Here is a 72089-nt window from a genome sequence, read left to right on the forward strand (position 1 = left end):
CCCAACACACACTGAAAGGGGGACACATTAGTAGAGGAATGGCGTAGTGAGTTCTGGGCCATCTCGGCCCAGGGAATGTATCTCGCCCACTCCCCTGGCCGGTCCTGGCAATAGGACCGCAGAAACCTACCCACCTCCTGGTTCACTCTCTCCACCTGCCCATTACTCTCGGGGTGAAAACCGGAAGTCAAGCTGACCGTGACCCCCAGACGCTCCATGAACGCCCTCCATACTCGGGACGTGAACTGGGGGCCCCGATCAGAAACGATGTCCTCCAGCACCCCGTAGTGCCGGAAGACGTGAGTGAATAAGGCCTCCGCAGTCTGTAGGGCAGTAGGGATACCGGGCAACGGGAGGAGACGGCAGGACTTAGAAAACCGATCCACAATTACCAGAACCGTAGTGTTTCCCTGAGAAGGGGGAAGATCGGTCAGGAAGTCCACGGACAGATGAGACCATGGCCGTTGTGGAACGGGGAGGGGTTGCAACTTCCCTCTAGGAAGGTGCCTAGGAGCCTTACTCTGAGCGCATACCGAACAGGAGGAGACATAAACCCTAACGTCACGAGCTAAGGTGGGCCACCAATACCTTCCCCGAAGGCTCCCCACTGTCCTCGTCACCCCAGGGTGACCTGAGGAGGGTAGGACATGAGCCCACCGAATCAGTCGGTCCCGAACACCAAGCGGTACGTACTTACGGCCCGCCGGGCACTGAGGAGGCGCGGGTTCCGCCCGTAACGCCCGCTCGAAGTCCGAGTCCACCTCCCATACCACTGGCGCCATCAACCTCGAGGCGGGGATGATGGGAGTGGGCTCGGTGGTCCTATCCTCCGTGTCGTAAAGGCGAGACAGTGCGTCAGCCTTTACGTTTTGGGAACCGGGTCTGTAGGACAACGTGAACCTAAACCGGGTGAAAAACATGGCCCACCTTGCCTGACGCGGGTTCAATCTCCGAGCTGCCCGAATATACTCCAGATTCTGGTGGTCGGTCCAGATGAGAAAAGGGTGCTTAGCCCCCTCAAGCCAGTGTCTCCACACCTTCAGAGCCCTGACCACCGCTAACAACTCCCGATCCCCCACATCATAGTTACGCTCCACTGCACTGAGCTTACTAGAGAAGAAAGCGCAGGGGCGGAGTTTTGGTGGCGTACCCGAGCGCTGTGATAGCACGGCACTCACCCCAGCCTCGGACGCGTCCACCTCCACTATGAATGCTAAAGAGGGATCCGGATGCGCCAACACGGGAGCATCCGTGAACAGAGCCTTCAACCTGTTGAAAGCTCCGTCCGCCGCCGCTGACCACCGCAACCGCACCGGGCCCCCCTTTAGCAGTGAGGTAATGGGAGCCGCTACCTGACCAAAACCCCGGATAAATCTCCGGTAGTAGTTGGCAAAACCCAAAAACCGCTGCACCTCTTTCACCGTGGTTGGAGTCGGCCAATTACGCACGGCCTTTATGCGGTCACTCTCCACCACCACCCCCGAGGTGGAAATGCGATAACCCAAGAAGGAGACGGCTTGTTTGGAGAACACACACTTCACAGCCTTGACGTATAGGTCATGCTCCAGCAGTCTGCCAAGCACTTTGCGCACCAGAGATACATGCGCGGCTTGAGTAGTTGAGTAGATCAGAATGTCATCGATATACACAACTACCCCCTGCACGTGCAGGTCCCTGAGAATGTCGTCTACAAAGGATTGGAAAACAGCTGGAGCATTCTTTAACCCATACGGCATGACGCAGTACTCATAGTGGCCCGATGTGGTACTAAATGCGGTATTCCACTCGTCTCCTTTCCGAATACGCACCAGACTGTACGCGCTCCTGAGGTCCAGTTTTGTAAAGAACTGTGCTCCGTGAAATGATTCCACCGCCGAAGCGATGAGAGGTAGTGGGTAACTAAACCCAACTGTGATGGCATTTAGACCTCTATAATCAATACACGGACGCAAACCCCCCTCCTTCTTCTTTACAAAAAAGAAACTCGAGGAGACGGGTGAGATGGAGGGCCGAATGTACCCTTGTCCCAGAGACTCCGCGACATATGTCTCCATAGCCAACGTCTCCTCTTGGGACAAAGGGTACACGTGACTCTTGGGAAGCGCAGCGTTAACCTGGAGATCTATCGCACAATCCCTACCCGGTCGATGTGGTGGTAATTTCGTCGCTTTCTTTTTACAGAAAGCGATTGCCAAATCGGCATACTCGGGGGGAATGCGCACCGTGGAACCCTGGTCTGGACTCTCCACCGACGTGGCACCAATGGAAACTCCCAGACACCTTCCAGAACACTCCTCTGACCACCCCTGGAGAACCCCCTGTCTCCACGAAATACTGGGATTGTGCCGGGCCAACCAGGGAATACCCAGCACCACTGGAAACGCAGGCGAATCAATAATAAAGAGACTGATACGTTCCCTATGATTCCCCTGCGTCACCATGTCCAGGGGAACTGTGGCCTCCCTGACCACCCCTGACCCTAATGGCCGGCTATCTAGGGAGTGCACGGGAAAGGGAGAATCTATCGGCACAAGCGGAACGCCCAACTCTCGGGCGAGTCCGCGATCCATAAAGTTCCCAGCTGCACCTGAATCGACTAGTGCCCTATGCTGGGAAGAGGGGAAAAAATCAAGGAAAAAAATTGAGACAAACATGTGACCGACAGGGGGTTCTGAGTGAGTTTGGTGCTGACTCACCTGGGGTGATCGAGAAGCGTTCCGCCTGACATCTCGACTCCCAGACAGACCCCCCCAGCACCGATCGGCCGTGTGTCCTCTCCGACCACAGCTGGTGCAGGGGAGGCCTCCTCCGATACCCCTAGGCGCGGCCCCTCCCAACTCCATCGGGATGGGAGCCGGGGCGCTGGGTGGTGGAACGCACAGGACCCTCTCCGAACGCCCGCGGGCAGCCAGCAGATTGTCCAGTCGGATGGAAATGTCGATAAGCTCATCGAGGAGACGGGTGAGATGGCGTAGCAGTCAGATGTCCATTGTCCTCGTCTTGTCCCGTGTATATATATTTTTCTTCGCATATCTTTTTTATATATATATTATTTTCTTCTTAAAAACTCAACTTCAAAACACTCTCCTGCAACCCACCTCACCAAATGTGGTGCGGATCTGTTTTTTTTTTCTTCCTCAAAAGTATTATTCACCTCGTATCCGAAATCTACAACAGAAGCTAACAAGCTAACCAGAAGTTAGCCAGCTCACAAGCTAACGTTAGTAGCTAACGTTAAAAGTTCAGCTAACCACAGCTAGCGCTCATCAGCTATCCTTTAGCTCGGAAAACTATTGCCAGTTTTGTACAACGCGACTCAGACCAGAGCATACCAGACCTATTTTTCTCTCCATATCCCCTGGACATTTACACCTGGATCTTGCAGCTAACTAGCTGCTATCCGAGTGACTACCGGCTAACATCAATTCCGGAGCAAACACCAATTATCCCGGAGCTAGCCAGCTGAAGAGTGCCATCAGCCACTCCTGGGCTACAATCACCTATCCGGACCCGTTTTACTGCCGATGCGGAGCCCCACCGGGCCTTCACGACTGGGATACCGACGTTATCTGCCCGAGGGAGTATTTCAACCGGCCCCTCCATCGCGACGTAACCTGAACGTCCATATACTAACTGCGGCCCGCTAATCGTTAGCTGTCTTGAGCATATCGGCTGCTATCTGAACAGGTCTATCGAACAATCTTCTTAGGCCACTATAACTATTTTGACAACTGGATTGGTCCCCTCTACCACACGGAACCCCACTAATCTACCGACGGAATTGCACGGCGTGGCTAAAAACAGACCTCCATCTTCTGCTAGCTTGCTACCCATGACTAGCTGTCTGAGTCACGAAGCTAGCACCAGTTAGCAAACACAATTCTACAACTCACAACCTCTCTTTCACCACCGCCATCCGGCTTGGATTCTCTGTCGACACGACCACGTCTGGTCTGCAGACAAATACCCCATCCGCTGTGCCCTCAACCGGCCTCCGTCTGAGCAGACCCCCTCCGTCTGAGCAGACCACCCCCCCGGGCTACTAACTTTAAACGCCGCGGGCTAGCTTAGTGGAGGCCTCACTACTTCATCTACGGCTGGCCCCTGGACACTATGATCACTTGGCTACATAGCTTATGCCTGCTTGACTGTCCATTAATTCACGGTACTCCATTCTGTTTATTTGTGTTTTATCTGTCGGCTCTGTGCCTTAACTCAGGATCTGTGTGTAGTTAATCCGACCCTCTCTGCCCAGTCGTCGCCATTTTTACCTTCTGTTGCTGTGTTAGCCGACTAGCTGCTGTTATCTGACCTGCTGTTTTAGCTAGCTCTCCCAATCATGACCTGCAATCACTTTATGCCTTATTGTATGTCTCTCTCAAATATCAATATGCCTTGCATACTGTTGTTCAGGCTAGTTATCATTGTTTTGGTTTGCAATGGACCCCGTAGTTCCACTCTCCGTACCTCTGATACCTCCTTTGTCCCACCCCCCACACATGCGGTGACCTCACCCATTGAGACCAGCATGTCCAGAGATACAACCTCTCTTATCATCACCCAGTGCCTGGGCTTGCCTCCGCTGTACCTGTGCCCCACCATACCCTGGTCTGCACATTATGCCCAGAATCTATTCTACCACGCCCATAAATCTGCTCCTTTTATTCCTTGTCCCCAACGCTCTAGGCGACCAGTTTTGATAGCCTTTAGCCGCACCCTCATCCTACTGCTCCTCTGTTCCTCGGGTGATGTGAGGGTAAACCCAGGCCCTGCATGTCCCCAGTCACCCTCATTTGTTGACTTCTGTGATCGAAAAAGCCTTGGCCTCATGCATGTCAACATCAGAAGCCTCCTGCCTAAGTTTGCCTTACTCACCGCTTTAGCACACTCTGCCAACCCTGATGTCCTTGCCGTGTCTGAATCCTGGCTTAGGAAGGCCACCAAAAACTCTGAGATTTCCATACCCAACTATAACACTTTCCGTCAAGATAGAACTGCCAAAGGGGGAGGAGTTGCAATCTACTGCAGAGATAGCCTGCAAAGTTCTGTCATACTTTCCAAGTCTATGCCCAAACAGTTTGAACTTCTAATTTTAAAAATTAATCTCTCCAGAAATAAGTCTCTCACTGTTGCCGCCTGCTACCGACCCCCCTCAGCTCCCAGCTGTGCCCTGGACACCATCTGTGAATTGATCGCTCCCCATCTAGCTTCAGAGTTTGTTCTGTTAGGTGACCTAAACTGGGATATGCTTAACACCCCGGCAGTCCTACAATCTAAGCTTGATGCCCTCAATCTCACACAAATCATCAAGGAACCCACCAGGTACAACCAAAAATCCGTAAACATGGGCACCCTAATAGACATTATCCTGACCAACTTGCCCTCCAAATACACCTCTGCTGTCTTCAATCAAGATCTCAGCGACCACTGCCTCATTGCCTGTATCCGCCACGGGTCCACGGTCAAACGACCACCCCTCATCACTGTCAAACGCTCCCTGAAACACTTCTGCGAGCAGGCCTTTCTAATCGACCTGGCCCGGGTACCCTGGAAGGATATTGACCTCATCCCGTCAGTTGAGGATGCCTGGTCATTCTTTAAAAGTTACTTCCTCACCATATTAGACAAGCATGCTCCGTTCAAAAAATGCAGAACCAAGAACAGATATAGCCCTTGGTTCACTCCAGACCTGACTGCCCTCGACCAGCACAAAAACATCCTGTGGCGAACTGCGATAGCATCGAAGAGCCCCCGTGATATGCAACTGTTCAGGGAAGTCAGGAACCAATACACGCAGTCAGTCAGGAAAGCAAAGGCCAGCTTTTTCAAGCAGAAATTTGCATCCTGTAGCTCTAACTCCAAAAAGTTCTGGGATACTGTAAAGTCCATGGAAAACAAGAGCACCTCCTCCCAGCTGCCCACTGCACTGAGGCTAGATAACACGGTCACCACTGATAAGTCCGTGATAATCGAAAACTTCAACAAACATTTCTCAATGGCTGGCCATGCCTTCCACCTGGCGACTCCAACCTTGGCCAGCAGCCCCGCCCGGCCCGCTGCTACTCGCCCAAGCGTCCCCAGCTTCTCCTTTACCCATATCCAGATAGCAGATGTTCTGAAAGAGCTGGAAAACCTGGACCCATACAAATCAGCTGGGCTTGACAATCTGGACCACCTATTTCTGAAACTGTCCGCCGCCATTGTCGCACCCCCTATTACTAGCCTGTTCAACCTCTCCTTCGTATCATCTGAGATCCCCAAGGATTGGAAAGCTGCCGCTGTCATTCCCCTCTTCAAAGGGGGAGACACCCTGGACCCAAACTGTTACAGACCTATATCCATCCTGCCCTGCCTAGCTAAGGTCTTCGAAAGCCAAGTCAACAAACAGATCACTGACCATCTCGAATCCCACCGTACCTTCTCCGCTGTGCAATCCGGTTTCCGAGCCGGTCACGGGTGCACCTCAGCCATGCTCAAGGTACTAAACGATATCATAACCGCCATCGATAAAAGACATTACTGTGCAGCCGTCTTCATCGACCTGGCCAAGGCTTTCGACTCTGTCAATCACCATATTCGTATCGGCAGACTCAATAGCCTCGGTTTTTCTAATGACTGCCTTGCCTGGTTCACCAACTACTTTGCAGACAGAGTTCAGTGTGTCAAATCGGAGGGCATGTTGTCCGGTCCTCTGGCAGTCTCTATGGGGGTACCACAGGGTTCAATTCTCGGGCCGACTCTTTTCTCTGTATACATCAATGATGTTGCTCTTGTTGCGGGCGATTCCCTGATCCACCTCTACGCAGACGACACCATTCTGTATACTTCCGGCCCTTCCCTGGACACTGTGCTATCTAACCTCCAAATGAGCTTCAATGCCATACAACACTCCTTCCGTGGCCTCCAACTGCTCTTAAATGCTAGTAAAACCAAATGCATGCTTTTCAACCGTTCGCTGCCTGCACCCGCACGCCCGACTAGCATCACCACCCTGGACGGTTCCGACCTAGAATATGTGGACATCTATAAGTACCTAGGTGTCTGGCTAGACTGCAAACTCTCCTTCCAGACTCATATCAAACATCTCCAATCCAAAATCAAATCTAGAGTCGGCTTTCTATTCCGGAACAAAGCCTCCTTCACTCACGCCGCCAAACTTACCCTAGTAAAACTGACTATCCTACCGATCCTCGACTTCGGCGATGTCATCTACAAAATAGCTTCCAATACTCTACTTAGCAAACTGGATGCAGTTTATCACAGTGCCATCCGTTTTGTTACTAAAGCACCTTATACGACCCACCACTGCGACCTGTATGCCCTAGTCGGCTGGCCCTCGCTACATGTTCGTCGTCAGACCCACTGGCTCCAGGTCATCTACAAGGCTATGCTAGGTAAAGTGCCGCCTTATCTCAGTTCACTGGTCACGATGGCTACACCCACCCGTAGCACGCGCTCCAACAGGTGTATCTCACTGATCATCCCTAAAGCCAAAACCTCATTTGGACGCCTTTCCTTCCAGTTCTCTGCTGCCTGCGACTGGAACGAATTGCAAAAATCTCTGAAGTTGGAGACTTTTATCTCCCTCAACAACTTTAAAAATCTGCTATCCGAGCAGCTAACCGATCGCTGCAGCTGTACATAGTCCATCTGTAAACTACCCACCCAATTTACCTACCTCACCCCCATACTGCTTTTATTTATTTACTTTTCTGCTCTTTTGCACACCAGTATCTCTTCTTGCACATGATCATCTGATGATTTATCACTCCAGTGTTAATCTGCTAAATTGTAATTATTCGATTTATTGCCTACCTCATGCCTTTTGCACACATTGTATATAGATTCTCTTTTTCCTACCATGTTATTGACTTGTTTATTGTTTACTCCATGTGTAACTCTGTGTTGTTGTCTGTTCACACTGCTATGCTTTATCTTGGCCCGGTCGCAGTTGCAAATGAGAACTTGTTCTCAACTAGCCTACCTGGTTAAATAAAGGTGAAATAAAAATAAAATAAAAAATCCAAAGACAGAGCGATGTCCCGACACGCTAGCTCCCTGCGGACGTCCTCCCGGAGACTACACCGGTAGTGGTCAATAAGGGCCCTGTCGTTCCACCCTGATCCCGCGGCCAAGATCCGGACCTCCAGCGCGAAATCCTGTGCGCTCCTCTTCTCCTGCCTGAGATGGAATAGTCTCTCACCCGCCGCTCGGCCTTCTGGGGGGTGGTCAAACACGGCACGAAAACGACGGGTAAACTCCGGGTAGTGCTCCCTCGCTGAGTCCGGGCCATTCCAGACTGCGTTGGCCCACTCCAGAGCACGACCCGTTAGGCAGGAGACGAGGACACTCACCCTCTCCGCTCCCGAGGGAGTTGGGTGAACAGTGGCCAGGTATAGCTCCAGCTGGAGTAGGAACCCCTGGCACCCTGCCGCCGCTCCATCATAATCCCTCGGGAGCGTAAGACGGAGCGCGCTGGAGCCGGGGGATGGAAAGTCCTGAGGAAGGGGAGCCGAAGGTGGAGAGAGGAGCCCACTCATATCCCATCGCTCCATTCTCTCCATCATCTGGTCCATGGCTCATCCGATCCGATGGAGGACGGTGGTGTGGTGGAGAAGCCGTTACTCCATCGATGGGAGAGGGTTGGCTGCTGCTCCTGCTGACTCCATTTAGAGGTGCGGGATTCTGTAACGATCTGAGTGTCGGGAGGTGCGAAGTCAGACGCAGGAACAGCAGAGCTTCAATAGGTTGAGTCTTTAATACCCAACTAACAAACTAAATGTCCAACACGGACGTACTGGGTGTCATACACAACGGTCCAATGACACGCGAAACAAACCCAGTCCACAATAATCATAAACACTCCCGAAATCCCAAAAGCTACAATGAAACAATCCCGCACAAAGAAGCGTACGGGCTGGCTGACTAATAAAGCCACACTAATTAACAATTAACTAAACACAGGTGATACAAATAAACACATAAGGAGGGGGAGGAAAAAGAGTCAGTGGCAGCTAGTAGGCCGGTGACGATGACCGCCGAGCGCCACCCGAACGAGAAGGAGAGCCTGCCTCGGTTGAAGTCGTGACACCCTGTGTTAGGTCAATCTCAATGGGTTCCTTTATTTTAAGAATGTGAAATGTCAGAATAATAGTAGAGAAATTGATTTATTTCAGCTTTTATTTCTTTCATCACATTCCCAGTGGGTCAGAAGTTTACATACACTCAATTAGTATTTGGTAGCATTGCCTTTAAATTGTTTAACTTGGGTCAAACGTTTCAGGTAGCTTTCCACAAGCTTCCCACAATAAGTTGGGTGAATTTTGGACCATTCCTCCTGACAGAGGTTTGTAGGCCTCCTTGCACACACGCGCTTTTTCAGTTGTGCCCACAAATGTTCTATGGGATTGAGGTCAGGGCTTTGTGATGGCCACTCCAAAACCTTGACGTTTTTGTCCTTAAAACCTCTACAGAGTACCTAACCCGGATCCGGGAGCACCCCCCACACCCCCCACACTGATTAGCATCGCTAGCATAGCGTCACAATTAAATAGTAGCATCTAAATATCATTAAATCACAAGTCCAAGACACCCAATGAAAGACACAGATCTTGTGAATAAAACCACCATTTCAGATTTTTTAAATGTTTTACAGGGAAGACACAATATGTAAATCTATTAGCTAAACACGTTAGCAAAATGACACCATTTTCTTACTCCAACAGTTTCTTACTCCATCAGGTGCTATCACCAATTCGGCTAAACTAAGATATTGATAGCCACTAACCAACAAAAAAATTCTTAAGATGACAGTCTGATAACATATTTATGGTATAGCATAGTTTTTTTTTTTAAATGTGCATTTTTCAGGTATAAATCACAGTTCTACATTGCAGCTGCAATCTGATATAGTGCTGATGCAGCTAGAACAATTACAGAGACCAACGTTATATAACTAATTACTTGTCTTAAAACATTTCAGAAAAAATACACAGCGTACAGACATTGAAAGCCCAACATCTGGTGAATCCAAACAATATTTCAGATTTTTTAAATGTTTTATAGCGAAAACAAAATGTATCGCTAATTAGCATAACCAGGCCAGCCAGAACCGGCTGGACGCGCGCGACCAGTTCACATGCACGACAGATATATGAAATAACATCGTAAATTGGGTCTTACTATTGCTGATCTTTCATCAGAATGTTGATCAAGGTGTCCTTAGTCCTGATGAGTCGTTCAATCCATTCACAATGGCAACTTTCCCTCTTCATTTAGCCTGGGTATTGGTCGACTAGCACGGCTCTGTCCAAAGTTAAAAAACTCACAGAACGGAACACGGCAAAACTCCCGAAAAAATTCTAATAATCTGATTAAACTATATTGAAAAAACATACATTACGGTGATATGGTCACATGTATGAAACAAACTTCGACACGGAGATAGTTTTCATCCGTAACGTCAGCATAACAAAAGACAATGCCACCTCTGAAAACGCGCATCTCAGAAACCGGAAGTTGTCGGTCACGCTAAAGAAATAAGTCTTATTTCACGTCAGTACAAGATAAACAAAAAATTTCTCCTCTGACGTCTTCCAGACACCCAGAGGAAGAAGAAGGAAGTGTCATTCGGGTCATAGGTGGCGTGACCATATATAGGCAGAGCTTTGAAGCGAGCATACACATCTTGCAATCTTTTTCAGGCTCAGGGAAAGTGCTGTGAAATGACCTGTGTTTGACTCAGAGACTCAATTGGAACGGTTTTAGAAACCATAGCTTGTTTTCTATCCAATGCTATATGGTTATATGCATATAGTAACAGCAATAATTGAATAAGAGGCAGTTTAGTCTGTAGAGGCAATTATGCTAATGCGAAATAGCACCCCCTGTATTCTCAAGAAGTTTTAAGCCATTTTGCCACAACTTTGGAAGTATGCTTGGGGTCATTGTCCATTTGGAAGACCCATTTGCGACCAAGCTTTAACTTCCTGACAGATGTCTTGAGATGTTGCTTCAATATATCCACATATTTTTCCATCCTCATGATGCCATCTATTTTGTGACGTGCACCAGACCCTCCTGCAGCAAAGCACCCCTACAACATGATGCAAGCCTCCCCCTTTTTCCTCCAAACATAACGATGGTCATTATGGCCAAACAGTTATTTTTTTGTTTCATCAGATCAGAGGACATTTCTCCAAAAAGTACGATCTTTGTCCCCATGTGGAGTTGCAAACCGTAGTCTCTGTAACGATCGTCTGTGGTGGTAGAAGGATCGGACCAAAGCGCAGCGTGGTAAGTGTTCATGATGATGTTTAATTCAAACTCAGAACACTAAACAAAACAATAAACGATGAACAAATGAAACAGTACCGCGTGGCGACAAACACTGACACGGAAGACAAACACCCACAAACCAAAAGTGAAACCCAGGCTACCTAAGTATGATTCCCAATCAGGGACAATGATTGAAATAAAGGTCAGAAATGTGACAGTCTCGCTTTTTTATGGCGGTTTAGGAGCAGTGGCTTCCTTCTTGCTGAGCAGGCTTTCAGGTTATGTCGATATAGGACTCGTTTTATTGTGGATATAGATACTTTTGTACCTGTTTCCTCCAGCATCTTCACAAGGTCCCTTTCTGTTGTTTTGGGATTGATTTGCACTTTTCGCACAAAAGTACATTCATCTCTAGGAGACAGAACGGATCTCCTTCCTGAGTGGTATGACGGCTGCGTGGTCCCATTGTGTTTATACTTGCGTACTATTGTTTGTACAGATGAACGTGGTACCTTCAGGCGTTTGGAAAGGCGTGTGTTCCTCCTCAGGTGGTGGAGTGATGGTGTCACGTACTGACCTTAGTTCTTTTGTTATTTCTTTGTTTTATGGTCAGGGAGTGAGTTGGGTGGGTCATCTATGTTTGTTTTTCTATGTTAGGTTTTTCGTATGGCCTGATATGGTTCTCAATCAGAGGCAGGTGTTAGTCATTGTCTCTGATTGGGAACCATATTTAGGGAGCTTGTTTTCTATTGTGTTTTGTGGGTGGTTGTCTTCTGTGTCTGTGTGTCCCACACGGAACTGTTTCGGTTTGTTATTTCACGTGGCGTTTATTGTTTTGTTTCTGTGTTTGTTTGTTTCATTAAAATATATTATGGACACATACCAAGCTGCGCATTGGTCTGACATTTCTTACTCCTCCTATAATGAGGAGGAGGACAGCCGTTACAGATGGGTTCTCCAGGGTGGAATGCTACTCTGGCTGCCATAGTTGACCTGAAACGTGGCTGAAACCTGACCAACCCACTCTGATTGGAGGGAGTGATGGAGAAGGAGGGAGGTGGTACATGCCAATGCCTCAACACTTGACTCCCAGCTGTAGGTGCTTCATAGCTCGCTGAACCGTTTGGGCGGAGTTTGCACTTTAGGATTAGGATAATGACTAATGATGTACAAAATATGCCCACCCGGTAACCATGCTGAGCTAAAACAAACACTCACTGATGCATCTTTCTAGAGGAATGGTCTCACATTCACATAGATCTCCATCCATTTGCATGGTACGGGGACGCCATGACATGTCTTTTATTGAACATTCAACTCATTCCGACTGATGACATTCCAAAGGGCTGCTAATTCAATCCTTAGCAAACTAGATTTGTAGAATAGAACACTATAAGGCTAACACGTTTTAGGGAAAACCCAGATGCAGACAGTGTTGAAGTAACAAAAGTTTATTGCTAGAACAGGGGGCAGGCAAAACGACAGGTCAGGGGCAGGCAGAGAGCGGTAATCCAGATCAGAGTCCAAACGGTACAGAACGGCAGGCAGTCTCAGGGTCAGGGCAGGCAGAGGTCAATAATCCAGTGTGATGTGACAAGGTGCAGAATGGCAGGCAAGCTCGGGGCAGGCAGAATGGTCAAAACTGGGAAAACTAGAAAACAGGAACTAGAAACTGACAGGAGCAAGGGGAAAACTGCTGGTAGGCTTGACGAACAAAACAAACTGGCAACAAACAAAGAACTTAGGTATAAATACACTGGGGATAATAGGGAAGATTTAGGGGGTTGGAGACAAGCACAAAGACAGGTGAAACAGATCAGGGTGTGACGATGGGGTTGAAATCTGGAATAGAACACTATAAGGAGTTGAATTCTGGAATAGAACACTATAAGGAGTTGAATTCTGGAATAGAACACTACAAGGAGTTGAATTCTGGAATAGAACACTATAAGGAGTTGAATTCTGGAATAGAACATTATAAGGAGTTGAATTCTGGAATAGAACACTATAAGGAGTTGAATTCTGGAATAAAACACTATAAGGAGTTGAATTCTGGAATAGAACAAAAATGACTGAACAACAGCTCAAACTGAAAAGCTCTCAGCCTAATTATAATGGTAGAAAAGACTGCACTCTCTGAGTGACACACACGCATACGCACGCGCACACACACACACACACGCTAGAGCTGCGAGGTATGGACAGAAATTCATATCGCAATATTTTGTCTGAATTGATGTGATAATGATGAGTATAACGATACGTTTATAACATTAGTTTTTTATCATCCTTTAAACTACTACTAGTTTGATGGTTGTAGCCATCAGCTGTCCCCAGTAACGATCACCCATATTAGCTAACTTTTCCATTTCAAACTTCACATTTCTCTAGCACAGGCTACTTATCGTAATGAACGATATCAGCAAAATGTCTTTGATAAGTGATCAGTATGGTCGGTGTCGATCATTTATGATTTATCGTCCCAGCTGTAACACATACACACAATTCATCTGCTGCAAATGTTAAACATTGACATTCATACATGTGGTCTAAGGCACTGCATTTCAGTGCTAGAGATGTCACTACAGACACTCTGGTTCAAATCCAGGCTGTATCACAACCGGCTGTGATTGGGAGTCCCATATGGCAGCGCACTATTGGCCCAGTGTTGTCTGGGTTTGGCTGGTGTAGGCTGTCATTGTAAATAAGAGTTTGTTCTTAACTGACTTGCCTAGTTAAATAAATAAAATGTGTTTTGTGAATGAATATACTTTGAACAATCCTTTCTAATGTGAATAAAACTCCCTCTCTATTGTTTACAAATGTTGTTAAAAATATATTTTATGAACTTTGAACCAAATGTCTAAATTGAAAAAATCCAGCTGAAATGACAGTCTGTCTGTCGGTCTTTCTGTGAAGATCTCAATTTAATATGTTGGTCCAAATTAAAACATCTTAAACTAAAAGGCTACTGTCAAAACATTAGGTGAGGTTTGGGAATCCCCACTGGTCCATGTAAATTAGGTTGTAACTATCAGGGGTTGAGAGTATCATACACTAAATAGTGGCCACCACCCTTTTATTTTGAAAAATAACATTCTATAGCATCTATTGAAAGTGAAATCATTTCCATGGAAATTTGGGATGTTATATCAACTGATGCTGAATTGTCATGTAGAATGTTCATTCAAATTATGCTAACTGATGTGGCTCATGGAGTGGAATGTAGGCCTATTTGTTGAAATGCCAGTTGAGTTAACACAAAACATTACAGCACAGATTGAAGGGTACACACGTACACTTCTAGATTCTATTTCTATGTGAAAACGTATATAAACTTTGGATTGTGTCGTGAACTGCCTCTTTAAGACGTGGGCATTGGGTGGTACCTCCAACGAACCAAATATGCCGACTCATGACGCCCAGGAAGCCCTGACCAAAACTCCCAAATTCCCGCAGATCTGAGACAGCTAAGGTCCCCATGTTATAAGCGTTTTTTACTTTGTAACAATGTGTGTGGTTTTGTTAACGGGTATTTGAGTCGATAATGCTGAATGGTCGGTGTCATGCGGTTCACATGGGATATTTACAGACTGTTGGGGCTTGGGAGCGGTAAGAAATCTACACTTTTTACAACTCTTTTCGAACTTTCCTCTCAACTCGTTAACAGTTAGTCGGCCACAAAATTGATTTGGCTTTTGAACTAGGATTACAAAACATTTCAAGGGAGTGTTTGGAACATTTGACTAGTTACACTGGTAGAATAACTAATCTGTAATAACATACTTCGGCGCTTTTGTTGCTTGTTTATGATTAGAAGTTAAAATACATTCAAACAAGTGGCTACGCTTGCCACTCTCCCGCTAGCTTTTTCGACGCTACATTGGTACATTAGTAAATATAAAATGTAACGATTGCAACACGAATTTACTTCTGAGTTTTCATGATGTGGATTGTTGAATGGCCCACAAAAAGAGTTGTAACGTGTCAACTATATTTCAATAAAGTATGTCGGTCTATAGTGAGAACAGCACAGGGTTTTTGCACATTTGCATATATTAATGAATGCAGGAATCTGAATGCATACCCATAAAGACTTGGCTATTAGAGTAACACTTCCTCTCATCGCCTCGTCCAAAAACACTTTAATGAAGCACTATTGATAAGAATTGCTCAATCGATAACATGACATAGCCTTGCTCTCCAGAACCCAATGCATTAAAGCTGCAATGTGTAGCAACTAGACAAAATTCACATAGAAGAGTGTGTTATAGACATGTCATTCTCATTGAAAGCCAGTCTAAGAAGCGGTAGAACTGTTCTTTGTCAAATCAAATTGTATTAGTCACACGCGCCGAATACAAAAGGCTAGTAGACCTTACAGTGAAATGCTTACTTACGAGCCCCTAACCAACAATGAAGTAAAAAAAAAAGTAGAATAAGAAACAAAGTAACAAGTTATTAAAGAACAACAGTAAAATAACAATAGCGAGACTATATACAGGGGGGTACTGGTACAGAGTCAATGTGCGGGGGCACCAGTTAGTTGAGGTAATATGTACTAGAGGTCGACCGATTAGGATTTCTCAACGCTGATACCGATTATTGGAGGACCAAAACAAAACGATATTAATCGGCCGATTGTTATATATATATATTTGTAATAATGACAATTACAACAATACTGAATGAACAATGAACACTTTTTTAGTTTAACTAAATATAATACATCAATAAAATCTATTTAGTCTCAAATAAATAATGAAACATGTTCAATTTGGTTTAAATAATGCAAAAACAAAGCTAACATGAATTTCTTTTAACTAAAAAAATATACTTCTGTGTATTGATTTTAAGAAAGGCATTGATGTTTCTGGTTAGTTACATTCGTGCAATGATTGTGCTATTTTCTCCAATGCGCTTTTGTTAAATCATCCGCCGTTTGGCGAAGTTGGCTGTCTTTGTTAGGAAGAAATAGTCTTCACAGAGTTTGCAACGAGCCAGGCGGCCCAAACTGCTGCATATACCCTGACTCTGTTGCACAGAACACAAGAGAAGTGACACAATTTCCCTAGTTAAAAGAAATTCATGTTAGCAGGCAATACTAACTAAACATGCAGGTTTAAAAATGAATACTTGTCTATTGATTTTAAGAAAGGTGTTGATGTTTATGGTTAGGTACACATTGGTGCAACGACAGTGCTTTTTTCGCGAATGCGCTTGTTAAATCACCCGTTTGGCGAAGTAGGCTGTGATTCAATGATAAATTAACAAGCACCGCATTGATAATATGCAACGCAGGACAAGCTAGTTAAACTAGTAATATCATCAACCATGTGTAGTTAACTAGTGATTATGTTAAGATTGATTGTTTTTTATAAGATACGGTTAATGCTAGCTAGCACCTTACCTTGGCTCCTTGCTGCACTCACATAACAGGTAGTCAGCCTGCCACGCAGTCTCCTCGTGGAGTGCAATGTAATCGGCCATGATCGGTGTCCAAAAATACAGATTATCGGCCATTCCGATTAATCAGTCGACCTCTAATATGTACATGTAGGTAGAGTTATGAAAGTGACTATGCATAGATAATAACAACATCTATGCATAGTCACTATGCATTGCTATGCTTTCCGTTCTTAAGTTTCAATGTTGCATCTTTTATTTTCGGGTTTGTACAGCAGCCTCAAACGTCTGAAACACCTGAATTTCCATAACCAAAATATTTTCATCAATGCTCACAAAGAAATGCTCATGGCCAGGACTGAAGACAAACAAGTTGTCTTTGGGCTGTGGTTTGATGTGCGTGTTCCTTGGGTGTGTCTGACTGATTTCATGTCAACTGTAATATGGTTACCTTTTCAACTCTAACAATGTATTTGAGAGACAACAAGTGCTCATTGTGCAAATGTATTTATACTTTCAATAAACATTTGAAGACAAAATCTAGTTTACATGTTGTCAACAATCTAAGCCAACCCTGTCTGTTGTGTCCCATAGTGCACACACATCGGTTGTTGCTAAACAACCAACCCTTCTATGGAGAGAATTCAGTTTTAAATTTGAGGACTTCTCCCCTAATGACTGACTCACCATCTCAAAATTGTCAGCTAATTAGGTTCAACGTGTAGGCTAAAGACCTTGTATTTAGCCAACCTGACAGCAGCTAGCTAGCATAGCTTGGTGATGTGGTAGACAGCTGCAGCTATATTTCTCTGTCAAATCAGTTATGGCAAGAATTAGTGTCTGGAATGTGTTAAATAAGACACACTTGCTACAAAAGTAGCTTGCAACTTAGTTTCAACATTTCATAACATCATGTAAATACATGTTATCGTGGAAACAATATAAACTACTGCCAGTTGAATGCCCATGGTCTTCAGTCAGCTCAGCTACACGATATTCTATAACTGGCAAGTTTTACCTCTCCTTATGTCCGTTGTTAGATTTTTCCCGGGAAACAAATCCTAGAACTAATCTCCCTACAGGTGTAGGCTACGTGTGGACATTGCACAAACATCACCCAACTTGAGTGTAGATGCATCAACAAAATAATCTAAGGATGTGTTTGTGTTACGAAGACGAAACATTTTCTGCTGTAAATATCATATTGTTGTGCTTATATAGACTATGCCTACACTTTACCTAACAAATAAAATCAGTTGTGTTTAGAGCATAACTTCAGCTGTCTAACCAGAACTAGAATGGCATTTCTATGGTCTATTTGCCCAAATCTAAGGATTATTTGACTATCTAACACACTGACATGCACACCTCTCCTGGTGAGGTTCTGTCTTCAAGTCACCAGTGAGTGATACATCCCTTCCATCTATGTAATGTATTACAGGTTATGGACAGGTGCAGTCAGGTGGCAGGAGGGGTGGAGTGTATGACACTCCATCCTGGATATGACAGAGTTGGCCTCATGGGTCAAGCAGGCAGAGTTCAATAACTACAGACAGATGTGAGATGCAGGAGGATGGCACTCTTCTCATACTGAGTAACCTACAGCGTAATATGACAAAAATGCAATAGCTGAACTTATGTAGATATTCTAAACAGTGTTATGATAACAAAATGAAAACACGAAGCATAGAACTCTTTGGTCCTTTAAAAACCTACTCTATGTCAAAGATTGTGTGCTAATAGCTTGGAAAATATATAACTGTGACTCTGGATGATAGCATAAGGATGTTTGTTTCCAACATTAGGGCTGTTTTCCTAAAGAAGTTAAAACCACTTTGTGTTTTGTTTCCTTGTCAGGATACTAACGAGTATCCTGATACTGGTATTGTCCCGGCCCTAGTGGTTATGTCCTCCATTACTCTAAAACGGACTGGTGTCTGGTCACTGTCTCCTTATCTGGTGATCTGTCATCATTTCTTGCCCTAGGAAATACACACTGTTTCTTGTTGCCATCTTTTCAAATCCAATTTTATTTGTCACATGTGCCGACCTTACCGTGAAATGCTTACTTACAAACTCTTAAACAATTCAGTTCAAGAAATAGAGTCAAGAAAATATTTACTAAATAATCGAAAGTATTTAAAAAATAATAATAATAAAAAATAAAAATTAACACAAGAAATGTACATAACAATAATGAGGCTATATACAGAGGGTACCGGTACCGAGACAATGTGTGGGGGTACAGGTTAGTCAAGGTAATTTATAAAGTGACTATGCATAGATAATAAACAGCCAGTAGCAGCAGTGTAAAAACAAAGGGGGTGGGGGTCAATGTAAATAGTCAGGGTGGCCATTTGATCAGTTGTTCAGCAGTCTTATGGCTTGGGGATAGAAGCTGTTAAGGATCCTTTTGGCCCTAGACTTGGTGCTCCCGTACTGCTTACCGTGCAGTAGCAGGGAGAACAGTCTGTGACTTGAGTGACTGGAGTCTTTGACACATTTTTGCGCCTTCCTCTGACACTGCCTAGTATATAGGTCCTGGATGTCAGGAAGCTTGGCCCCAGTGATGTACTGGGCTGTACGCCCAGTACATCACTGGGGCCAAGTCTAGGACCAAAAGGTGAGCATTTTTGGACGATAAACAAATGACTTGCAAGTACTCGGTTTTATTTTGGAATTTTAGTTCCAACTGGACCAAATGGAAAAAATACAATATAACAAATAGTCAAACTATGTGTGAAAACGCCATTACTGTAGCAGGTTTGCACAGATCCCTATGACTGTGTGCCTCCAGCCAACAAACTACACTTCCTCCCAGTTACATTTACACATGGGGAGTGGTGGAAAATGTACCCAACTGTCATACTTGAGTAAATGTAAAGATACCTTGACAGAAAAGGACTCAAGTAAAAGTCAGTCACCCAGTAAAATTGTACTTGAGTAAAAGTATTTGGTTTAAAATATACTTAAGTATCAAAAGTAAAAGTATAATTTAAAATAATTTAAAATTCCTTATATTTAGCAAACCAGACACATTTTTTCATATTACGGATAGCCAGGGCACGCTCCAACATTCACACAATTTACAAGTGAGTCTGCCAGATCAGAGGCAGTAGTGATGAATTTGACTATTTTCCTGTCCTGCTAAGCATTCAAAATGTAACGAGTACTTTTGGGTGTCAAGGTAAATCTGTCACCCATTGGATGGAAACCTAGTTACAGTGTGTAAATGATAATGCATTAGTGCAGAAAATAAATAAATAGATTAAAATGCTGGAAATTAACAATTTAACTATGCAAAAGGTTGTGTGAATTAAATAAACAGATGCTAGATGCCTGGCTCAAAAATTGCCCCGTTGTGTTCAGTGATTTAAGCAAACACCTGGGCTATTATTTTAAGTTTTACAGTATTCAGTTTGTGGCCCATGTGGGAATCAAACCCACATCTGCCCCAACCAACCAACCAACCAAACTGTGGGAACCACATAACATTTTCAAAATGTTTAAACTTTCTACAAAGTTTCCCTCAACATTTTTTGTTGACAATTTTTCTTTCTCTTGTAGATATCAGAGATTAGTTACATAACATGATACACAGAGGGCACAGGAGGTTGGTGGCACCTTTACCAGGAGCCCCTCTTCCCCAGTTATGGCTCGAGTGGACCAGGTGGAATGGTATCAAACACATGGTTTCCATGCGTTTGATGCCATTTAATTCGCTCCATTCTAGCCATTACTATGAGCCGTCCTCCCCTCAGCAGCCTCCACTGACAGAGACTAAATACCTTTCCCCTTCTCATTTGTGCTAAATACTGACATGCTGTTCCTCTTTTCTTTTTGATCACTAACTTTACTCTCGCTCTAAATTCGCCACAACATGTTGGGTAGTACGAGTGGCACAGCGCTCTAAGGCACTGCATCTCAGTGCTGGAGGAGTCACTACAGACCCTGGTTCGGTTCCAGGCTGTATCACAACCGGCCATGATTGGGAGTCCCATAGGGCGGCGCACAATTGGCCCAGCGTCGTCTGGATTAGTGTTTGGCCGGTGTAGGCCGTCAATGTAAATAAGAATTTGTTCTTAACTGACTTTCCTAGTTTAAATAAAGGTTCAATAAAAAAGCTGTGATTACAAAGTAGCTCCTTGAATCCCCTGGTTTCTGATCTCTTTGTCTAGGCCCGATTCCAGTCGCAGAAAGTGTAGCTTGCAGCTCTGTTCCCCATTTTTTGTATTTAAATTTCTTTCTGAGTAACTTGATGACATGTGGTAATTACGTAGGTAGGTACAGTACATTGTTTATTTTATTTTATTAGGATCCCCATTAGCCGATGTCAATGGTGACAGCTAGTCTTTCTGAGGTCCGACGCAAAACGGAAAAGACAGAGACAAGACTTTTCAATTTACATAGGATAAAGAAATAAGACTCTAAGCTGCAGCTCAATACTACTTGTCAAACATAGAGAACTGATTATATATACTGGTTGTTGGGGTGGGGTTCCGTGGGTGGCTTTTCACCATTTCTTTGGAATCCTCATGTCTTGCTCATTGTTAGATGTATTTATTTTTGGTCCAAATTGGATGTTATGTACTATATTTATTTTATATGAATCTAATCATTTAAAATGGCCAATTTGGGAGAAATCAATTAACTTAATTTCTCAGAGATCAAAATATATTTAAACGAAATGTTGTAGTAATGCTAATCTAATCTTTTTCTAACTACAGAAATGATTCCCGAACAATCTTGAGATGGTGGCAGTCAATCCTCTTTCTGGTGCTTTTTTGTGGCGGAACGACCCAACAATCTCTCATGGTAGAATTTTGCGCTTTCTCACACACCTGTGATCTGAGATGGTAGATGATTTCAGTCATGCAAATGTATAGCAGGTACAATTATAGAGTATGATGAGTCCAAAATGAGTGCTGGGGTTGTTAGTGCTAAGCTGGAACGAAAGCCTGCACACAGTAAGCATAGCTCTCCGGGACAGGGCAGAGTCGGAAAGCTCTGATTTGGGTAGTGTGTGAATAGCGATGACGAGGGAGGCTGAGTATCGTATTTAGCTAGATGGTGTAGCTAGCCTCCCACAGTTTGGGATGATATACTGTATATTTTACATTCTTGTGTCAGCAAAATCCCCTTTCAGCACCACTAATTTCCTTCAAGAGGTAAACACTGGATCTTTTGTTGCTATTGGCATCAGATCTGGATAATTTGTTGGACAGAGAACATTCCTTTATGATGGGGATTGAAGGAACAGTATGATTTAGCAGGTAATGGGTACTCAGACGGTGCAGTAAGAACATGCGTGTCCTGCCATTTAAGTAGCAGGCCGGACACTGACATAAAATTAGGACTGGGTGGAGTTTTTGCCATATTGCCTAGTGTTTAGTCTACGTCTATCCTGTCCTCTCAGATCTCAGCGTTTCTGGATGGGACCAGATGCTGAGATTTACACCATCCCTATATGGTCTGGTGGTGAGTCACAGACGGATAGTTAGTCACCGTTGGTGTTTGTATGTGTGCGCGTGGGAACTACTGAAAGAAACGCCACAGATCTTCCACAATGAGGAGATGGAAATTTCAACAGAGTACAGGTAGGTCTATGTATGGATGTCAATCCAGTGTTTTAGCTAAACGTCCCCCCTGTTCACTTTCCATTTTGGAAACATTTTGCTATATTGTGCCCTACTGAACATGCCCACTGTATCTGTATCTGTATCCCATTACCTGTATATTTGTCCTGGTTTCTTCCAGGATGAATGAACTGACACAGTGGCCCTGACCTGACCCCTAGCAGCCCAATAGGAAATCAGCATACTGTCATGTGAGGGGAACTTATGACATCAACCACTCTAGTATTATATTCATCATTGGACTTGTACCCCACTGACATCATGGCCGTTTAGATTAAAGGAACAGCTTTCTGAAGAAGAAAAAAAAAGAAGATATATACCTTTCAAAAGGTGTATTTATGTGACTACTTTTCACTGAGCTCCTTTTGAGGTTAGAAGACCATAAAGATATACATTTTTCATATAACTATCCCTTTAAATGTCTTCCCTTCTCCCCTAAGAAGTTTGAACTCGGCTCAGAGAAGGGACTCTGTGGGCCCTAGTCATGATGAGGCTGTGACATCACAGGTCAACCAGCTCCCCAGACCTTCCCTGCCCTCCCAGAACATATTGTTGGATGACTTTGTCCCTGTTCAGCCATTTGAAGTCATTTAGAAAAGATGGCTTTTTTTTCTCTTTTTCTTGAGCTGATGGTCAGGGGGCCGGAACATAATTACAAATAATTTGTGAAATGCAAATTGACCGCAAGAAGCACAAACAAATATAGTATTTGTTTAAAACATAATCATTTCAAACTTGCTTACATTTGTATACAGTCAAATATCTCTCTTTTGCGTGGGAATACATTCTAACAGATTTCCTAAATTAAATAACAGCCAAGCAAAACACCAGCACTAATTTTAGCCTCTAGTACAGAGACCGATACATACGATTTTGATGTGTGTTGGTTTGATCATAGCAGATGTTCTATATATGGATACCACCCGTCACCACCCGCCTTCTTCTTGTCTCTGTGTGTACACTCAGAGATCTCATGATCTGCATCATCATTAAACTCATATTCACCCTGTCCCACCATTTACTAGGCTCACAAACTCTGTTGGGGTTTTAGGCTGGGTTTCTGTATAAGCACTTTGTGACATCTGCTGATGTAAAAATGGCTTTATAAATACATTTTGATTTGTTTCTACAGAACTCCCACACCTGTGCTTACACATGTTTCACTTAGAGGCTGCCTTTAGATACAGATCTAGAAAATGTTATTATTTTATTTATTTTTTGACAAATATAATTTATTTAAAACAAGTTTTTTTTAAATATATATATATTTGTAATAATGACAATTACAACAATACTTGTCACGCCCTGGCCTTAGTATTCTTTGTTTCCTTTATTATTTTAGTTAGGTCAGGGTGTGACATGGGGAAGGTATGTGTTTTTGTATTGTCTAGGGTGGTTGTATGGTTTAGGAGGTTAAGTAGAGTAGATGGGTTTGTGTTTAGTGTAGGTGTCTAGCTGTGTCTATGGTTGCCTGAATGGTTCTCAATCAGAGATAATGTGGGTAATTGTCTATGTTGAACGTTTGTAGCTTGTGTGTGCACTAACGTTTGTAGCTTCACGGTCGTTTGTTGTTTTGTTTCAGTTCATGTATAGTGTTTGTTTCGTGTTTTCTCTCTTCTAAATAAAAGAAGATGTATTTTCCACACGCTGTGCCTTGGTCCTCTCTCTCACCCATAGACGACCGTGACAATACTGAATGAACAATTAACACTTTTATTTTAACTTAATATAATACATAAATAAAATCAATTTAGTCTCAAATAAATAATGAAACATGTTCAATTTGGTTTAAATAATGCAAAAACACAGTTTTGGAGAAGAAAGTAAAAGTGCAATATGTGCCATGTAAAAAAGCTAAAGTTTAAGTGCCTTGCTCAGAACATGAGAACATATGAAAGCTGGTGGTTCCTTTTAACATGAGTCTTCAATATTCCCAGTTAAGAAGTTTTAGGTTGTAGTTATTATAGGACTATTTCTCTCTATACCATTTGTATTTCATATACTTTGACTATTGGATGTTCTTATAGGCACTATAGTATTGCCAGCCTAATCTCGGGAGGCTTGAAGTCATAAACAGAGCTGTGCTTTAAGCATTGCAAAAAGCTGCTGGCAAACGCAGGAAAGTGTGGTTTGAAAGAATGCTGACGAGCCTGCTGCTGCCTACCACGGCTCAGACTGTTCTGTCAAATATCAAATCATAGACTTAATTCAAAAAAAATTATAAACACACAGAAATACAAGCCTTAGGTCATTAATATGGTCAAATCCGGAAACTATCTGTCACGTTCCTGACCTGGTTTCTGTTAGTTTTGTATGTGTTAGTTGGTCAGGACGTTAGTGTGGGTGGGCAGTCTATGTTTTCTGTTTCTATGTTGGTTTTGGGTGACCTGATATGGCTCTCAATTAGAGGCAGGTGTTTTTCATTTCCTCTGATTGAGAGTCATATTAAGGTAGGTGTGTTCACACTGTTTGTTTGTGGGTGATTGTCTCCTGTGTCAGTGTTTGTCGCACCAAACGGGACTGTTCGTTTTTTTTGTACATCGTTCCTTTTGTGTAGTCTATTTTCCCTGTTCGTGCGTTCTTAGTGTTATATGTAAGTTCGTATAGTTCAGGTTTGTCTACATTTGTTTTGTTATTTTGTTAATTATTTCAAGTGGTTTTGTTTCGTGTTTTTCCCATCTTGTTTTATTAAAATTATGTCATCACAACCCGCTGCGCCTTGGTTCAATCACTACTCCTCCTCTTCGGTTGTAGAGGAGGAGGAATACCGTTACACTATCATTTCGAAATCAAAACGTTTTATTCTTTCAGTGAAATACGGAACCGTTCCGTATGTTATCTAATGGGTGGCATCCATAAGTCTAAATATTGCTGTTACATTACACAACCTTCAATGTTATGTCATAATTATGTAAAATTCAGGCAAATTAATGATGGTCTTTGTTACGAAGAAATGGTCTTCACACAGTTTGCAACGAGCCAGGCGGCCCAAACTGCTGCATATACCCTGACTCTGCTTACACTGAACGCAAGAGAAGTGACACAATTTCAGACACCGCATTGATTATATGCAACGCAGGACAAGTTAGTTAAACTACCGTAATTTCCGGACTATAAGCCGCTACTTTTTTCCCACGCTATGAACCTTGCGCTTTATACAATGACGCGGCTAATTTATGGATTTTTCCCGCTTTCACAAATTCATGCCGCCAAAAAACTGAGCACCGTCACATAATGTGACGTAAATCGAGCGCGCTCAAACTTTCCATCATTCTGATTACGGTAGTCATTTTGTCACCCTCATCATGGCAAAGACACGGAGAAATGCATATGATGCAGCTTTCAATTTGAAGGCGATCGATCTGGCTATTGGAAAAGGAAATAGTGCTGCTGCACGGGAGCCTTAATGAGTCGATGATAAGACGTTGGAAACAGCAGTGTGAGAAACTGACTTAGTGCAAAAAGACAACAAAAGTTTTCAGAGGAAAGAAAAGCAGATGGCCCGAACTAGAAAATGAGGCTTGGATGAGTTTGCCTCCGGATAAAAGTGAGGAGAGCGCAATGAAAACGATCCAACATCGGATGAAGCAATTCTGAGGCTATTCAACTCCGACACCAAAGGAGATGACTTCAGTGGTTTCAGTGCACAGGAGGAAGATAGTGACCAAGGACTTTCTTGGTAGGCTATTGTTTACTGCTATTAAAAAAAAAAAAAATGTTACAAGCCTGTTTCGTTAAAGCCTATTTATTTTTGTTACAAGCCGTGTTTCGTTTAAAGGCTGTGTAAAGTTCATTTGTTTCAATGTACCGGTAGGCACCTGCGGCTTATAGACACGTGTTGTTATGCTGATGAAGGAGGACCCAAAAGCGACGTAATAGAAACAGAGTCTTTATTCCAGTCTTAAACAAACAATGATGTTCCTGGATATTATCCAAAGGTAATCCAAAACAGGAAACTGAAAACCTCTTGTCAGTAGAGAGGAACGACTGGAGACGCGACCACCGACTGCAGGTCGCTTCAGGAAGGCACAGACCGTAGCTGACATAGACACCTGCTCACACGCAACTTCTGACAAATGCAAAAACACAACAGGGCGGAACAAGGACACAGAGCAGCTAACCTCAAACAAGAATCCGACAAAGACAGAAGCGGAAAACAGAGGGAGAAATAGGGACTCAAATCAGAGGGCAAAATAGGGGACAGGTGTGAAAGAGTAAATAAGGTCGTTAGGAGAATGAGAACCAGCTGGGAGCAAGAACGGAACGATAGAGAGAGAGAGCGGGAGAGGGAAAGAGGGAGGAGGAGAGAGAGGAATAGAAAGAGGGAAAGAACCTAATAAGACCAGCAGAGGGAAGCACAGGGACAAGACATGATGATCAAAGCCAAAACATGACAGTACCCCCCCACTCACCAAGCGCCTCCTGGCGCACTCGAGGAGGAACCCTGGCGGCGACGAAGGAAATCATCAATCAACGAACGGTCCAGCACGTCCCGAGATGGAACCCAACTCCTCTCCTCAGGACCGAAACCCTCCCCATCCACTAAGTACTGTTGACCACGTCCCTGAGAACGCATGTCCATGATCTTCCGTTCCTTGTAAATAGGTGCGCCCTCGACAAGGACGGGAGGGGGGGAGGGAAGACGAACGGGGGCGCGAAGAAAAGGCTTGTCACAAGAGACATGGAAGACAGGGTGGATGCGACGAAGATGTCGCGGAAGAAGCAGTCGCACAGCGACAGGATTAACGACCTGAGAGACACGGAACGGACCAATGAACCGCGGAGTCAACTTGCGAGAAGCTGTCGTAATGGAAAGGTTACGAGTGGAAAGCCACACTCTCTGACCGCGACAATACCTAGGACTCTTAATCCTACGTTTATTGGCGGCTCTCACAGTCCTCCCCGCAGACGAAGGCAGACCGGTAATAAAGTCTAAGGCGATCTGAGACCATGGTCGAGAAGGAATGGGAAGCGGTCTAAGACGACCGGCAGGAGGAGAGTTACCTGACTTAGTCTGCGCGCAGTCCGAACAAGCAGCCACGAAACGGCGCGTGTCCCGCTCCTGAGTAGGCCACCAAAACCGCTGGCGAATAGAAGCAAGCGTACCCCGAACGCCGGGGTGACCAGCTAACTTGGCAGAATGAGCCCACTGAAGAACAGCCAGACGAATAGAGACAGGAACGAACAGAAGGTTACTAGGACAAGCGCGCGGCGACGCAGTGTGAGTGAGTGCTTGCTTTACCTGTCTCTCAATTCCCCAGACAGTCAACCCGACAACACGCCCTTCAGGGAGAATCCCCTCGGGTTCCGATGGCGACAATCGATGAGAAAAGTAAGCGCAAGGATGGACCTTATCGTCAGACTGGAAGTGCTGGGACAGAATGGCTCCCACGCCCACCTCTGAAGCGTCAACCTCGACAATGAATTGTTTAGTGACGTCAGGAGTAACAAGGATAGGGGCGGATGTAAAACGCTTCTTGAGGAGATCAAAAGCTCCCTGGGCGGAACCAGACCACTTAAAGCAAGACTTGACAGAAGTCAGAGCTGTGAGAGGGGCAGCCACTTGACCGAAATTACGAATGAAACGCCGATAGAAATTAGCGAAACCGAGAAAGCGCTGTAACTCGACACGTGACTTAGGAACAGGCCAATCGCTGACATCCTGGACCTTAGCGGGATCCATCTGAATGCCTTCAGCAGACAGATAATCATCGAGAGCCTTACGTTCGGGAGCCGACAGAGAGAATAATCTACCCCGAGGAGAAGTGGTCCCCGGATGGAGATCAATACAACAATCATACGACCGGCGAGGAGGAAGAGAGTTGGCTCTGGACCGACTGAAGACCGTGCGTAGATCATGATATTCCTCCGGCACTCCTGTCACATCACCAGGCTCCTCCTGAGTAGAGGGGACAGAAGAAACAGGAGGGATAGCAGACATTAAACACTTCACATGACAAGAAACGTTCCAGGAAAGGATAGAATTACTAGACCAATTAATAGAAGGATTATGACATACTAGCCAGGGATGACCCAAAACAACAGGTGTAACAGGTGAACAAAAAATCAAAAAAGAAATGGTCTCACTGTGGTTACCAGATACTGTGAGGGTTAAAGGTAGTGTCTCATATCTGATACTGGGGAGAGGACTACCATCTAAGGCGAACATGGGTGTGATCCTCCCTAACTCTCTGAGAGGAATGTCATGTTTCCGAGCCCATGCTTCGTCCATAAAACAACCCTCAGCCCCTGAGTCTATCAAGGCACTGCAGGAAGCAGCCGACCCGGTCCAGCGTAGATGGACCGACAAGGTAGTACAGGATCTTGATGGAGAGACCTGAGTAGTAGCGCTCACCAGTAGCCCTCTGCTTACTGATGAGCTCTGGCCTTTAACTGGACATGACATGACAAAATGTCCAGCAGAACCGCAATAGAAGCAAAGGCGGTTGGTGATTCTCCGTTCCCTCTCCTTAGTCGAGATGTGAACACCTCCCAGCTGCATGGGCTCAGTCTCTGAGCCGATGGAAGGAGATGGTCGAGATGCGGAGAAGGGAAACCCCGTTAACGCGAGCTCTCTTCCACGAGCTCGGTGACGAAGATCTACCCGTCGTTCTATGCGGATGGCGAGTGCAATCAAAGAGTCCACGCTGGAAGGAACCTCCCGGGAGAGAATCTCATCCTTAACCTCAGCGTGGAGTCCCTCCAGAAAACGAGCGAGCAACGCCGGCTCGTTCCAGTCACTGGATGCAGCAAGAGTACGAAACTCTATAGAGTAATCCGTTATGGATCGATCACCTTGACATAGGGAAGCCAGACCCCTGGAAGCCTCCTTCCCAAAAACTGAACGATCAAAGACCCGTATCATCTCCTCCTTAAAGTTCTGATAAACGTCAGAACACTCAGCCCTTGCCTCCCAAATAGCTGTGCCCCACTCCCGAGCCCGCCCAGTAAGGAGTGATATGACGTAAGCGATCCGAGCTCTCTCTCCAGAGTATGTGTTGGGCTGGAGAGAGAACACAATATCACACTGGGTGAGAAAGGAGCGACACTCAGTGGGCTGTCCAGAGTAACATGGTGGATTATTAACCCTGGGTTCCGGAGACTCGGAAGACCAGGAAGTAGCTTGTGGTACGAGACGAAGACTCTGAAACTGTCCTGAGAGATCGGAGACCTGAGCGGCCAGGGTCTCAACGGCATGACGAGCAGCAGACAATTCCTGCTCGTGTCTGCCGAGCATTGCTCCCTGGAACTTGACGGTAGTGTTGAGAGAATCCATAGTCGCTGGGTCCATTCTTGGTCGGATTCTTCTGTTATGCTGATGGAGGACCCAAAAGCGACGTAATAGAAACAGAGTCTTTATTCCAGTCTTAAACAAACAATGATGTTCCTGGATATTATCCAAAGGTAATCCAAAACAGGAAACTGAAAACCTCTTGTCAGTAGAGAGGAACGACTGGAGACGCGACCACCGACTGCAGGTCGCTTCAGGAAGGCACAGACCGTAGCTGACATAGACACCTGCTCACACGCAACTTCTGACAAATGCAAAAACACAACAGGGCGGAACAAGGACACAGAGCAGCTAACCTCAAACAAGAATCCGACAAAGACAGAAGCGGAAAACAGAGGGAGAAATAGGGACTCAAATCAGAGGGCAAAATAGGGGACAGGTGTGAAAGAGTAAATAAGGTCGTTAGGAGAATGAGAACCAGCTGGGAGCAAGAACGGAACGAGAGAGAGCGGGAGAGGGAAAGAGGGAGGAGGAGAGAGAGGAATAGAAAGAGGGAAAGAACCTAATAAGACCAGCAGAGGGAAGCACAGGGACAAGACATGATGATCAAAGCCAAAACATGACACGTGTGGCTTATTTATGTACAAAATAAAAAAAATAATTAAATTCAGTGGGTGCGGCTTATATTCAGGTGCGCTTAATAGTCCAGTAATTACGGTAGTCATATCATCAACTATGTGTAATTAACTAGTGATTATGTTAAGATTGATTGTTTATTATAAGATACGTTTAATGCTAGCTAGCAACTTACCATGGCTCCTTGCTGTCTGCACTCGCGTAACAGGTGGTCAGCCTGCCACGCAGTCTCCTCGTGGATTACAATATAATCGGCCATAATCGGCATCCAAAAATGCAAATTACCGATTGTTATGAAAACTTGAAAACGTCCCTAATTAATCGGCCTTTCCGATTAATCGGTCAACCTCTAGTTTCCATGTCAACCCATCCCATTGGAGCTCATTTCCTTCTGTTATTTCAGTTTCCCTATTGTCTTCCCTCAGACAAACTGTAGGCAAATGACACATGATTCCACAACAATCAGTTTCACTCCTTAACCACGGAACTTACTGTTTAACCACTGAACTCTGTTTTGTGTCAAGTGAATCATTCTCTGTTGTTCCCCAGTGCATAACCATGTTTTTTGTTGCCCAGTGAAGGACTTAGATTTTTCACTTAGAATGTATACCAAACAAAAAACATTGATTTAAAAGTTTAACAAACCATACAACTCTATGCATAAGGACTCCTTTTAACAATTTACATTTCCATTTTTACAGAAACACACTTACTGGAAGAACTGTGCAGATGCAAAGTTTGGTAACAGAATTTCTGTAAAATCCCCAAATTTTTCAAAAACTCTGTTTAATATCTGCTCTGAATTAAGATTCAACGATGTCAGCCGAAACAATGGGGTGTCATCTATGACACCACACCTTGACATTGAAAAAATCTATTTGGTTTATTGAGTAAGTGAAGTGGATTTACACCCGGTAACGGAACTTCATCATGGGTCCCTGAACTGTACAACATAGAAATGCATAATTATGGATATGAATGTCATTCTCTTCATGGTGATGTATCCTAAATAGGTACACTAAAGTATACATATGAAATATCCTCCTTTGCATATCTGGGTATTATTCTACACACTGGCTATTATTTTAATGAGCTCTGCTCTCAAACAAGACCACATTTTGTTGGTCCGGACCAAATCTGAAACAATCATAGAAGTCTATGTTTCACAAGTTTGGACATCAAATTACAACACGGTAGAGATCAGTACAGTTGAGCACAGAACAGTACAGTTCAGCACAGTAAAGTACAGTACATTATAGTGTTCTCAACTCGTGTGCCCTACTGTACTGTACTGAACTAATACTCTGCTCTACTGTGCTGTCCAAACTTGTGAACCCAACTGTGGTTTGACTTCTATGATTTCCCATTGTAGCCAATTCAATTGCAGAAATCCGTCACTGATTTTGGGTGATTTTAAAAGTAACTTTTTTAATCACTATCATAACTCTGCATTGTTGATGAAGGACCCATAACTATTTCACAGCACCTGTTGTTTATGAAGCATGTGAGAAATACATTTTATTTGACTTAATCATTTATAACGAAAATGTATATCAGTAAAAACACTAACTAATTGATAGGTCTACCTTTACTTGTTACTTCTGTTAACTTTCAATATTGTCCCTCATGAATGAGAGAAATGAGAAAATATCTTAAAGATGAGTGGGCTTTTGGTAACGGAATTTTAAGGCCCAAGCCAATGTTTCTAAAACTTACACAAGGCAGAAAAAATTATCTAAATCTAAAAATACAGTTTCTATAGAAAGTCTACACTCCCTTTCAAAATGTTCACCTTTTGTTGCCTTATAGCATGGAATTAAAATACTTAACACTCTTTGATCTACACATCCTACCGCACAAGTGAAATTCTTCATGTATTTTCATGAAAATCAATAAATGGAATAGCTTGGTTGCGTACTGTACTGTAAGCGTCCACCCACCTTGTAATGGCAATCCTAATTAGCTCAGGGCTAACCAATCACATTCAGAATCACACACCACGTTTATTGGCCTCAACCTGTGTTAAATTGTATTGATTCACATGATTTCAGGATTCATTCAGCAGTTCCTGTAGGTTCTGTCTGCTAGTAGTGACTTGCAAATCAAACACTCAATCATGAGCACCAAGGATCTTTAAAAAAAAACTCAGGGACAAAGTTGTGGAAAGGCACAGATTGGTGTCACAGCCAGGCATACAGTACATTCGGAAAGTATTCAGACATTACAGCTTTATTCTAAAATATTTGAAGGAAGACGAAAAAAACATGACAAAGTGAAAACAGTTAAAAAAATATATATATATTTGCATAAGTATTCAGACCATTTGCTATGAGACTCAATATTGAGCTCAGGTGCATCCTGTTTCCATTGATCATCTTTGAGATGTTTCTCCAACTTGATTGGAGTCCACCTGTGGTAAATTCAATTGATTGGACATGATTTGGAAAAGCACACACCTGTCTATATAAGCTCCCTCAGTTGACAGTGCATGTCAGAGCAAAAACTAAGCCATTAGGTCGAAGGAATTGTCCGTAGAGCTCCGAGACAGGTTTGTGTTGAGGCACACATCTGGGGAAGGGTACCCAAACATTTCTGCAGCATTGAAGGTCCCCAAGAACACAGCCTCCATCATTATTTAATGGAAGGAGTTTGGAACCACCGGGCGGCCAGCTCTCCTTAGAGAGAAGCGGCCAAACTGAGCAATCAGGGGAAAAAGGGCCTTGATCAGGGAGGTTACCAAGAACCCGATGGTCACTCTGATAGAGCTTCAGTGTACTTGGGAGAACCTTCCAGAAGGACAACCATCTCTGCAGCACCACCAATTAGGCCATTATGGTAGAGTGACCAGACGGAAGCCACTCCTCAGTTAAAGGCACATGACAGCCTGCTTGGATTATGCCAAAAGGCACCTAAAGGACTCTCCGACTATGAGAAACAAGATTCTTTGGTCTGATGAAACCAAGATTGAATTCTTTGGCCTGAATGCGAAGCGTCACGTCTGGAGTGAACCTGTCTCCATCCCTACAGTGAAGCTTGGTGGTGGCAGCATCATGCTGTGGAGATTTTTCAGTGGCAGGGACTGGGAGACTAGTCAGGATGAACGGAGCAAAGTACAGAGAGATCCTGGATGAAAACCTGCTCCAGAGCGCTCAGGACCTCAGACTGGGGCGAATGTTCACCGTCCAACAGGACAATGACCCTAAGCACACAGCCAAGACAACGCATGAGTGGCTTCGGGCTAAGATTCTGAATGTCCTTGAGTGGCTGAGCCAGACCCTGGAATTGAACATTCCCCATCCAACTTGACAGAGCTTGAATGGCATATGCAGAGAAGAATGTTAGAAATTCCCCAAATACAGGAGTGTCATGCTTGTAGCGTCATACTCAAGACGACTTGTGGCTGTAATCGCTTCCAAAGGTCCTTCAACAAAGTACTGAGTAAAGGGTCTGAATATTTATGTATATTTCAGTTGAGTATTTTTTTATACATTTGCCAAATGATGGGGTATTGTGTGTAGAATGAGGGGAAAAAACAATTGAATCAATTTTAGAATAAGGCTGTGGAAGAAGTCAAGGTCTGAATACTTTCCGAATGCACTGTATTTCTAGAGAAGTCACATGTACACCTCTTGACTGCTGTTTCACTTCTTCATTTTTAATGTCCTCGTTTTGGGCCATTGGTCTCCATCAGAATTCAGAGCTTGAAATGTAAAACACAGAAGATTGAATCCTGTCGGTGTAAGACGCATGTTAAACTAATTCCACAGAGGACAGAGTTTCTGCGCTCCCCCCTTGGACTTGATTGATAATTATGGTCACTGGTTAGTAAGGAACTTCCCTCATCTAATTGTCTCGGTCTTAATTGACAGGATAAAAACCAAAAACCAGCAGACACTATGGACACTACTCCATGGAATGAGTTTGACACCCCTGTTTTAAGGCTTTGACCATAAACAATATAAAAAAAAAGATATATATTCTCAGTTCTCCTTTCGCAGAAGGAACTGTTCAGACTTATGTGCGTGACAGACTGACTTGAATCTGATGGCAGCGAAGCCGTGACCTGGTTCAAGCCTGTATCTGACCGCACAGTTCTGTTAATGTTAGCTATGTTTCAACCAATTCTCTATGTTAGACATTGATTGGCTTACCTCTTTGAGCATGTAACGTATGAATAGAACCCTGATGTGCACATTAGGAACACCTTCTCTTTCCATGACAGACTGACCACCTGAATCCAGGTGAAAGCTATGATCCTTTATTGATGTCACTTGTTAAATCCACTTCAATCAGTGTAGATGAAGGGGAGGAGACAGGTTAAAGAAGGTTTATTAAGCCTTTAGACAATTGAGACATGGATTGTCTATGTGTGCCATTTAGAGGGTGAATGGGCAAGACAAAATATTTATGTGCATTTGAGCGGGTTATGGTAGTAGGTGCCAGGCGCACAGGTTTGAGTGTGTCAAGAACTGCAACGCTGCAGAGTTTTTCACGCTGAACAGTTTCCCGTGTGTATCAAGAATGGTCTACCACCCAAAGGATATCCAGCTAACTTGAAACAACTGAGGAAAGGAAGCATTGGAGTCAACATGGGCTAGCATCCCTGTGGAATGCTTTCAACACTTTGTAGTCCATGCCCTGATTAATTGAGGCTGCTCTGAGGGCAAATGGGGGTTCAACTCAATATTAGGAAGTTTTTCCTAATGTTTTGTACACTCGCATGTTTTTGTTTTTTGCACAGAAGCCCCCAGTGCCCAGGGCCAGGAGGAGATGGAGTGTGGCGCAGCGACCCCTGACCCCACCGATGACGTCACACTGTCTCAGGTAAGGTAATCATCTTCAAATCATATTTTTTGCAGGAATCTCCAATGATTTTCCTGAAAATGATGTGACACTATCAGTCAGAGGTAAGGACATGTTACACTGAAGGACAATGTATGTTTGAGAGTTCGGAGCATTGTGGTCTTAAAGTTAAAAGGCATGCTCTGGAACTTAGGCGATGACTGAGTATTTTTTTAAACCTCACGCTTTGGGCTGGATGTGCTAATGTGTAGTTCATACATGCATAATCTATGAGCGGATTTACTGTCTTACCTCAATTAGCCACAAAATCCCTAGTTTGAAAGCGACGGTTTTTCTGGGAGCTGTGCTGCACCATTTTCCCCAACATTTTCCCCCACGGGTACCAGCCTCCTAGCAATTTGACTTCTAGCCAATGAGCTTCAGTCCCTCAACATTTGAGTGACAGCCAACAAGTGTTGCACACACACAGTAGAGGGAGAGTAATGATGTGGTGCACATATCTTCACAAATGTGACGTAGTATGCAATTTTCAAGGACCACTTACGGTTCGTGAGCACTACTTTCAGAACCTTTGGCTAGAAAGTATACAGTAGTACCAGATAATATCTTTAAGGAACAGGACATCAGTGGAGAGGACAGTCTGAGTGAGGAGGAGAAGGCCAAACGCAGAGTGGAGCGACGCAGAGCCAAGAGGAAGGTGAGCAACACACACACACACACACACACACACACACACACACACACACACACACACACACACACACACACACACACACACACACACACACACACACACACACACACACACACACACACACACACACACACACACACACACACCTACTCCTCCTGAGCCATAGTGTTTAGTTAAAATACATGAGACCTGCTCTGTCCATAGTGAACAACATAGTCATCTGTATTCCTGATGCGTGATGCTGTTTCTATGTTTCTCTCAGCGTCAACGGGAGCGCAAGAAGCTGGAACAGGTAAAGATGCCTGAGAGCACCGAGCAGGTAAACTCCAATCCAATATTACATGTCTTCTAAATTAATCTGAATCATATGACGATTAGCACCCTAATTTGCAGTAATCAAAAATGTATGGAAAGGAATGGTTGTTATAAAAAGGAATGGACAGTTGGCATTCCAGCTAGGTTATGATATGCTCTCTCTAACTGTGTGTGTTTACCAGGACGCTGAAGATGAGGATGATGATGGTGGTGAATCTGAGGAGGAGGAAGCAGAGGAGAGCGATTCTGAGCTTGAGGAGGAGGAGCAAGAAGAAGAAAAAGAGGATAGAGCAGCCATTCCTTGCTCCAAGGAGCCTCCCTCCCCATCCCCAGCCCCCTCGGGGACTAAAGGACCCCAGAAGACCGCTGCACGACACTCTGAAGAGGTAGGGATAGATTGACTCCTTCATCTTGGCAATGGTGTAAGAGTCTGGTCCCAGGTCTACTTGTGCTTTCTGTGACAATGACTATAGGAATTGTAAAGACTGCACAAACTGAGATGGAACCAGGCCAATTATGTAGTGTTGTTGAGTCAAGAAACAGTCTGGGAAGCTACCCAGGCTAGTTTAGGGGAGCCGTCTCTACGTGAGGAGTCTTAATACACACTGATGGGTAACTTTAGTAAACCACTCTCTCTCTCACACATATGATTTCTTTATTTTTGTCTCTCTACTGTAGGAACCGGAGTGGGATGTGAGCTGTGCGTTCTTTGCCAACGCTGCTAGCCACATCAGGCCAAAAGGCTGGACCAAACCTGGTCGCAAGTCCAAGGAGAATGAGGGCAGAACCAGAGAGGTAAGTGGATCGTGAGCTTTGGGATATCTACCTTGCTGGCTAGTTGCTATGGTAAGAGTGGTGCTAGACAGGATATCTAGCTAGCTGGTTGCTGTGGTGGGTGTTTTGTTGATGTCTGTCTCTAAGAGTTGTGCCAACGATAACTAGCTAGTTAGCTACTTAGAAGTTGCACTGGTAGGAGTGTTGTTGGGGTTAAAGATGTTTCTGTGGTAGGAGTGTTGATGATAGCTAGCTAGCTGTCTGCTGTGAGACTTAGGCTATCTTGCCATCTAGAAGTCACTGCGTTGTAGAAGTGTTGTTGGGGTTGTTATAGCAGTGTTGGTGATTACTTGCTGTCTGCACTAAGAGTCTTGATGGCTAACTGTCTGCTCTGGTGCTAGTGTCAGGGCTAAGGATAGCTAGGTACAGTATATATCTACTGTGGTAGGAGTTTGGGGTCGGGGTCTAAGGATAGCTAGGTACAGTATCTATTTACTGTGGTAGGAGTGTGGGGTCGGGGTCTAAGGATAGCTAGGTACAGTATCTATTTACTGTGGTAGGAGTGTGGGGTCTAAGGATAGCTAGGTACAGTATCTATTTACTGTGGTAGGAGTGTGGGGTCTAAGGATAGCTAGGTACAGTATATATCTACTGTGGTAGGAGTGTGGGGTCTAAGGATAGCTAGGTACAGTATATATCTACTGTGGTAGGAGTGTGGGGTCTAAGGATAGCTAGGTACAGTATCTATCTACTGTGGTAGGAGTGTGGGGTCTAAGGATAGCTAGGTACAGTATCTATCTACTGTGGTAGGAGTGTGGGGTCTAAGGATAGCTAGGTACAGTATCTATTTACTGTGGTAGGAGTGTGGGGTCGGGGTCTAAGGATAGCTAGGTACAGTATCTATTTACTGTGGTAGGAGTGTGGGGTCTAAGGATAGCTAGGTACAGTATCTATCTACTGTGGTAGGAGTGTGGGGTCTAAGGATAGCTAGGTACAGTATCTATTCACTGTGGTAGGAGTGTGGGGTCGGGGTCTAAGGATAGCTAGGTACAGTATCTATTCACTGTGGTAGGAGTGTGGGGTCGGGGTCTAAGGATAGCTAGGTACAGTATCTATTTACTGTGGTAGGAGTGTGGGGTCGGGGTCTAAGGATAGCTAGGTACAGTATCTATCTACTGTGGTAGGAGTGTGGGGTCGGGGTCTAAGGATGGCTAGGTACAGTATCTATTTACTGTGGTAGGAGTGTGGGGTCTAAGGATGGCTAGGTACAGTATGTATTTACTGTGGTAGGAGTGTGGGGTCTAAGGATAGCTAGGTACAGTATCTATCTACTGTGGTAGGAGTGTGGGGTCTAAGGATAACTAGGTACAGTATCTATTTACTGTGGTAGGAGTGTGGGGTCTAAGGATAGCTAGGTACAGTATCTATTTACTGTGGTAGGAGTGTGGGGTCGGGGTCTAAGGATAGCTAGGTACAGTATCTATTTACTGTGGTAGGAGTGTGGGGTCGGGGTCTAATGATAGTTAGGTACAGTATCTAGTTACTGTGGTAGGAGTGTGGGGTCGGGGTCTAAGGATAGCTAGGTACAGTATCTATCTACTGTGGTAGGAGTGTGGGGTCTAAGGATAGCTAGGTACAGTATGTATTTACTGTGGTAGGAGTGTGGGGTCGGGGTCTAAGGATAGCTAGGTACAGTATCTATCTACTGTGGTAGGAGTGTGGGGTCTAAGGATAGCTAGGTACAGTATATATTTACTGTGGTAGGAGTGTGGGGTCGGGGTCTAAGGATAGCTAGGTACAATATCTATTTACTGTGGTAGGAGTGTGGGGTCGGGGTCTAAGGATAGCTAGGTACAGTATTTATCTACTGTGGTAGGAGTGTGGGGTCTGAGGATAGCTAGGTACAGTATCTATCTACTGTGGTAGGAGTGTGGGGTCTAAGGATAGCTAGGTACAGTATCTATCTACTGTGGTAGGAGTGTGGGGTCTAAGGATAGCTAGGTACAGTATCTATTTACTGTGGTAGGAGTGTGGGGTCGGGGTCTAAGGATAGCTAGGTACAGTATCTATTTACTGTGGTAGGAGTGTGGGGTCGGGGTCTAAGGATAGCTAGGTACAGTATCTATTTACTGTGGTAGGAGTGTGGGGTCGGGGTCTAAGGATAGCTAGGTACAGTATCTATCTACTGTGGTAGGAGTGTGGGGTCGGGGTCTAAGGATAGCTAGGTACAGTATCTATTTACTGTGGTAGGAGTGTGGGTTCTAAGGATAGCTAGGTACAGTATCTATTTACTGTGGTAGGAGTTTGGGGTCTAAGGATAGCTAGGTACAGTATGTATTTACTGTGGTAGGAGTGTGGGGTCGGGGTCTAAGGATAGCTAGGTACAGTATCTATTTACTGTGGTAGGAGTGTGGGTTCTAAGGATAGCTAGGTACAATATCTATTTACTGTGGTAGGAGTTTGGGGTCGGGGTCTAAGGATAGCTAGGTACAGTATCTATTTACTGTGGTAGGAGTGTGGGGTCGGGGTCTAAGGATAGCTAGGTACAGTATCTATTTACTGTGGTAGGAGTGCGGGGTCGGGGTCTAAGGATAGCTAGGTACAGTATCTATTTACTGTGGTAGGAGTGTGGGGTCGGGGTCTAAGGATAACTAGGTACAGTATCTATTTACTGTGTGTTGGCAATAGGTTGCTGTCAGTAGTAGGAGTGTTAACTGTCTACTGTAATAGGGGAGACCAGGGGTAATTTGGACGCCTTAGTCTAGAGTTAAAATAGGAACTAATAGATGTGATTATTGAAGAGAAAAAAATGACTATCATACCTTTTACTATCATTCTAAATTACCAGCTCTCTTTTTTGGATTGTCCTGTGGAACATTCCCCATGTGTCTAATGATGTATCATTTTTCAGTAAGATGAGGTCTTTTGATTGGTATAGTTTATGAAAATATTCTGAACAAAAATATAAACGCAACAATTTAGTTTTTGTCATTAGTTTTCATCAGGGAAAAACAGTTTGTTGACTAATATTTTTTGTCATAGTTATTGTTGACAAAATTAACACTGCCGTGTAGCCTGTTACGTTTAACCCCGCATACGGGGTCAATTGTAACATTTCACTTCCGCCACTCTCAGTTGAATTGTAAACGACTGGTATGTCCAAGAAACACAGTTATTGTGTAATGGTAGCTGAGACGTACACTACCACTCAAAAGTTTGGACACACCTACTCATTCAAGGGTTTTAATTTATTTTTACTATTCTCTACATTGTAGAATAATAGTGAAGACATCAAAACTATAAAATAACACATATGGAATCATGAAGTAACCAAAAAAGTATTTAATATTTGAGATTCTTCAAAGTAGCCACCTTTGCCTTGATGACAGCTTTGCACACTTGGCATTCTCTCCACAAGCTTTATCTGGAATGCTTTTCCAACAGTCTGAAGGAGTTTTCACATATGCTTAGCACTTGTTGGCAGCTTTTGCTTCCCTCTGCGGTCCAACTCATCCCAAACCATCTCATTTGGGTTGAGGTCGGGTGATTTGTGGAGACCAGGACATCTGATGCAGCACTTCATCACTCTCCTCCTTGGTCAAATAGCCCTTATACAGCCTGGAGGTGTGTTGTGTCATTGTCCTGTTGCAAAACTGCTGCAAAACATTTTCCTGTCTACGTCTCACAAAGACACGGCGGTTGGAACCAAAAATCTCAAATTTGGACTCATCAGACCAAAGAACACATTTCCACTGGTCTACTGTCCATTGCTCGTGTTTCTTAGCCCAAGCAAGTCTCTTCTTATTGGTGGCCTTTAGTAGTGGTTTCTTTGCCGCAATTTGAACATGAAGGCCTGATTTCACGCAGTCTCCTCTGAACAGTTGATGTTGAGATGTGTGTGTTACTTGAACTCTGTAGCATTTATTTGGACTGCAATCTGAGGTGCAGTTCAACTCTAATGAACTTATCCTCTGCAGCAGAGGTAACTCTGGGTCTTCCTTTCCTGTGGCGGTCCTCATGAGAGCCAGTTTCAACATAGCGCTTGATGGTTTGTACATGTAGGTAGGGGTGAAGTGACTATGCATTGATAATAAACAGCTAATAGCAGCAGTGTACAAAACAAATGGAGGGGGGGTCGTCAATGTAATAGTCCGGAGGCTATTTGATTCATTGTTCAGCAGTCTTATGGCTTGGGGGTAGAAGCTGTTAAGGAGCATTTTGGTCCTAGACTTGGCGCTCCGGTACCGCTTGCTGTGCGGTAGCAGAGAAAACAGTCTATAACTTGGGTGACTGGAGTCTCTGACAATTTCATGAGCTTTCCTCTGACACCACCTGGTATAGAGATCCTGAATGGCAGGAATGTTGGCCTCAATGATGTACTGGGCCGTACGCACCACCCTCTGTAGTGCCTTACCGGCAGATGTTGAGCAGTTGCCATACCAGGCGGTGATGCAACCGGTCAGGATGCGCTCAATGGTGCAGCTGTATAACTTTTTGAGGATCTGGAGACCCATGCCAAGTCTTTTTAGTCTCCTGAGGGGAAAAGGTTTTGTCGTGCCCTCTTCACGATTGTCTTGGTGTGTTTGGACCATAATAGCTCATTGGTGATGTGGACACCAAGGAACCTGAAACTCCACTACAGGCCGCTGATGTTAATGGGGGCCTGTTCGTCCTGTAGTCCACGATCAGCTCTTTTGTTTTGCTCACACTGATGTAGATGTTCTTGTCCTGCCACCATATTGTCAGTTCTCTGACCACCTCCCTATAGTCTGTCTCATCGTTGTCGGTGATCAGGCCCACCACTGTTGTCTCGTCAGCAAACTTATTGATGGTGTTGGAGTCGTGATTGGCCATGTGGTCGTGGGTGAACAGGGAGTACAGGAGGGGACTAAGTACACACCCCTGAGGGGCCCCAGTGTTGAGGATCAGCGTGCCAGACGTGTTGTTGCCTACCCTAACCAGCTGGGGGCAGCCGGTCAGGAAGTCCAGGATCCAGTTACAGAGGAAGGTGTTTTCAGCAGTGTGTAGTGCGATTGCATTATCTGTGGCTCTGTTGGGGCGGTATGCGAATTGAAGTGGGTATATGGGAGGGTGCTATTGATGTGAGCCATGACCAGCCTTTTAAAGCACTTTTGATTACTGTCCAGTGCTATGGGGCGGTAATCATTTAGGCAGGTTACCTTCGCTTCCTTGGGCACAGGGACTATGGTGGTCTGCTTGAAACATGTAGGTATTACAGACTCAGACAAGGAGAGGTTGAAAATGTCAATGAAAACACTTGCCAGTTAGTTTGCGCGTGCTTTGAGTACATGTCCTGGTAATTCATCTGGCCCTATGGCTTTGTGAATGTTGACCTGTTTAAAAGTCTTGCTCACATCGGCTACCGAGAGCATTATCACAGTCATCCAGAACAGCTGGTACTCTTGTGCATGCTTCAGTGTTGCTTACCTTGAGGCAAGCATAAAAGGCATTTAGCTCGTCTGATAGGCTTGCGTCACTAGGCAGGTCGCGTCTGGGTGTACCTTTTGTAGTCTGTAATAGTTTTCAAAGCCCTGCCACATTGGAAGGGGGTCAGAGACTGTGTAGTAGGATTCAATCTTAATCCTGTATTGCTTGTTTGATGGTTCATCTGAGGGCAAAGCGGATTTCTTATAAGTGTCCGGATTAGTGTCCCGCTCCTTGAAAGTGGCAGCTCTAGCCTTTAGCTCAATGCGGATGTTGCCTGGCTTCTGGTTGGGATATGTAGGTACGGTCACTGTGTGGATGATGCCGTCGATGCACTTATTGATAAAGCCATTGGAATGTTTTCCCGGGATTCATCCAGTCTGCGCTAGCAAAACAGTCCTGTAGCGTGGGCATCCGCGTCATCTGACTACTTCCGTGTTGAGCGACTCACTGGTACTTCCTGCTTTAGTTTTTGCTTGTAAGCAGGAATCAAGAAGATACAATTATGGTCAGATTTGCCAAATGGAGGGCGGGGGAGAGCTTTGTATGCATCTCTGTGTGTGGAGTAAAGGTGGTTTGTAGTTTTTTAAAATAATTCCCCCCCCCTCTGGTTGCACGTGTGACATGCTGGTAAAAATTTGGTGAAACTGATTTGTTTGCTTGCATTAAAGTCCCTGGCCACTAGGAGTGCCGCTTCTAGGTGAGCATTTTCTTGTTTGATTATGGCCTTAGAGTTGGTTGAGCGTGGTCTTAGTGCCAGCATCGGTCTGTGGTGGTAAATAGACGGCTACAAATAGTTTCGATGAGAACTCTCTTGGTAGATAGTGTGGTCTACAGCTTATCATAAGGTACTCTACCTCAGGCGAGCAATACCTCGAGACTTCTTTAATACTAGACATCGCGCACCAGCTGTTATTGACAAAAAGACTCACACCCCCAACCCTCGTCTTACCAGACGTAGCTTCTCTGTTCTGCCGGTGCATTGAAAATCCCTCCAGCTCTATATTATCCGTGTCGTCGTTCAGCAACGACTCAGTGAAACATAAGATATTACAGTTCTTAATGTCCTGTTGGTAGGATAATCATGTCAGCAAGTAGGACGGTTGGCAGTGGGAGTTTACTCGCTCGCCTATAGATTCTCAGAAGGCAGCGTGATCTGCTTCCTCTTTTCCTCCGTCTTTTCTTCACGCAAATGGCAGGGATCTGGGCCTGTTCCCGGGAGAGCAGTATATCTTTCTCGTCTGACTCATTGAAGGAAAACGCTTCTTCCAGTTCGTGGTGAGTAATCGCTGTTCTGATGTCTAGAAGTTATTTTCGGTCATAAGAGATGGTACCAGCAACATTATGTACAAAATAAGTTTCAAAAATAAGCTAGAAAAATAACAAAATAGCACAATTGGTTAGGAACATTAAAACGTCAGCCATCCTCTTCGGCACCATCTTACTATGTGTTATTTCATAGTTTTGATGTCTTCAATATTATTCTACAATGCAGAAAATAGTCAAATTAAGAAAACCCCTGGAATGAGTAGGTGTAAACTTTTGACTGTTACTGTATGTTTATATAAAAATATTATTCATCCAACTCCAACAATCTTGTCATGAATAAGCAAAAGGCTTTTATCTGGTCTCCCATCGTGTTGATATCTGTAGGTCGTGGCAGGTTCAATGTCCTCCCTAAGGTGAGGTGAACTCTGCATCTGGATGGCATGGTAAACAGTTATTGGAACGTTTATGTGTTTGACCTTGCATAGTCTCACACATACATATACATAGATTCACATACACTGCCTCAGTGCACAAGCTAGAGCACGGTCAGTCATGTCACTGGGTCAGAGGTTACCAACAGTTTTATTTATATATATGTATATAGATAATTTCCTAGAAAGTCAGTCACATTTTACTGATGTATCCGAGGCCTACGTACTTTTTATCTAAGACTTTTCCACAAAGTGCTTATTAGCATGTTATAACAGCCACCCAGGCCTAAGGCTGCAGGTTACAGTGACAGTAAACATCTTCCTAGGTAGGACAAACTCTAGGGAGCTAATATGCCAACAAATTAATGTGTTTGCCTTACTTTTTCGGGAACATGTTCTGGCTTCTTCAGGTGAATGGAACAGATGCTGTGACTAAGAGAAGCGCCTCGTTGACAGGTGAGTGTGTGCGTTTATCCATCCAGGTGTGGCAGCGTTAGGCAGTGATCAATTACACACACTACTCTCTGTACACACCCTCACACACATACGTGTGCACACACACACACCTTGCTGTGCAAACATGCTCAGATGTTGTTTGTACATTTGAGCCTCTGGCTGTGTATGTGCCCTGTAGAAAAAGGGATCAAGCTGGTGCAGGAGGGCCAGTATTCTCAGGCCGTCGTTATGTTTACAGAAGCCATCAGATACGACCCAAAGGATTACAGGTAATATCACATCGTTATATGTCTGCATTATATCACTTACTACAGCCTGACCTCTGACGTTACAGTGAGCTCCAAAAGTATTTGGACAGTGACACCTTTTTTGTTGTTACAGGGGAGGTTAGCATTTTTGGGGGGGTATTATATTTATGCCTCTAACTTTCTCACTCACTTATTCACGATTCATTAAGGATTATCCGTAATAATGGTAGCATCCACATGAATGTAGAATTGTTTAGAAACATTCTATTCTTATTTACAATAAAAGTGCCTCCAAGATGACACTACATTAATTAATTACCATTCATTTCTATTGGGCACAAAATAATCTGAAACACAACCAAAACAAACAGCAAATGCATCCAACAAGTTTGCGGAGTCACACGCTTGATGTAGTCACTGTGTTCTAGGAATATGGAACCAACTACTTCACTTTTTATTTCTTTAGTACACATAAGTGAATTTGTCCCAATACCTTTGTTCCCTTAAAATGTACAAACAGTCCTGTAATTTCTGAACGGTTCACCCAATATGGATGAAAATACCCTCAAATGAATGCTGACAGTCTACAATTTAACCTCATACTCATTGTATAATTTCAAAGCCAAAACAACAACAAATGTGTCACTGTCCTAATATCAATCAATCAAATGTATTTATAAAGCCCATTTTACATCAGCAGATGTCACAAAGTGCTATACAGAAACCCAGCCTAAATCCCCAAACAGCAAGCAATGCAGATGTAGAAGCACGGTGGCTAGGAAAAACTCCCAAGAAAGGCCACAACCTAGGAAGAAAGAGAGGAACCAGGCTCCGAGGCGTGGCCAGTCCTCTTCTGGCTGTGCCGGGTGGAGATTATAACAGTCCATGACCAATATGTTCAATCATTCATAGATGACCAGCAGGGTCAAATAATAATAGTCACTGTGGTTGTCTAGGGTGTAACAGGTCATTTGGCTTTTCATAGCCGAGCATTGAGAGTTCGAGACCGTAGGTGCTGTAGAGAGAAATATTAGAAAACAGCACGACCAGGTGGACTGGGGACAGCAAGGAGTCATCAGGCCAGGTAGTTCTGAGGCATGGTCCTAGGGCTCAGGTCCTCCGGGAGCGGGAGAGAGCGAGAATTAGAGGGAGAATACTTAAATTCACACAGGACACCGGATAAGACAGGAGAATTACACCAGATATAACAGACTGACCCTAGCACCCCGACACAAACTATTGCAGCATAGATACTGGAGGCTGACTGTGTCTAGCCGACATCAATACATTGGTACAGTACGACATAGACAATAAACCACAGTTTACCTTCTGTGTCTCCGTGTGTGTCTCTGTGTGTGTCTCCGTGTGTGTGTCTCTGTATGTGTGTGTGTGTGTGTCTCTGTATGTGTGTGTGTGTCTCTGTATGTATGTGTGTGTGTCTCCGTGTGTGTTTATCTGTCTGTCCGTCCAGGTTCTTTGGGAACCGGTCGTACTGTTATAGCTGTTTGGAGCAGTACCCCCAGGCCCTGTCTGATGCTGAGAGGTCCATCCAGCTGGCACCTGATTGGCCTAAAGGACACTTCCGCAAGGGCAGTGCACTCATTGGGATGAAGGTGGACCACAGACTGCATAACTGTCCTCTCCTGTTCTTTTGTATTCTATAGGATGCAAATTCTCCGTATAGTGATTATTTACCAATTATATAATATATATTTTTTTATTTTTATTTTTTTTATTTAACCTTTATTTAACCAGGTAGGCAAATTGAGAACACGTTCTCATTTACAATTGCGACCTGGCCAAGATAAAGCAAAGCAGTTCGACACATACAACAACACATAGTTACACATGGAGTAAAAACAAACATATAGTCAATAATACAGTGAAAAAAAATAAATCTATATACAATGTGAGCAAGTGAGGTGAGATAAGGGAGGTGAAGGCAAACAGATATATGTATAAATAAATAAAATATAAAAAGGCCATGGAGGCGAAGTGAGTACAACAGAGCAAGTAAAATAAAAACTAAAAAAACACTGGAATGGTTGGTTTGCATTGGAAGAAAGTGCAAAGTAGAGACAGAAATAATGGGGTGCAAAGGAGCAAATTTGTTTATGCATGCTTGAGGAGTCTTGACCTCCTAAGTGTGTGTGTGTGTAGCGGTACAGTGAGGCGGAGAAAGCCATGGAACAGGTGCTGAAGCTGGATAAAGACTGTGAGGAGGCTGTCAACGATCTCTTCAACTGCAAAGTCTTACAGCTTATGGTGAACACACACATCTTTGAATACACACACACGTGGCTATGTGCTACCAACGTGCTCATGATACGTATGGGAAATGGCAATGTATAGCTATAGTTACAGATCTCCTAAACTGTTTCCTAGTCTCCTTTCTTTTATGAAAAGCAGCGGAGGACGGGAAGACTGAAGTTTAGGTTTAGTGCTTTTTCACACTGCTACTCACACAGCTGTTCCATGTACAGTGCCGTGAAAAAGTATTTGCCCCCTTTCTCTATTTTTGAATATTTTTGATACTGAATGTTATCAGATATTCAACCAAAAACCTAATATTAGATACAGGGAACATGTCGCGCTCTGTCGCCCTTTCTGTCGCGCTTTCTCTCTCGCCCGCTCTGTCGCACTCTCTCGCCCGCTCTGTCTCGCTCTCTCTCCCGCCCACTCTGTTGCGCCCGCTCTGTCGCACTCTCTCGCCCACTCTCGTGGGCTGCAAAAGTAAACATTACACTCACAGAAGTTCCAAAAGAATAAAGACATTACAAATGTCATATTATGTGTATATATACAGTCGTGGCCAAAATTTGAGAATGACACAAATATTAATTTTCACAAATTATGTTGCCTCAGTTTGTATGATGGCAATTTGCATATACTCCAGAATGTTATGAAGAGTGATCAGATGAATTGCAATTAATTGCAAAGTCCCTCTTTGCCATGCAAATGAACTGAATCCCCAAAAAACATTTCCACTGCATTTCAGCCTTGCCACAAAAGGACCAGCTGACATCATGTCAGTGATTCTCTCGTTAACACAGGTGTGAGTGTTGACGAGGACAAGGCTGGAGATCACTCTGTCATGCTGATTGAGTTCGAATAACAGACTGGAAACTTCAAAAGGAGAGTGGTGCTTGGAATCATTGTTCTTCCTCTGTCAACCATGGTTACCTGCAAGGAAACACGTTCAGTCATCATTGCTTTGCACAAAAAGGGCTTCACAGGCAAGGATATTGCTGCCAGTAAGATTGCACCTAAATCAACCATTTATCGGATCATCAAGAACTTCAAGGAGAGCGGTTCAATTGTTGTGAAGAAGGCTTCAGGGAGCCCAAGAAAGTCCAGAAAGCGCCAGCACCATCTCCTAAAGTTGATTCAGCACCACCTTTACAGAACTTGCTCAGGAATGGCAGCAGGCAGGTGTGAGTGCATCTGCACGCACAGTGAGGCGAAGACTTTTGGAGGATGGCCTAGTGTCAAGAAGGGCAGCAAAGAAGCCACTTCTCTCCAGGAAAAACATCAGGGACAGACTGATATTCTGCAAAAGGTACAGGGATTGGACTACTGAGGACGGGGGTAAAGTCATTTTCTCTTTAATCCCCTTTCCGATTGTTTGGGGCATCCGGAAAAAAGCTTGTCCGGAGAAGACAAGGTGAGCGCTGCCATCAGTCCTGTGTCATGCCAACAGTAAAGCATCCTGAGACCATTCATCTGTGGAGTTGCTTCTCAGCTAAGGGAGTGGGCTGACTCACAATTTTGCCTTAACACAGCCATGAATAAAGAATGGTACCGACACATCCTCCGAAAGCAACTTCTCCCAACCATCCAGGAACAGTTTGGTGACGAACAATGCCTTTTCCAGCATGATGGAGCACCTTGCCATAAGGCAAAAGTGATAACTAAGTGCCTCGGGTAACAAAACATCGATATTTTGGGTCCATGGCCAGGAAACTCCCCAGACCTTAATCCCATTGAGAACTTGTGGTCAATCCTCAAGAGGCAGGTGGACAAACAAAAACCCACAAATTCTGACAAACTGCATGCATTGATTATGCAAGAATGGGCTGCCATTAGTCAGGATGTGGCCCAGAAGTTAATTGACAGCATGCCAGGGCGGATTGCAGAGGTCTTGAAAAAGAAGGGTCAACACTGCAAATATTGACTCTTTGTATCAACTTCATGTAATTGTCAATAAAAGCCTTTGACACTTATGAAATGCTTGTAGCTATACTTCAGTATTCCATAGTAACATCTGACAAAAATATCTAAAGGCACTAAAGAAGCAAACTTTGTGGAAATGAATATTTGTGTCATTCTCAACTTTTGGCCATAACTGTACAGTGTTGTTACGATGTGCAAATGGTTAAAATACAAATGGGAAAATACATAAATATGGGTTGTATTTACATTTACATTTAAGTCATTTAGCAGACGCTCTTATCCAGAGCGACTTACAAATTGGTGCATTCACCTTATGACATCCAGTGGAACAGCCACTTTTGGAACAGGGGGGGGGGGGGGGGGGGGGGTTTCAGGTGTTCCTTGAAGAGGTGGGGTTTCAGGTGTCTCCGGAAGGTGGTGATTGACTTACAATGGTGTTTGTTCTTCACTGGTTGCCCTTTTCTCCTGGCAACAGGTCACACATCTTGCTGCTGTGATGGCACACTGTGTCACGCCCTGACCTTAGTTTTCTATATTTTCTGTATTATTTTGGTCAGGTCAGGGTGTGACGAGGGTGGGTATGTGTGTTTTTGTCTTGTCTAGGGTTTTTGCTTATCTATGGGGATTTTGTATGTCTAGGTAATGTAGGTTTATGGTGGCCTGAATTGGTTCCCAATCAGAGACAGCTGTTTATCGTTGTCTCTCATTGGGGATCCTATTTAGGTTGCCATTTTCCATTTAGGTTTTCTGGGTAGTTGTCTATGTGGAGTTGCATGTCAGCACCTGGTCTATTTAGCTTCACGTTTGTTTTTGTTACTTTGTTTGTTCAGTGTTCTTCCGTTATTAAAAGAAGAATATATTCATATCACGCTGCGCCTTGGTCTCCTCAATACGACGAACGTGACACACTGTGGTATTTCACCCAGTAGATATGGGAGTTTATCAAAATTCACTCAAGAGAAGACAGGCTATGGTGGTCTTTCTCAATAGCAAGGCTATGCTCACTGAGTCTACATATTCAAAGCTTTCCTTAAGTTTGGGTCAGTCACAGTGGTCAGGTATTCTGCCACTGTGTACTCTCTGTTTAAGGCCAAATAGCATTCTAGTTTGCTCAGTTTTTTGTTAATTACTTGACACATTGGAAAGAATTATTTTTGTTTTCTCATGATTTGGTTGTCTAATTGTGTTGCTGTCCTGGGGTGTCTGTTTGTGTCTGTGAACAGAGCCCCAGGACCAGCTTGCTAAGGGGACTCTTCTCCAGGTTCATCTCTCTTTAGGTGATGGCTTTGTCATGGAAGGTTTGGGAATCGCTTCCTTTTAGGTGGAAGCGCTCCCTCTCGCTCTGTCTCACACTCGTCTCTGTCTCTAGGATCTGGGTTTTGAGGAGGGGCAGAGTGTCTCTCTGCTGGAGCGATTCACCACTCTACAGGCTGTGCTGACCTCACCTGAGGCTTCTAGGGGTGAGGACAAACACCACTGTGCAGGCTGTGCCAGTGGTATGGAAAAACATGCACTTTCTCTTCTTAAGCCTAGAGGGCAGCAATGTCAGGAATTAGTCTAATTTAAATGACATGGGAAGGAAAGGAACACATTTATGAGCTATTGCTGAAATGTAGGTCATACATACATTTTTTTTGTGTGATCTAATTCAGTTGTCTAATCTTTTTCCTCAGTGGTGAGCCAGGATTTCTCATTGGGCTTGCCAGGGTAGGTGGATATTAGCCAATCTCGTTGACCCAATAAGGGTCAGGGGTCATGGCCCCAAATAGAAAACATACATTTTTGATTTCCTTATTTGGTGTGGACAAGTATGTGTAACTTGATGTCTGTGGACATAAGTGATGTCTCTTCCTCCTTCAGGTCCCCGTGTGTGTCTCTCTGGGTGGGGAACGTGACCGCTGAGCTGACTGAGAAACACCTGTTGGACCTCTTTAAAACTTACGGGGAGATAGACAGCATACGAGTTCTCCACGAGCGGTTCTGTGCCTTCGTCAACTTCAAGAACGCCAACATGGCATCGCGGGCCATGGAGAAACTCAACGTGAGTGGCCTTCAAAAGATGCTGTGGCTTTTTCAGTTTTTTATTTTGTATGTCTGTATGTTTTAACTTTGTCTATTCTATTGACCTTAATGTACTAGTATGTGTGTTCCCCCACAGGGCTACAGTATAGAGAACACAAGGTTGGTGGTTCGCTACCCAGACCACCGCAGCCAGAGGGTTCTGCCCATCCCCCTCAAGACCAGCCCCCTTGCATTGCAACAGGCAGCTGCTGGGTAAGAAAACACCCTTTTAAAGCTGAGATCTGTGAAAGGTGAACCCCCCTCCCACAGGCACTTAACCTAAAACTGCAAAAGGTGGAATAGTTATCCCTTCTCCAGAGTCAGATGAATTCATTGATACCCTTTTTATGTCTGGAACCAGTATGAAAAAAGTTGGAGGTAGTTTCACGAGCCAATGCTAACCAGCCTTAGTGCAATGACTGGATGTCAATGGTATCTACTAGTATGCTAGCAGTTACAATAGACTTCCAGTCATTGTGCTAATGCTAGTTAGCAACTGCACACAGAGACATAAAAATGTATTCCACAAGTTAATCTCAGGGTTCAACCCAAAGAATGTAGGTGCAGTGCCACCTTGCTGACTGTCTGCACCACTATGTTAAAAAAAACATTTGTTATGATATTTTTTTGCCCTAGATTACAGGTGTTCAAAAACACAATCTCGGGCCTCCCAAACAGCCGTACTCAGCAGCACCATCTTGTTAAAAAATCCATATGAAAAGCCCTCATCTGACTCTGGGGAAGTAGATAAAGGGCTTCATTGCCAAAATCATGAAGTATCCCTTTAAAATAAAGCAAGAGGAAATCCGTTGACGATGAGCTACGTGGCCCACTAACATTTTGTTTAATTTCATCCCAAAATCTAATTTTCGTAACCTTCTAACCTTCTTGCCCCTTCTCCAGTCCCAGACGTTGTGGCCCAGTGAACGGAGACGAGTGTTACTTCTGGAGGACCACCGGCTGCCATTTTGGGGACAAGTGTCGCTACAAACACATTGCTGAACAGAGTGGCAAAGACAGGAAGCCCTGGCAGCCCTGAGCACCGTTTCAAATTAAATACATTTTTATTTGTCACATGCACCCAATACAACTGGTGTAGACTTCACCGTGAAATGTTTTCTCCTCAATTCTGGCCTTCTATAAAAAACTGGGACCCCGTTATGACGATGGACTCAATATTAAATGGACAGTGTAGGACTGTTGTTGTGATGGAGGAGAATGTTCAGACTAATAAAATGGAGGACAGTATAATGAGTGCTATAATAGAAGAGCATTAGGACTGTAATAATGGACCAGAAGACATCAGCAGTCCCCCTTGACCACAGCTGGGCCTTTAGGCTTTGCATGGCAACAAACCTCAACACCTTGAAGCCTTAAAACCTTGATAGCCTTACAGCTAGTCCTACGGCTAACATCAGTACTATTACTGTCTGGGGTTTGTGGCATAGGGAACTGGGCTCTCCACCTCATCCTCATCTCCCATCCATGTCTCTCTCTTCCCATGCCAATACCACCAGACCAGAACGGACCAGGCCCGGCCATGCTCTCCACACCAAAGGAGAACCAATAACCGCCCAGACCACCACACCAAAGACCCAGCAGCCATCCAGTCTGCAGCAGATTCAACCTGACGTTTCAGTTCATCCCTAAGAGAGGCTCCTCCCTTCCACTCTGCCTTGCTGCTAAGTAACCTGCCTACTAAAATGGTCATGTTAGTTAGGCACCAAATGGAATTAAACGGACTGAAACAGAGAGGAACTACCTGTGTTTCTCCAATATGAAACACTCCTTTTCGTTTGCCACACATTTTCAAACGTTTTCCTTGTCATGCCTTAATGAACATGGCCCAGGGCTTGCAATACAGTGGGCTATGGGCTCCTTGCTATTGGCCTTAGCTAAATAGGCCATTGCAATGTGTGAGTGGAGCAGAGAGGTATACCACCAATTTAACAGAGAACCTTGTTTTTCAATGTATTATTCCATGTTTCATTTTACTACTGTACCTGATGGCAAACAGCTTAAATGCGCACACTAAATCTGTTGGGTGATTTTGACACAGAACTGACACCAACTTTTTTCTATGTTTGTCAGGGTTTGTTTAAAGTTTAGTTCGCCAGCCCTTAAAATATCTGGAAAATAAGCATCTTGTTTGTAAAATGAACCATATGTTTCTTGCTCTCTGTTTCAATCTACCCTCTCTAGACCTTGCACCTTCCCAATGTGTCCCATTAAAGGACAGTGTCACTGAATGTCTGTAGGCAAGACCGAAGCTTGAGGGTACATCTCGGCAGTCTAAAGTGGCTAGCTGAATCTATGTAAGACCAAGCTAGCTGAGTCTTTGGTTTACATCTGTCTGATTTTACTAATGGTACAGTAGTTATTGGAGGTTGGTTTTCAGGAATGGGTTCACCACTTTGCAGTAAAGCCCTCTTAGGCTCTTCTCACACTATCGTCTGTCCCTGCAGCGTTAGACTGTCATTCTGTCCCTGTGTCATTTTTAAGCTGTCGAGCTGTCTTAGTGAGGGTAACACCCAACACTGTAGGGGAGAGGCTTTGGACACGGAACTACATCTACTTTCCCATTGTTGTGTTCCTCTTCAGATTTTCACAATTTTCACCATTCAAGGCTTCCATGTCAGTATTTAGTCTGAACCAAAGAATGCTTGTAGACAACCAAAGGCTGTCTGCCCTGGTAATACGTGTAAGCTGTTTCTTTATTCTGTCACTCAAGCCTTCAAATGCAAATGGATAACTTCTCTGAGACCCAGTGAATCAAAACAAGCCTCTCGTGGTGAGGAGCTGTAGCTGCCACTATAAATGGAAAAGTAATTTTTCTTAGTCCACACTACTCTATATCTCAAACTGTGTACAGACGAGTGCAGGCTATTTATTTCCGTATTTATATGTATATTTGCTTTACCTGTGAGACCATAGTGGTTGGTATATGATTCAAATTCAAATGATGACTCACCAGACGCTAGAACTTTCTGGAATGGTTTGTAGTAGTACAATGCATATTCTCCATTTAAGTGATTTTTAGTCCAGGACTAAGCTTAGTCTGGGAAATCAGCCCTATCTGTTTAGTAACTGTTGAGAGAAAGAATTGTTATTAAATGTGGTGGGAGTTTCTGCTCTTTTGTGGTTGCCTGGTTTTCGGCTTCGTAGAGATTGGTCAAAGAAATCAGAACTTCATATTAGGATAAGGTCACATGAGAAAACACTATACTATTATCTTTAAAAAACTCACAGAAGTGTGTTTTCTTAGTTCAGTGATCCCAAGTACACAGTATTCACTAATTTGGGCAAATGCATGTTTTATGAGTTTGATAGAAATTAATAATAAAGTATTTATGTGCGAAGCCCAATTTTAGTATGAGTCCATTTCTCTCTAGTCCCAATTTCAGGAGAAAGTGTTTTTTAATGACTATGTACTCCACAAAACTTTTAACTCAAGCAATGTAATCTCTGTTCATTCCAAATTGACCAAATATTTTAAATGTGTGAAAGAGTCTGCCAAAGAGTCCTTTTGTACATAATATATTCATTCAAATAATTTCAGCCTCTCAGTCAATTTTTCTGTTTTCTTCCTGCCGTTATGGTATACAGTGCATTCAGAACCCTTGAAAATGTCTTAATTTTGTAACGTTACAGCCTTATTCTAAAATGTATTTTTTTTAAAATATATATATATCATAAATCTACACACAATACCCTACAACGACAAAGCAAAAACAGGTTTTTAGAATGTTTAGCTGATTTATAAATAAAAAAATACATACCTTATTTACATAAATATTTGCTATGAGACTCTAAATTGAGCTCAGGGACCTGATGGTCACTCTGACAGATCTCCAGAGTTCCTCTGTGGAGATGTGAGAAACTTCCAGAAGGACAACCAACTCTGCAGCACTTTACCAATCAGGCCTTTATGGTAGAGTGGCCAGATGGAAGCCACTCAGTAAAAGTTACATGACAGCCCACTTGGAGTTTGCCAAAAGTCACCTAAAGGACTCTCAAACCATGATAAACAAGATTCTCAGGTCTGATGAAACCAAGATTGAACTATTTGGCCTGAATGCCAAGCGTCATGTCTAGAGGAAACCTGGCACCATCCCTATAGTGAAGCATGGTGGTGTCAGCATCATGCTGTGGGGATGTTTTTCAGCGGCAGGGACTGGGAGACTAGTCCGGATCGAGGAAAAGATGAACGGAGCAAAGTACAGGGAGATCCCAGGACAAGTCTCTGAATGTCCTTGGGTGGCCAAGCCAGAGTCCGGACTTGAACCCGATCAAACATCTCTGGAGAGACCTGAAAATAGCTGTGCAGCGACGCTCCCCATCAAACCTGAACTAGCTTGAAGGATCTGCAGAGAAGTTTGGAAGAAACTCCCCAAATACAGGTGTGCCAAGCTTGTAGAGTCATACCCAAGAAGACTCGAGGCTGTAATCGCTGACAAAGGTGCTTCAACAAAGTACTGAGTAAAAGGTCTCAATACTTATGTAAAGGTGATATTTCAGTTCTGTATTTTTTTAAATAAATGAGCAAAAATGTCTAAACCTGTTTTTGCTTTGTCATTATGGGGTATTGTGTGTAGATTGATGAGGGGAAAAAAATAATTTTATCAATTTTAGAATAAGGCTGTAAAGTAAAAAAAAAAAATGGTCTGAGGTCTGAACACTATCCGGATGCACTGTATGTTAACCAGTGGAGTCATCCTCCTCACATAAGTACACACCCTATTCTATTCACTGTATGTTAACCAGTGGAGTCATCCTCCTCACACAAGTACACACCCTATTCTATTCACTGTATGTTAACCAGTGGAGTCATCCTCCTCACATAAGTACACACTCTATTCTATTCACTGTATTCCTGGCACCGCACAACTGTCTTATTCTGGTTCATATTCTGCACTTGTGGTTATTTATCAACTATATCTAATATGGTTATGCAGACCACTGAAGGTAATTGTGCTTGTCTGTGTGGAGAGGTACAGTGAGGTGGAGAAAGCCATGCAACAGGTGCTGAAGATGGATAAAGACTGTGAGGAGGCTGTCAACGAACTCTTCAACTGCAGTCTTACAGCTTATGGTAAACAGACAGATGACTGATTATAGTTGGTTAGAAGTAAAATCAGCCCCGAAAAATTCCCTTTTGCAGGACCTTGTCTTTCAAAGATAATTCGTAAAAAATCCAAATAACTTCACAGATCTTCATTGTAAAGGGTTTAAACACTGTTTCCCATGCTTGTTCAATGAACCGTAAACAAATAATGAACATGCACTTGGGGAGCGGTCGTTAAGATACTAACGGTAGGCAATTAAGGTCACAGTTATGAAAACTTAGGACACTAAAGAGGCCTTTCTACTGACTGAAAAACACCAAAAGACAGATGCCCAGGGTCCCTGCTCATCTGCGTTACATGCCTTAGGCATGCTGCAAGGAGGCATGAGGACTGCAGATGTGGCCAGGGCAATAAATTGTATTGTCCGTACTGTGAGACTCCTAAGACAGCACTACAGGGAGACAGGACGGACAGCTGATCATCCTCGCAGTGGCAGACCACATGTAACAACACCTGTACAGGACCAGTACATCCGAACATCACACATGCACAATCCCTCCATCAGTGCTCAGACTGTCCGCAATATGCTGAGAGAGGCTGGACTAAGGGCTTGTAGGCCTGTTGTAAGGCAGGTCCTTACCAGACATCACCGGCAACAACGCCGCCTATCGGCACAAACCCACCGTCGCTGGACCAGACAGGACTGGCAAAAAGTGCACTTCACTTGACGAGTTGCGGTTTTGTCTCACCAGGGGTGATGGTCGGAGGAATGAGCATTATACCGAGGCCTGTACTCTGGAGTGGGATCGATTTGGAGGTGGAGGGTTCGTCATGGTGTGTCACAGCATCATCGGACTGAGCTTGTTGTCATTGCAGTCAATCTCAACACTGTGCGTTACAGGGAAGACTCCTCCCTAATGTGGTACCCTTCCTGCAGGCTCATCCTGACATGACCCTCCAGCATGACTGCCACCAGCCATATTGCTCGTTCTGTGCGTGATTTCCTGCAAAACAGGAATGTCAGTGTTCTGCCATGGCCAGCGAAGAGTCCGGATCTCAATCCCATTGAGCACGTCTGGGAACTGTTGGATCGGAGGGTTTGGGCCATTCCCCCCAGAAATATCCAGGAACATGCAGGTGCCTTGGTGGAAGAGTGGGGTAACATCTCACAGCAAGAACTGGAAAATCTGGAGCAGTCCATGAGGAGGAGATGCACTGCAGAACTTAATGCAGCTGGTGGCCACACCAGATACTGACTGTTACTTTTGATTTTGACCCCCCTCCTTTTTTCAGGGACACATCAGGGACACATTATTTCATTTCTGTTAGTCACATGTCTGTGGAACTTCTTCAGTTTATGTCTCAGTTGTTGAATCTTGTTATATACAAATATACAAAAATACAAATATTTATACGTTAAGTTTGCTGAAAATAAACGCAGTTGACAGTTGACGTTTCTTTTTTTGCTGAGTTTATTTTATGTTCGCAGAGTGTGGTTTAGCTTGCTTAACACCAGGGGGCGTAGTATAATCTATTAATACTAAACTCCACACAAACTGAAGGGAGAGTGAGCGTTTATATATACCTTGTGTATTTAGTTTTCCAGAAAAGGCATTGACATTTTGGTTTAAGTCACTCCTGTGACACTCACTAGCCTAATTCAGAGCTGCTGCTGATCAGATGGGCTATATGGTGGCCCTATCATCACACACAGAAGGAAGCTGAGAGGAAACGATGGAGGATTGTGTATGTATGTAAGCAAGATAAAAGCGTACGGTGGTTAGTATGCATGATGGAGGATGGATTGTGTGTGCGTGTGTGTGTTTGTAACAGATAATAGTTTATTGTGGTTAGTATGTGCGGTGGATGCAGTAAGGAGAATGTAACCACTAACCAGGTGGAGAAGGATAGACATACAGATTACAGTATTGTTAAAAGCATGGGGGAAATCAACTGCATGCCCTAATTCCAAAAATGTTTAAACAAAGGTGTGCGTGTGCATGCTTTCGTGTATCTGAAAGAGTGAGAGAGCATGTATTTCTGGCCTGCCTTGGCTGATTGTGGCTAAGGGCAGAGCAGGGCCGGGCTGCGTAATTAGAGAGGTGGAGATGGCGAGAGAGCTCAGCCACAGCAACTATACTCTTAAAGACTGTGTCTCTCGCTCACTCTTTCTCACTCTCACACACACACTCTTCAACCTCCTGTTCCAATCAGTAGGTCAGGCACATTAGCTACACATACACTGCTCACACAGTCAGTTCCTCTTTGTCTTCACAGATGTTTCTCTCTCTCTCTCTCTCTCTCGCTCCCTCTCTATCTCTCTCTCTCTCTCCCTCTTTACATATTTCTGAGCACCTCCAAGATGTATGATACCTACTAATGGTCTAGTTACTTTAGACAGAGACGAAAGTAGGGAGGATGGTCGGGGAGGATGGGTGGGCGTAATCTGTGACCGTCTAGCAATCCAAAGGTTGCATGTTCGAGTCACGTCGGCAACAACGGTAGCATTTTAGATAACCCTAACGCTTAATTCTAAACTTAACCCAATTCACCTAACTTGCTACCTAAATGACCTAACCTTTGTCATTGAAGTTATAACCTTTAATGTAAATTATCCTAACCATTGTTGTTAGTTCCCTTAACTGCTAACATAAATTCTTCCTGTAATTTTCCTTTGTTGTCACAGCGCAACAAGCAACCTGGTATCAGAGAAAGATGTATAATACCATACGTCCTCCAAAATGTATCATAAGTTATTTATCCAACTTGTAAGCTATTTTGCGACTAGGTAAGACATATGACACTACACATCCTATAAATCTTATGACATTTTACGACCGCTATTCCATTCATAATGTAACCTAACGTAACGTCATATATAATACGAAAGGTAGTGTCGCAGATTAACATACAGAGTAATACGAACTGCCCTGAGTCCCCGTTGCTCTGTGTCGTCCAGTGTGATCTCTCGCAGCCTTGCGTTGGGTTGTCCTTGCGTTATTTTGTCCTGTGTCATCCATCCAGTGTGATCTCTCTGATAGGGGCCTGTTCTTCCAGTGTGATCTCTCTGACAGGGGCCTGTTCTTCCAGTGTGATCTCTCTGACAGGGGCCTGTTCTTCCAGTGTGATCTCTCTGACAGGGGCCTGTTCTTCCAGTGTGATCTCTCTGACAGGGGCCTGTTCTTCCAGTGTTATCTCTCTGACAGGGGCCTGTTCTTCCAGTGTGATCTCTCTGACAGGGGCCTGTTCTTCCAGTGTGATCTCTCTGATAGAGGCCTGTTCTTCCAGTGTGATCTCTCTGATAGGGGCCTGTTCTTCCAGTGTGATCTCTCTGACAGGGGCCTGTTCTTCCAGTGTGATCTCTCTGACAGGGGCCTGTTCTTCCAGTGTTATCTCTCTGACAGGGGCCTGTTCTTCCAGTGTGATCTCTCTAACAGGGGCCTGTTCTTCCAGTGTGATCTCTCTGACAGGGGCCTGTTCTTCCAGTGTGATCTCTCTGACAGGGGCCTGTTCTTCCAGTGTTACCTCTCTGACAGGGGCCTGTTCTTCCAGTGTGATCTCTCTGACAGGGGCCTGTTCTTCCAGTGTGATCTCTCTGACAGGGGCCTGTTCTTCCAGTGTTACCTCTCTGACAGGGGCCTGTTCTTCCAGTGTGATCTCTCTAACAGGGGCCTGTTCTTCCAGTGTGATCTCTCTGACAGGGGCCTGTTCTTCCAGTGTGATCTCTCTGACAGGGGCCTGTTCTTCCAGTGTTACCTCTCTGACAGGGGCCTGTTCTTCCAGTGTGATCTCTCTGACAGGGGCCTGTTCTTCCAGTGTGATCTCTCTGACAGGGGCCTGTTCTTCCAGTGTGATCTCTCTGACAGGGGCCTGTTCTTCCAGTGTTACCTCTCTGACAGGGGCCTGTTCTTCCAGTGTTACCTCTCTGACAGGGGCCTGTTCTTCCAGTGTGATCTCTCTGACAGGGGCCTGTTCTTCCAGTGTGATCTCTCTGACAGGGGCCTGTTCTTCCAGTGGTTTTCAGGGATATAATATTTTAAACCTAACTTCTGTTTACCCTGAATAACAGAAGTGTGAACTCTTCTACGCCTGCTACACAGTGGTGTAAAGTACTAATGTAGCTTTTAGGGGTATCTGCACTTTACTTTACTTTTCTATTAAGATATCTTTACTTTTATTCAAGTTTGACAATTTAGTACTTTTTCAACCACTGCTGCTACGTTATTCCGGTGTTAGTTTACCAGCCACGCAGGGAGGGACCGCCACTCAAGCATCCAGTCTCACACACCCTGTTCCGGCCTCCCTGGCTGGCACAAACAACTAGATTGCTGGATCTAGATTCACACAGTCACAGGGACATGCATGCAGGCAGGCACGTGCACACACACACCCTACACTAGGCGGCATGTGGTCTTAGAATGAGGGTTTGCAGTTGATTTTTTCCCACGCATTCAATATTACTGTAATCTACGTTTATCTTTCTCCCCCTGGTTAGTGGTCTCCCTGCTGCATCCATCCTCCACCACACATCCTAACCACTGAGTTTTTATCTTTGACACACACACACACACACACACACACACACACACACACACACACACACACACACACACACACACACACACACACACACACACACACACACACATCAACTAAAACGGAATCAAAAATATACTGAACAAAAATATAAACTTAACATGCAACAATTTCATAGATTTTTACTGAGTTACAGTTCATATGAGGAAATCAGTTGGTTGAAATACATTCATAAGGCCCTAATCTATGGATTTCAAATGATTAGGATACAGATATGCATCTGTTAGTCACAGATACATAAAAAAAAATGGGCCTCAGGATCTCGTCACAGTATTTTTGTGCAATGAAATTGCCATCTATAAAATGCAATTGTGTTCATTGTCTGTAGCCCATACCATAACCCTACAGCCACCATGGGGCACTCTGTTCACAATGTTGACATCAGCAAACCGCTCACCCACACAACGCCATACATGTGGTTTGTGGTTGTGAGGCCGTTTGGACGTACTGCCAAATTCTCTAAAATTACATTGGAGGCGGCTTATGGTAGAGAAATGAACATTAAATTCTCTGGCAACAGCTCTGGTGGACATTCCTGCAGTCAGCATGCCAATTGCATGCTCTCTCAAAACTTGAGACATCTGTGGCATTGTGTTGTGTGACAAAATTGCACATTTTAGTGGCCTTTTATTGTCCCAGCACAAGGTGCACCTGTGTAATGATCATGCTGTTTAATCAGCTTCTTTATATTCCACACCTGTCAGGTGGATGGGTTATCTTGATAAAGGAGAAATGCTTACTAATAGGGATGTAAACATTTGTGCAAATAATTTGAGAGAAATAAGCTTTTTGTGCGTATAGAAACTTTCGGGGATCTTTTAATTCAGCTCATGAAACAAGGGACCATCAATTTACATTTTCCATTTATATTTTTGTTCAGTTTTCAGTAGATCACGGTTGTGTTCATTAGGGCACGCAATGGAAAATGTCTTAAAACGTTTTACAATGGAAACATACGTTTTATGTGTGAAATTTATATGAAAACATATCTGTTTTATAAATATTTTAGAAACCTGTAGAGCCATGATATCTGTGTCTACCTGTGAATTTACGGTCATCGCCGATGAGAATATGAATCCTATGAATACACCATGTCCTTCTCAAAATGGAGCTCTGAGGTTTGTGCTTGCACTGAAATACCTTTATCAACACAGCAGTCAAGGGCAGAATATTCCAGGTGGCTAATTCTGTAAGAAATCAAATAAACACCTTTCCAACAAGCAGACAAACAAACCTGGACACCTGGAGGAGGGACCAAATAGGCACCAAATAGAAGAACATTTACTGAAACAGGTAGGGACTGTGGGACTTCTTATCGGAAATGCCCAATAGGAAACACAAAAAACTTTTGTTTCCATTGCAAAAAGTTTTAAAACATTTTCCATTGCATGCCCTAATGAACACAACCGTGATCTACTGAACACTTAACTGATCCCAGAAAATACTAACTTGCTGTATTACATATAGAAGCCATAAAGACATACTGTACGTCATACATTGTAAGGGTGAAAGCTAAAATACAAATTAGTTCTAGAAAATATATATAATTTATGGGGGAAGACCAGAAGAATCCCTAACATATAGACACATGATGATTGACTGAACAATCCCCTGGAGACGTCTCCCTTGGAAACGACATGCATAGTCTTAGATACAGAAGATATAAGCCTACTACAATGTATAAAAGACAACAGCTGTGATTCCAATTATCTATCAAAACCTTGCAATTTGAAGTCAAAGGGTCAAACAGCTTTTTATTCTTCCTGCTTTATCAGGAAGTTGGGGCCACACTTAGGTAGTCCAACAGTGAAGTGAGGGCAAGTGACCTTAGAAATCCACCTCTCACGTATCACACGTTCCTCACTGCTGCTATACCCTCATCAATACTCCCATCTCTGACTACCACCCTTACACTAGCAGAGAGAGAGAGAGAGAGAGACAAGGAGGCTGGGCCTATTTTAAAACGCTGGTTTGCGGTTGGGCTCAACAAGGAAATATATACCCTGTGGTTTACTCAGCTTCTTTGGGATACTTGGAACTTGACATTTTGGAACTATTCCTGACATAGCAACTTCCTGTTGGTAGCATTTACACAACACACACACACACACAGACACACACAGACTTACATAATGTTGGCCTCCTCGAAGACTTGTTGTGTAAAACATTCTGGACCGAGGTTGTGTAAAGGCAACCGTCAGCCTATCAGAGAAGAGAATTTGATGGTGTCACTAGCAGAAACATGTGACTCTAAATGTGAATGATTTGATGATTAGGTTCATTCACTCATTTATTCATTCATTCATTAATTCATGACACATAATCAATCTTGAATGTACAGGACATATACACTCTCATGTTGAATTATGTGAATGGTTAAATTGATGAATAAATTCAAAGGACAGACACTGATTTTTCTTTCATGTGAAAGGTATTACCCCAGCATTTCATTATGTTTCTGTGATAAAAAGTTTGGCTTGTTTTTGACATTAAGATGGAATCCTATCTCTCCTCCCTGTGGAGACAACAGTACCGTGTTGTCAACACAGGACATGGAGGATGGAATACTTTTGCATTAGTTGAACCCATTTAAGAAGGCGTAGGACATCATTTACAGTCATTCCACCTGGATGTTTTTGTTTGGAAGATTACTCGGATCCACCCACTGTTGACTCTCCTCCCGTACTGCAGATTGTTATTTTATTCATGTAATCCATTGTGAAAAATCAAGGATACAAACTGAACTGTTTCATCACTTTACCGTTTATCAAGTGAGATTTGTCTCCCTGTGAGTTTATAGGAGATACAGTGGGCTGTGAGAAGAGACTTTATTTGTTACATGTGACTACATTTTAGCTCTATTGGTACAAGAGATTTGTGGGATTATGTACAACAGTGAAATTATACACAGAGAGTATCTGAAAACAGATCATTATTTCCCAACAGCACCATTTAAAATGCAAACACACCCCAAACTATGTTTATATTTAAATCAAAATGCAATTAAACAATTGTGTGTGTGTGTGTGTGTCAGCATTTCTGAGTGAGCAGGAAAATTCTTAAAACATGAGAGAGAGAAGAAATGTGGGAGGGAATGAGGGAGGCAGGAGAAGAAAGAGAAAGATTGACCAGAGACCTCATCTAGCAGGTACACTTACTTGTTCACTCAGTCACTCTCTCCTCTCCCGGTCTGGGACGTGTAACACTGCTGTGTCTGTAGCTTTCTAACAGGTGAGTCCACCCTCCTGCTCTTTTATTCTCATTTTATTCCCTTTTTATTCACCTTGCAGTGCTTTAGATGTATAATTCAAATACACATGTGAATAGAAATATATTAGTCTAGGTAACTTATGTTAAGTTTACATGTTGGCTTTTATCTGGTTGTGTCTTCTCATACAGGGATAATCAGGTAGTTAAACATGAGTGGTTGCTTGTTTCTGAATTAGTTGATTAAAGAATAAACGTGATTAGATTAACATCAACCTCATCAATTTTTAAAAATTACGTTTAATTCAAATGCGGAATTTTGTTCCAAATGTAATTATCATAATGTATGATAATAGCTCTATTCTGTATTCTGATATGTAATTACACAAAGAAAGTTATGGCTTCTGTGCAACTCAATGTGATCTAGTGTATTCTCATGTGTTTCTGAGGATACAGGGAATGTCTCAAACATTTTTGGAGTTATTTAGTCAATTTATAGTATTATGCAATGCTGTCCGTCCTTCTGTCTGCCTGCCTGTCTCTCCGTGTCTGTGTTGGGGTGAAATATGTTTCAATAGCTCCAGGGTGATACTTGTACATATCTGGGGCTGAAAAAACTTAAGAACTGAAATATTTCTAGACTAATTATATGTCTATGTGAAATGCAATCATAGTTCTCTGGTTGAACTTCAGATTTTAATGTCTGGAACTACAAAGAGTTTCATCATATCCTGCTCATATCAGACTGGTTTCTATCAGGTCCTCTATCATTGTATCTGTAAACTTTGGATTTAGCTAATTTTTATGTTGTTGAAATGTATTTTGAGAGCGAGAGAGAGAGACTAACCTGTCCACTTACCTGTAGCCTACCTGTCTCCCAGCTCTGAATAGGACAGAATAGGCCAACTCTGTCCAGATGATGTCAGTATTGTCCTGTTTGAAGATAGCCATCTCACTCTCTTACTCCCTTACAATTCCACTGCTGGTTATGAGCCCAAATAATGCCTCTTCTTTCAGGGTAGCAAATATTGAACTGGGATAAATTATCTCTCAATAAAATACGATTGATCATACTATCAAATCCACTCAACTAATAAACAACTGATTTCCTTCAGTCAATTATGTTGATGACTCTACTACCCAATTCTCTCTCTCTCTATCTCCTAGACGACACTCCATACACAGACATGATGCCTCGCATCTTCCTCATCTGCTTGAGTTCTCTGCTCCTCCTCCTCTTCCTCTCCTCCTCTGCGCTTTCGGAACCCCGCCGACGGTCGTCATCCTCACCACGCATCAGGACCGCGCGCGCTCCGGTTTCAAAGGTGCGCCTGGCGGGAAACTTCGCCCGGGGACTGAACGAGGGTCGCGTGGAAGTGCTTCACAACAGCACGTGGGGGACGGTGTGTGATGACGACGTGGATATCAACCTAGCCAAAGTCGTTTGCCGCGAGCTGGGCTTTCAGACCGGCATCACGTGGGCCCATAGTGCCAAATATGGAGAGGGTGTTGGTAAGCGTTCCAGAACAGTTGCTGCATTTTTGCAATGATCAAAATGTATCTTTATCATTAAAAGAAGACAGTCAGCTTCCATTCTTTTTATATGGCTGTCAGATGTTAAAGGGATAGTTCACCAAAATTACAAAATTTCACAAATTGCAAAATTACCCTGTAAGCAGTCTATGGACAACATATGACAGGAATACATGCTTTAATTTCCCTGTCACTATTTCCACATGCTAACGTTTTAGCATTTGTTGCACTAATCCCATTCAAGTCATTGGACCGATATTAGCATTTTTCACACATCATGTCCGAATCATTTGAAAGTATCCAACATTTAATGTGAAGCTTAACAAAGTCAGTTATAGATAATATGAACATGATGTGCAGAAAAAGCTCATATCGATCTGTCGGATTTGTGCCACAAATTCTAAAACGTTAGCATGTGGAAACAGAACCAGGGAAACTAAACCAAAGCATGGATTGCGGCCATTCCTCGTCCATAGACGGCTTACATGGTAAGGAAGCCAACGTATAATATAGTAATTTGGGTGAACTTTAATCCATAAGCCTATCTTTCCAATTCTGTGAAGAGGGTGCCTGCATTCTAACTAAAATTCCGTTCCAAAACCATTCAGTTTCTAAAGCACTTGACTTTTACTGGCAGGCATGATTAGTAAATAGATATTTCACAACAGCAGTAGCCTATCCCAGGATAGGATGGCAGTGCTAGACAGCTAGCCTAGCTACTGCCATGTCGCTTCACTCACCCTTCCCTTTAATTGTAATTTAAAGTTGGAAATAAAGCATGTCTATAAAACAAGGCAAGTGTAGCACATCCCTGGCAGAGCAAGGCTGTCATTACTCTAAAACAAATGCTCCTCTCAGGCCGTATATTGCCACGCCAGCCTGCCAGGCAGCGACTGTAATGAGGAGTGCAGTGAAGTCCCATACGTTTTCTTTGTATCTTTATGATGGTGGCAGGCTCAGCTCATTCACTGCAGGGTTATTTTGGTGATGTAATTGGTGATGTAAACGTGGGTGTTGGAGGCCTACAGAAGCTGGGGAGACAGACTCCCTAGTCCCACAGTTGCAACTTATTACTGTATATGGCATATTTACGGCACATTTTTTATCAAATTTGGCTATCAATTATTACATCAGTGAAGGAATTAATAAAGGTATGGATAATTAAATCAGTCAATCAATCAATCAGTAAATACTTTAATCCGTCCATCCATCCATCCATGACAAGTTGATGTCCATATCCAATAACAACCCTGTTTCCGCCGTCCCCAGGTCCTATCTGGATGGACAACGTGCGTTGTGACGGCACAGAGAAGACTGTGAAAAACTGTAAACATAACGGCTGGGGGGTCAATGATTGCAAGCACTCTGAGGACCTTGGCGTGGTCTGCAGTCCGGAGCGACGACTGGACCATGTCACGGGGTCACGTAATGGTCAGTCAGTGGCCCTGCGTCCGGATGTCAGCGTCTCGCCCCAGTGGCAAAGCATCCTGGCCAGCCGCAGTAACCCCCGACAGGCCCATCATGGGAACGGACACCCTCCAGAGAGGCCCAGCCCGAGACAGCACCACTACAACCCGGTAGGTAGCATTGCACCTTATACTCTCTATCCCTGCTACCTCTAGTAGTAACGTAGACGTAACCTGAGACAACATCTATACAACCTGGTAAGCAGCTACAGTGGGCACCACCAACTCTATGACTCTGGTACTTGCTAATGTCTGGTATTTGCTGATCAACCACCGATACTGCCAATGCCAATCAATTAACCAATCAATCTATATATTTACTGTCCCAGTTGGAATTTATTCGCTTAAGTCATTTGAATTTGAAAGAGTCCTTGATCAAACTTTTTTACAGCAAAGTTTTAAGAAATCCCCTCCCCCCTCAGTATTCCAGCAAGGTGCGTATCCAGGAGGTGCGTCTGCGGCCCATCCTGATGCACACTAAGAAGCGGGCCCTGATCACTGAGGGCGTGGTGGAAGTAAAGCATGCTGGGAGATGGAGGCAGGTGTGTGACCTGGGCTGGAACCTCAACAGCAGCAGAGTGGTGTGTGGAATGCTGGGGTTCCCTGAGGCAGAACTACACAACGAAAGAACATACAAGTAAATAACCCACTCCATTCAGCCCTCAGATCTGCAGATTCAAAGATTCAGAGTGTTTAACAGTCACATGTTCAAGGTTACAGGTGTGATTGTTGTTCAGATTCAGAGTGTTTAACAGTCACATGTTCAGGGTTACAGGTGTGATTGTTGTTCAGATTCAGAGTGTTTAATAGTCACATGTTCAGGGTTACAGGTGGGATTGCAGGGTACAGTGAGCTCCAACATCTAGGACTAAGGGAAATGTATATATATATATATATATATTTTTTTTTAAATCTAACTATTATTTAACTAGGCAAGTCAGTTAAGAACACATTCTTATTTACAATGACAGCCTAGGAACAGTGGGTTAACTGCCTTGTTCAGCGGCAAAACGATAGATTTTTACCTTGTCAGCTCAGGGATTCGATCTAGCAACCTTTCAGGTACTGGCCCAACGCTCTAACCACTAGGCTCTAACCACTAGGCTACCTGCCACCCCAAAATAATGGAAATGGTAATAATAAAAAAACAATAGAAATAGAAATAGCACTATATACATCATAAGGACTGTAGCAGTGATGGATGTTCATTGGGGTGGAGGCAGAGTAAAGACTGATGAGGGAGTGGGGAGAATGACCATAGCAAATAGTTGGAAGGTGTAGGGGGTGGGGAGAATGACCATAGCAAATAGTTGGAAGGTGTAGGGAGTGGTTTTCGGACAGGGCTGAGCTTTTGTCCGGATGTACATGTCCTCATGTGTATGGTATCCATATTAGGAAGTCTCTCAGTTGTCAGACAAAACATCCTCAGTTGTCAGACTGACTCACTCACTCACTGACACACTGACTCACTCACTCACTCACTCACTCACTGACACACTGACTCACTCACTCACTCACTCACTCACTCACTCACTCACTCACTCACTCACTCACTCACTCACTCACTCACTCACTGACTCACTGACTCACCAACCTAACTGTACTTCCTCTGACCCTGTGGAAAACGGTGATATTAGGACGGTTTAGCTTAGAACCGAGGGAGAACCACACATTAGCACGACTATTTCTGTCCCATCATGAATGAAAGTCCTCTGTCCAGACTTTTATGGACATCCTACTGTAATTGTCCTGTGTGACTCAAAGTTGAGACATTCATTCTCCATATAGGCTGCAGCTACTGTAGCTAGCCCCGTGTGTGCGTGTGCGTGCGTGTACGTGTGTACGTGTGACTGAATTGAGAATAACATCTGTTCTGATTCCTGTATCTGTTTAAAGAGAGAGCTACTGTTTTAGCCGGTTAATTTCCTCACTAGACCTTTCCCTGTCATGTTACATTCAAGTGAGGGGAGTTTCAAGACCGGATTGGTACATTTTCAGAAGTGATTAATTCCAATGAGATATTTAGCTCCATAATGGCACCGTGGAAGACAGAGGCCCTACCTAGGCTCATAGCCAGTATAGTGGAATTGTAAGGGAGACGAGAGAGAAACAGGACAAGGTTGGTGTAGTCTGAAGGACTTAGCCTGAAGAATTCACAGGCAGTTGAATTCTGTTGGCCTCTTGTTTTTAAACCTGTGAAGTCACAGAAACAATGTTCAAAAAAGGAAGAATGAAAAAAAGGAAAAAAGATGACAACAGAAGAAGAAGAAAAATAAAGTAGGGAATAAATAAATAGACTGAGAGGTGGATATATTCAGGAGTATTTGTCTGTTTGTTTTAACAAGTGCATGTGGTCCAATGGCCGTGTCTGAAATCTGTCTTGCCTATAGGCTACTTACTAAAACTGCATACTGTGTACTTATTATTGTACGGGACATTTACATTATAGTCATTTAGTTGACGCTCTTATCCAGAGAGACTTACAGGCGCAATTAGGGTTAAGTGCCTTGTTCGCCAGATTTTTTTCACCTAGTCAGCTCGGGAATTCAAACCAGCGACCTTTCGGTTACTGGCACCACCCCTTCTTTACTGCTAGGCTACCAACCGCCCATAATACGCCCATCATACTATTTAGTATTTAGAACATACTGTTTAGTGAAAATGTATGCAGTAAACAACAAATATCAACTTACTAGACTCACCTATACTGAGAATGCGTCATTTAATGCATAATTGTGTTGTTTCCCGCCATTCGTTCATCTGGGTTCAGCTTGTCACCTCAGTTAATTATAGGCTGCTGTCAAACACACATGGATCTGACAAGACGACTCTTCCTCAATAGTGTTCAGATTATTCTACTACATGAAAAGCCTAAATAAGTATGACATCAAGACATTTAAATCATACAACATTTTCGAAATATCAAATACTATAAAACATTCTATTTTTAAATGCCCAATATGCCTACTTTTTAGAACGCAAGTACGGGTATTTGGCCATTATCTTTTCAGAGTTCAAACCGCCAGTTTGTTTTTCTGTCAGTATGTTTCATTCTCAGTTTAGTAAATTACAAGCAGTTTGGGACGGCAGTGGTTGCTTCTATTTAAATTCAGTTGGGTCTCTGTGTCCTAGGGTTGACCTGGTGTTGTGTTCCGAAGGGACAAACAGGAGAACACATCTGGAAACACACAACAAAAAGGGACTTTCTCATTGGCTATATTCCATCGGTTTCAAAGCGTTTTCTTTAATTTTGTGCCTACTGAACGGTACCCCAGTGTTTGTGTGCCTGCTGGTCCAGCTGGTGAAAGCTTTCGCCCTGGCACCACATCACTCTGATATGACCCAGAAAGGCCAGATCATTTTTTTACCTCAGATTAGACAGTTAGTCATGTTCAAAGTCTGTATAGTTTATTAAGGCCAGTTTTGCTCTTTTAAAGTTTTGTTCTCATGGATTTTATTAGTATTTTAGTCCTGGTTGGTTGATAATTTAAGACACTACAGTTTTTATGTATAGCCCAATATCCCACATCCTAAAATAGAATGAGTGATTGACTGATGGTTGGTTGATTGATTTTAACATGGCTTAAAGGTGCAGTCTGTAACTTGTAGTATTTTCACATTCGTCCAAGAACCTAAATGAAAATATAATTTATTTTACAGAAAATTAAAGTTACTGTATTCCTAACCCAGTAGAACCCAATTAGGACTGGCATGACCTGGCATGAATGGACCTACAGTAGCTTGTTCAGACAGTCTCTGGTCCATTCTTAGAAAGCTCAAACGAGACCAGAGCATATGGCTCCTGTCACCTCCTGGCTCTTGTCCATGTCTACTGGTCTGGATGAGACCCTGGAGATGTTGTAATTGTAGGTTGGGCAGTACTGAGGCTCTCCAGGTTTCTGCCCTGCTTGCCGCCAGAGAAAAAAACACCCCAATTATAGCTGTGTGTGTGTGTGTGTGTGTGTGTCTGTCTGTCTGTTGATGGCTGTAAGTGTGTGTGTGTATGCATGCATCCTTTGTGTGTGTGAATGTGTGTATCGTTCATGTGTGTGTGTGTGTGTGTGTGTGTGTGTGTGTGTGTGTGTGTGTGTGTGTGTGTGTGTGTGTGTGTGTGTGTGTGTGTGTGTGTGTGTGTGTGTGTGTGTGTGTGTGTGTGTGTGTGTGTGTGTGTGTGTGTGTGTGTGTGTGTGCGTGTGTGCGCATCGTTCATGTGTGTGTGTCTGTGTGTGTGAAGAACAGTGTGTAGGACTGAGCCACTCTGACTACCCAGGGTTTTCTACTGTCTCCAATTATAGCCTGGGCCCAGCTGTGGCCCCGCTGTGTCAGCAACTGTCTGTCTCTCTCTGTCACCGTGGAGATTATAGGTCCTACAATTGATTAATTGCGCTTCAGCCCAGATGAGGGGGTATCATTTTCCTTAGGGTGACATGTTTTGTAACCAATTCAGTCTCGGTTGGTGTCTCAGATCAGAGAAACCTGAGGGATCTAATGTGAGCTTGTCTCTAATTTATATTGCTTCTTTTGATTTATTCAGGACTATGTATGGCGGGCGGCTGTGCTTTATGTGGTGGTGGAGAAGCGTTTAACCGTGGTTGTCAGCCCAAGCTGTAATTCATTCAGTTGTGTTTTGGCTGACATTTTTTATTGCATGTTCTGTACTTGCATAAGAGATCGTCCATAGCCAAGTAGGAGCTCACAGGCTATCATCTCTGATCCCATAGAAAGAGGATCATCCATGAAAGGAGGAAACACTATGCAACTCTGCAACTTCATCTGGACAACTCAAAGCTGTGGATCTAAGATCGATGGTTCCCAGTAATCACTATCCTGACAAAGACATTTGGTGTTTAAAGTGGTTGCTATTCATATCCGGGGTTCAAACATTGCATGGGGTACTCCTCTTCTTCTGGCACTGCAGGGTAACGGAGGAAGATACTGGAGAGGGAGAGAGAGCGAGAGAGAGAGGTGAAGGAGGAGAGAAAGTGGTAAAGCGGTAAGGAAAGCAAGGGAGTGTGACGGTGATGAAAAAATAAACAGCAGGGTGATTGTTGTCGTTTAGCAACAGGGGTGGGTCCCCCTATAATTAGCCTCTCTCTCTCTCTCTCTCTCTCTCTCTCTCTCTCTCTCTCTCTCTCTGTAAACGAGGGGTAGAGCCTGTAACACGCTGATTATACAGGCAGACTGGGGTTTCTGGGAAGGTGAACCGTTAAACACATTTAAACACATACCATTACAGAGTCAGAGGTGTAGTGAACAGTAGTTCTGTTTTCTCAACCCACCTGCTCAATATCTGTGTTCATACAAGTGTTCATAATATACACTGGCTAGCTAACTAACATTTGTACAATCGTATTAGAGAAAGAGGG

At 43.8% G+C, this 72089-nt stretch overlaps 2 protein-coding genes across 5 annotated transcripts in view; both read left to right on the top strand.

Annotated features, from left to right (window-relative positions):
- Nucleotides 1-14680: 14680 nt before the first annotated feature.
- LOC129836030 (stress-induced-phosphoprotein 1-like) lies at nt 14681-54408 on the top strand. 4 transcript variants are annotated; one of them, XM_055901772.1, is made up of 16 exons: nt 14681-14889; nt 21411-21498; nt 34928-35010; nt 35603-35686; nt 35946-36002; nt 36181-36384; nt 36677-36793; nt 44328-44373; nt 44552-44642; nt 46093-46234; nt 46782-46886; nt 50164-50290; nt 50468-50501; nt 50655-50835; nt 50953-51068; nt 51759-54408. In XM_055901772.1, the coding sequence occupies exons 2-16, from the start codon at nt 21435-21437 to the stop codon at nt 51892-51894; spliced, it is 1587 nt and encodes a 528-aa protein (XP_055757747.1). In that variant the 5' UTR covers nt 14681-14889; nt 21411-21434; the 3' UTR covers nt 51895-54408. The 4 variants fall into 4 exon arrangements, with proteins under 4 accessions (XP_055757747.1, XP_055757750.1, XP_055757749.1 ...); XM_055901775.1 differs by having other exon boundaries at nt 35609-35686; XM_055901776.1 differs by having other exon boundaries at nt 14682-14889; nt 50164-50254.
- Nucleotides 54409-63658: 9250 nt separating this feature from the next.
- Nucleotides 63659-72089, top strand: part of LOC129836031 (lysyl oxidase homolog 4-like) — a 53385-nt gene continuing 44954 nt past the window's right edge. The window contains exons 1-4 of the mRNA XM_055901777.1: nt 63659-63748; nt 64892-65236; nt 66527-66834; nt 67146-67360. Of these exons, the coding sequence (XP_055757752.1) occupies nt 64912-65236; nt 66527-66834; nt 67146-67360 (848 nt within the window). The 5' untranslated portion in view covers nt 63659-63748; nt 64892-64911. The remainder of the gene's footprint in view (nt 63749-64891; nt 65237-66526; nt 66835-67145; nt 67361-72089) is intronic.

Source organism: Salvelinus fontinalis, chromosome 37 (assembly GCF_029448725.1).
Source record: "Salvelinus fontinalis isolate EN_2023a chromosome 37, ASM2944872v1, whole genome shotgun sequence".
Taxonomy (NCBI): domain Eukaryota; kingdom Metazoa; phylum Chordata; class Actinopteri; order Salmoniformes; family Salmonidae; genus Salvelinus; species Salvelinus fontinalis.

Coding starts and splice junctions, on each gene's coding strand:
- LOC129836030 (XM_055901772.1), top strand. CDS start 21,435: ATGGTGGCAGTCAATCCTCTTTCTGGTGCTTTTTTGTGGCGGAACGAC. Junction 36,003..36,180: donor TGCCTGAGAGCACCGAGCAG/GTAAACTCCAAT, acceptor TGTGTTTACCAG/GACGCTGAAGATGAGGATGA. Junction 36,794..44,327: donor ATGAGGGCAGAACCAGAGAG/GTAAGTGGATCG, acceptor TGGCTTCTTCAG/GTGAATGGAACAGATGCTGT.